The 55,620-nt window shown below is 32.4% G+C and overlaps 1 long non-coding RNA gene across 1 annotated transcript; it reads right to left on the bottom strand.

Annotated features, from left to right (window-relative positions):
• Positions 1 to 51,657: 51,657 nt before the first annotated feature.
• Positions 51,658 to 53,048, bottom strand: LOC134236423 (uncharacterized). The gene is made up of 3 exons (XR_009985610.1): positions 52,985 to 53,048; positions 52,537 to 52,639; positions 51,658 to 51,810 (listed from the first exon to the last, which is right to left on the bottom strand). It is a non-coding gene; the product is annotated as an uncharacterized LOC134236423 (long non-coding RNA).
• Between the last annotated feature and the right edge of the window lie 2,572 nt (positions 53,049 to 55,620).

Below are 55,620 nucleotides of genomic sequence, written 5' to 3'. Positions count from 1 at the left end.
TTATTTGTACGCATACATCTTGGCCTACCGAAAATCTTCCTCAAGGAACTCTCATAAAAAAAAACTTAATAATATTTAATTTTGACCCCATAAAAATCATACAATTCTATAAAAAAAAAAAAGTGGGGGTTGATTTTTATTCACAAAATGGTTTCAATTTTGATAAACTCATTGCTTGACCATGATTATTTCATTAATTTATTATCAATTAATTAATTACTTCAATTATTATTTATTCTGTACTTTCACCGCTTAAATATTTCTTTTAATTTATGAAATACTGAGGAATAAAACATTCTTTTCTCTTTCTTGGAAAAAATTTTTATTAACAAAAAAAAAAAGAAACGGGATCCCGGGGTTTTTTTCCCTATAGTAAAGATAAAACGCAAGGTTTTCCGAATATGCACGATAAACGCAAAACACGATACACGATAGAACCTGATAAACGATCTACACGAAAAACGAAAAACACGATAAACGCAAAACACGATAAAAAACGGAAACCCTATAAAAAACACATACATAGGATACTTTGATACACGCACGATATGATAGGATACACGACATACATGGATACACGCACGATAGGACACGATAGATTTGTAAAGAAAACATGGGGTACTGTATATATATATATATATATATATATATATATATATATATATATATATATATATATATATATATATATAAAAAGACGCTAGAGGAAATGCGAGCATTAATTCTTACATCAATTTCTGTACAACATGTGCGGTTTTAGCCAGTGTACAAACTAAAACATCTTTTAAAACTATCATAATAGTATGCTATGTCGTTTATTAGTGCTAATATTTTTCTTATATCCCATTTCTTAAAAAATAATTTCAATCGTCGGACGGGAAATAAAACCGGGTTTTTTGGACGCGGTATTTTTTTAAATAAAAAGGGAAAAAAACACTCACATTAACAAAAACAGTTAGAAAAAAATTTTTATGATGTCAATATTTTAATAATCTACTTTCAATTATTTTTTGAAAAAAATTTAAACATATTAGAGTTTTCTAAACCGTGTGTATACTATGCAGAACAGGTAATTGTTTTCAAAACATGCAAACTCGGATTATCAGGAAGACAAGGTAGTACCCGTCAATCAAATCAGTTGCTATTGTTTTTTTTTTGATTGACAGGCGGTAAATTATTGATCTTGAAATCAGGCAGATTTTGGGGGCATTAACATAAAATTGGGGGTTTAACCACCAATACGCAGTCGATATTACTGTTTTTATGGGTGAAAAATTATTATTATAGTGATTTGTCATCACAAATTATAAATGTCGAGTTCACACATATTTGATTTGGTGAAAAAAGTAAAGGAACGAGATTCAAAATTTAAATGAAAAAAAAAAAAAACTAGGAGACTTATTGTTCACAGAACAATAAGGGTTTTTCCACCTTCTCTAATTTAGTTTTTTTATATCTAACCCCTTTAAAATACAAAAAAAAAACAAAAATGGCTTAAAAGATAAAAAGATGGGGAAAAAAAATAAAATTTTTAAAATTTGAAATGACCTTGACCTTTACCTTGCATAAATTTTCAAGGTCAAATGTAAGAGTCACATTGCATTCCCCATGCCTCTACATTTTAGTTCTGAAGTTATTAGGTTTAATAGTAAGTACAAAGAAGTTAAAGGGCAATAACTCATAAAAAGGGTCATTAGATCCTTTTGCACTTATACAATGAAGTTATGCCTAAAGACCCTCAAGATATTAGTGAAGGTTTTTGTTAAGATCTACAGTTTCAGAGGGTAGCGATAACAAGGTTTTTCGCACAAGGGGCAATAACTTTTAAAAGGGTTAATGTTGGGGACAAGAATGAAATCTTTGAAACAGTATTAAGAGTACATATTAATGATGTATACACATTAAATATATGTTGAAAGGCAAGAGAGATATAAAAAGAGCTTAATTTCTCATTTTTGTAATGACCTTACCTTTACCTTTCCATAAATTTCAAGACCAAAGGTAAATAAATCTTATGCTGTTGGTCCCATGTCTCTACAACTTCTCGTTTTTAAAATTTTTAATTATTTTTAAAATTAAAAAACTTCCAGGGGCAATAACTCATTGAAGGGGTTGACGAATACTTTTGCAATGAATCAATGAAGTGTCTACTAAATTAGTCAAAGACATTAGTGAAGGTTTCATTTCTCTACGGTTTACAGTTTCGGAGGAGAGCGATAACAAGCTTTTTTGCGAAAGGGGAGTAACTCCGAAAGGGGTCATAGTTCATATACGCAGGGTGAACTGCGAAAATCTTTTACAAAGTGCATTCTTATGAAATAAAAATCTTTTCGATAAATCTTGAAACGCAAAATCACACGGCAAAAATAATAAAAAATAAGGAAAAGAAGAAACAGAAGGAAAATCAAAGGTTTTTCCACGGAAAGGTGGAAAGACCTAAAAAAAAAAAAAAAAAAAAGGGCGAATCATACCCTTCGTATAGATGGCAGTCACCATAACCATTGGGCTAATTCTATTATATAAATATATATTTGCACAAAGTTTTTTTTGGACTTGTAAAAGTATTTCTTTTGTTGAACGTCTCCTAAGTCTTGAAAATTGTTTTATTAATCAAACTATAAACATTTTTATTTATGGATCATTTTAAAAGGTTTATCACATTAATATTTCTAAACCGTTATTTGGCTTTTAAATTGTAATGAATTCGCTCTATTATTTGAAGATTAATACGTGTAAGCATTAAATCAAGATTGAAATTAAATTAATTATAGATAAAACACAAAAAAAATCTATCATCGGGAAAGACAGATGAATTTTATTTAAATAAAAAATATCCTACGGATATTAAGGGTTTTTGTGCTAAATTTGGTAGTAAATCCTCATTTACGAGTTACCTGGTTATTGTTTACAAAAACTTTTTTTCGAATATCATTTTCAGTTAAAATTTTTTTTGTATCATAATGGGTATCAAAATAATTGTCATTTTACAATGAATCATAATTTTTAATTTGTTAAATGCTTGCATTAAATTTAAATTTTGTCAAAAGAATTGATCATCAAAATCTGTTAGTGCGTTTGTATGTATTAAGTTTCCTGTAAGTTCCCGGGGACGGTAACACCTAATTAAGGTCTATTGTTTAACCAGTCGGTACTGTACACTGTTAATCTTACCCCTTTCCCAAATGTGTATAAATCTTGTCGGATGTCATGTTTAATCTGATCGGCTGTTCCTCTGAAAATCGATTTTGAAATAATAATATTGAAGCCGACTAGATTTTGACAGATACTCACAGCTGCATTATAAAAAAAAAGTAACGAATTAATTCAAATTATTCATGATGTATAAGTCAAACTTTGAAAACGAAATATTTTTAGTCAAACTTTGAAAACTTAACATTTTTTTACCATTAGCCCCCCCCCCCCAAAAAAAAAAATTTTTTTTAATTATGAGAACATGACTTTATATTCTTAATTTTGTAGCAGATTATGTTGTTTTTAACACATGAAATAAAAATACCATCTCTTTTTTTTAAAGTAATATAATTATATTTGGTGTTTAAAATAAAAATAATTTTAAGAACAGATTGATTTTGGTAGTGAGAAATTAAATATTTACAGGGGTTGGGCCCAGGTGTTATGTGTTATAATATAATTATTTATTTTTTAAAACAAAAATCTTTTACACAAATAATAAAAACAACGTATGTAATAATTATTTATTTAAGAAAAAATCATACCGGTAATAAGATAAAATTTCTTTTTAAGATACTTTAAATGATTTAAATAAAATATAAAAACCGGGAGCAACCCCTGTAAGCTAACTTTATTCTCAGTGCCCGAGATTTTGCGTGTTGACAGAAATGTAATTTAAAAATTACAAAAAATTGCGTAAATAACATTGAAATAACTTTAAAAGTTAGAACAAAGATTCGATATAAAATGCGTAAAACGTAAAAGTTTAATGAGGTTTGACCATTAAATACCATTAAGCTCGGGTTAAAGGTGGCTTAATTGTATTAATGAAGTTTGGACACAAGCACCTGTAAATTGGGGTAAAGGTGGTAAATGGGGGGTTAATGGAGTTAACTTCTTTAAGCACCATTAAGTACCATTAAGCCACCATTAAGTAATTGCTTATAGGTTCTTTTGTCTTGTGTATAGTTAGAATATACCATTTTAAAATTTGTTGAAAATATTGCAAAAATATTCAAAACCGTTAGAAATATTGCAATATATCAAAATAAAAATTCGGACCTAAAGTTCACCCAAGCATCTTTTGTTACTCCTCACTAAGATATTGACATAGTGAAGGAAAAAATTCAAGAGTACTATGCAACTTTATATTCAAGAAGTGGTGTGAATCAGAGTATCTTTAAAAAATTAAAAAAAAAAAACAATTGCAAAATTATTTCGTTAAAAAAAATTCTGATTGCACTCATAAGTACTCTGAAGATGACTAAAAATCTTGAGTTTCTGATTGACAATATCTATGTGGTTTTGGAGACCAGGTATTCCAACAATCTATTGGAATTCCCATGGTACAAATTGCACTCCGTTTTAGCAAAATCTTATACGTGAAAAAAAAGAAACACTTGCTGTGGCCTTCAATTAAATTTTAATATATCAGAGTATTGTCAATTAATAATGGTAACTTCCATTCCTACGTCGATACGATATATCCTGGTAGTTGAGATAAAAGATAACACAGAGTCCGACACTTTTGTTTTATACTTGGATACACTAATGGTAATCTAACAGCGAAGCTATATGATAAACGTTATGACTTTAACTTCCTATCCCAAATTTCCCACTTTTGCAGCAATATACCTTCATCACCTGCATACGGAGAAAATCCAGTTGATTCGATACGCAATAAATCCTCTACGTATGAACAATATCTAAAACGAGGTAAATTATTGACAAGCAAGTTGACGAAAAAAATATAGATTCTTTAAAATTCATCATTTTAATTCATTGTCGATACAATGACTTTGTCAGCAAATACAATTTTTCATTCAGTCAATTGCCGACTGTTTTTTTTTCTCCCCAATTGTTAGTCCATTATTTATGCACTGAATTGACGACGGATTTTTTCCGTTATTTCCTGATCATGACAAGGAGTGCACGGCGGGTGTGCCGGTCAGCAGGGGAGCCAACCCTCCATGGCACCTATCCCATTTCTGAGTTTCGGAGGTCTGTGTTTGCTCTGCTCTTATTTTGTATTGTTTTATGGAGTTTGAGTTGAATAAAGTTCGTTATCTCCATACCCCCCTTTTTCTTAGGTCATGTCTAATCACATGGATCAAAATGTCAATGTAGGGCAGGCTCTTGCCTCTAAATGCTGTTTTCTGGGGAAACTAGGACTCCACTTACGATGCAAATAGAGTCTATTGCTTTTTTTAATAGGACCGTTTTAAAATACATCATACACAAAAAAAAACAAATCCAATCAACAGGGGGAAGACAAAAAGGTATAGTAAAAAAGGGAGAAAGTAAAAAAAAAACAGAGCACTAAATTCAAGTGGAAGAAAAAATTAAACAGCTACATATAGGAATACAAAAAATGGTTATAACGAAGTCACAGGGACCTATGAAATTTTTCGCTATATCCGTAATTCGTTATAACCGTATAAGAATTTCATTAAATTTATATAGCTTGGGATCCAAGATGATTTCGCTATATCCGTAAATTCGCAATATCCGTGTTCGTAATAAAGGGGTTTTGTGTAGCTGAAATTTATTTTCCCCTGTTTTGCTGTCTAAAATAAAATAAACATGATGCTTTTTCATACAATAATTGCCTGAATGTTTAGTAGAAGTGTGTTTATTTTTTGACGCTTAAAGTTTTTTTTTTTTAAAATTTCAGTAATGTTAAATTATAGCGCCATCTTTTATGTAAGGGATAAATAACGAGAAGGGTTAAATTTAGAAAAAAATTCCCCTCCGAGGGCCGAAGGCCCGAGGAGGGGAATGTTTTAAACTATTAAAATATGAGTTATTTATTTATTAAAAAAATTCCCTCTATTGAACCCCAAAAAAACAGTGGCCCATTCATATATCTAACTGTGCCATAACAATGGAATCCTTTTCCATATATCCAACTGGTTGTAATACAAAAGGCTAACCAACACCCCTCTGCGAGCTTGGGAAAGAAGTGCTACTTCATATCAAACCATTGTGGTGGCAGAGGATAGTTTAATAAAGTCCCGGTAAAAAATAAAAAAAATAGTGAAACCTGAGGTTTAAATGTATTATAGGTAATTTTAGTGCTAGAATATTTTATGGGTCTTTTGGAGTAAATTGGGTGGCCTTGTTTATTTTATTGAAATATGACACTTTAGTGTCACTACTACTGTATATGGGATATGGACTAGAAATACGAAACTAAGCTCAAAACTCGCTCTACCTGTTTTTCACCAAAAAAGCGGGGGGGGTTACAGGATGAATTGTAGCTTGAAAACGAGGTGGTTGAGCCCTTTCTCTTGCTGTTCATTGGTATGTACAAATGTTCTTCTACATTTTGTGTGGTAGCTTAGGTCATGAGACGGGCCTGGAAGCAGATGCGGCTGCGGCGAAATAGTGAAAATAGGCTTGATTCACATGAAATTTTAAAATTTGTCCCTGCGCCATCTTTAGGGCTCATTGTGTAAGTTGTACATATTTTATTCCTGAAAGCTTAAATTTTCCCAAAGGGACTACATATACTATTTTTACATGTAGAGGGAATTTAATTTTTTCAATGCACATTTTAAAAGCAGCTCAATATTAAAAAAATAGTAACGTTTTGATTGCAAAGAAAACTTTTTCCCTCCACCTTCAAGAATGCATCAATTTTTAGAAAGGAATTTTAGTCTGATTTTTATACAAAAGGGTTTATTTATGTATGTCAATTTAAAAACATACTTTGTTTCTGTTATTTAAAATCTGTACATTTGGGGTATATTCACTAAAAAGGGGGGTTTTTTCCAGCATACATTTTTAAAGACTTTGAACCATCAGCATAATAAATCATATAAATTTAGGCATTTTTTGCCAGAGAAAAAATTTTTGTTTGAATTTGATACTTTGGGTATTGTCGCATAATTAAAATCATGTCTTGCTTTAATTAATTAAATCTAATTAAAATTCAAGTGCAAAAAATGTGCGATATCACTGAAATTGAAAAAATTTGCCATTTTTTCAGCCTAATTTACTAAATAAATTATTTTGAAAATAAAAATCATAATACCTAAATGTCACTAAACCTAACCATATATAGACAAAAAAACTATTTTTGCTTTTTTTTCCCCAAAATTTTAAACCCAAATTTCTGTTATTGATAATTTCATGAAATATGCCCCCCCCCTTTCAATTTTTAAATTTATCTATATTTGAATGTGACAAATCTAAATTTTTCAATGGTTTGCAAAAAATCTATTTTTCTTTGAATAATAACAAAACAAAGAGTTTATATTGCATATTTAATGAAAAAATATCAATAAAATGTGTATTTTCATGTAATTATTGAATTCTGCTAGGCCCATATAATCTGCCCACAATTGCCAAAGGGTACAGAATAATCACTTTTAGTTTTCAGAAGAATGAAATGTATGTATTTGATTACTCATAACTATTAAAAGTGAATTAGAACTTAGAAAGAATTCAGCTAGGACAAACAGATTTTTACAGTGCATTTTCATTACAGTGAAGAAATGGCTGCAGGGGTAGGGTGTTGAACTCCATTTTTTGGGCACTTTTTCTTTAGCATGTGATGCAAGAGAGTTTTTTGCATATCATGATAAATATCTTGAAAGTTGAAAAGGGGGTTTTTAAATTTCAAAGAAGTTATAGTTATATAAAACCAAGTGAAAAAAGGGATAAAAATTTTTATAGAACATGAAAAAAAGGGGAGTATGTGATACATGTGAGACATTTTACCAAGATGTGCTCTTTATATTTGACTTTTTACATATAAATGTATTTGAAATAGATTAAAATTACCATTTAACACTTTTTTGATGGTATATTGATCATTTAGAGTTGTAAGAATTGCATTTGTTTCATGTGTAAGAAACAAAGGGGGTTTAAAGGGGGTTACCGAGAACTGGTGAGGTCTCTTTTTTGGCCATAACTTTTTTTTTTTTTCAATGAATCAAGACATATTTGGTATATTTTTACTCAGAATTGTATGTTCTTTTTGAATTGAGCAAGGTTTATTACTTGCAAGACAAACTTTGAAAGTTAAAGGTGGCAGAGGATAGTTTCGAGTAAAGTACCGGTCAAAAAATAAAAAAAGTGAAACCTGAGGTTTGAATCATATTATAGGAATTTTAGTGCTAGAATATTTTATGGGTGCATTTGGAGTGAATTGGTGGCCTTGTTTATTTTTTGAAATAACACTTTAGTGTCACTACTACTGTATATGGGATATGGACTAAAAATCAAACTGTAAAACCGCTCTTTATTTCACCAGAAAAGCGGGGTGGGTTCAGGATAAATTTTGAGTTTGAAAACGAGGTGGTTGAGCCCATATCTCTTGCTGTTCATTGGTATGTACAAATGTTCTTCTACACTTTGTGTGGTAGCTTAGGTCATGAGCAGGGGCCCGGAAGCAGATGCGGCTGCGGCGAAATAGTGAAAATAGGCTTGATTCACAAAAATTTTGAGATTGTCCCTGCGCCATCTTTAGGGCTCATTGTGTAAGTTGTACAATTTTATTCCTGAAACTTCAAATTTCTCAAGGGACTACATCATACTATTATTACATGTAGAGGGAATTTAAATTTTTTCAATGCACTTTTTTAAAAGCAGCTCAATATTAATAAACCGTCAGTCCAACGTTTTGATTGCAAAAAAAAACTATCCTCTGCCACCTGTGTTCTACGAATCGGTCATGGATTCTGATGAAGAAATTTTTCTTACACAAATAAATTTAAAGAAGTCCAAATTGGGGGAAAGATACCGATAGTGTGTTAAATGATATTTTAGACTTACAGGAGGAAAAGGAAAGTCAGAATTTTGATTTTAAGCTAGACAAATACAGTGATATTTCGGATGATGATTTGGTTCGTATCTGACAAGATTCTTATGGAGCCCAAAGGGGGAATATTAAAACGGAGGGAAAAAACTTTTCCAGAACCTTTTCTTTTTTTGAAGTGAGGTTGCTCGTCAAGATTTGCTAAAAAGACTATGTCTAAATCCAATGGGCAGTCAATTTATTTAATTCGTGGTTGAGAAATGACAAGAGAAATATGGGAAAGGGAGGCCTTTGAAAATTAGGGGAAATTTTGCTGACCATGAACCCTGAAACGCTTATTTACTTTTTGGGGGGCATTCATAACTGAAGTACCCAAAAAAAGGGGGAAAATCCCTGGTAACACCTTGTATAAAATTATAATAGCTATTCCATATCTACGAAAATTAAAGGTATTTTACTCTGATGGACGATATTGAATTTGAAGGAATGAGAAAAATGTTAGACAAAAAAATAAGGTTTAGCCTGTCTGGAGTGGAATAGAAAACAATCTGAGGTTATATCCGTTGCAAATAAAATCATGTGGGAAAAGTGTATTCTTGGAACAGAACACCTGAAAAAATGAAGACACTTTACTCTTTTTGCTTGGACTGAACTTTGCTTTGGTGGAGGTGCAGAACTTACAATCTCCGAATGGGGGAAAATTTCCCCCCTAAAAAAAGGAAAAGAGAAAATTTACGGGGTTCAAAAAATTTCCGAGGATATTTCGAAATGTAATTCCGATGGAATAAACCATAGGAAACTGAGAAGAAAGCAGACAAAAGCCTATGAAAAGTTCGGGCCAGACAGATGGTTGTTTCTATATACAAGAAATACATTTCTTTAAGGTATTTTTTTCTTTCTTTTATCACATTTTCTTATTGTATACATGTATACATATTGGAAAAATATGTTATTAAGGTTATTTTTTTTACAGGCCAAAAACTGGAAAAGTCAACGCTTTGTATTTACGCGCAAGGGCCAAGCCGTCAAACGATGAGTGGTATTGTGATGCAGGGGAATAACACCTTGTCAAAGGTAGTGAAAAATCTGTGTAAAAACTGGTTTAGATGGGACTTCACAAACCATTCACTAAGAGCAACAGCTGCAACGAGGATGTATTCAGCAAACTTCCTGAGCAACTCATTTGTAAAAACCGGCCATCGTTCCGAGCCGTTGGGGGAAAGCCACAAATTGCTCAACAGCAGGAAGCTAGTGATGTTGTTCAACTTTTCAAAAAGGAAGTGTGAAAAATTCCTCAAAGCGATGTGTGTGATTCTAATAAAAAAATTAAGAAAAGGGGAAAATTTCGTGGAAATTCCCTTTTTAGTTTGATGGATATTTATAGTGTGTATTTGGGTTTCATTATTTGATTTACAAAAAATGGATTTGTCACTATTATTATTTTGTGCTGTAGAAATACAATTTTCAACTCAACCTTCTCTTTTTATTATTGTTTAAAATTTAAATTGTTTTCTGTACTGTGGGATATTTAAATATTCAAATATCCAACCGTTAAGCAGTTGGATATTTGAAATATCCAACGATTGCAAGTTGGACTAAAAAATATCCCACTGGTGGTGGTTAAATCAATAAAATATACCCAATCTAATAACAATGGGTGACGTCTTAAGTTTTTTAATCGCAATTCGATAGTTAAAACTGAACACGACAATACATCAATACTAGGATATATACCCGTCGCATTCGTTACACCTGACTTCTTTACTGTTACGGGTATCGCCGTGGAATGGCGACGCGTGTTTGTGCGGTTATTTTGCATTACCTTTGTTTATATATTTAATGCAGTTACGTTTATCTGTGTTGTTTGTATAGCACCGACTTACACAACTATAATTGTTAATCTATTTAATTGGTATCTTTTTTTCCTGTATTAGATTAAGAATTACGTTATAATACTCGCTACCAGTTTGTTTTATACGTTGTTAAAGGGTCACTGATTACACTGAATAGTGACTAAGTCCTATTTATAGGGGTCCGAAGTAGTTAGACTCGGGGAAAAGAAGTGGCGGACAGATTCCTTATACGAATGTGTTCAGCTTTAAAAATTAATCCAATACTGAGGCAACATCATGTTCCAATACAAAGCAAAGTAAACTGTCCCACAATTTATATTTGCAGTAAAAAAGGGGCAAAACGTGTGGGTATTCTCATTAACGAATTCAAGTTGTTTTCATATTCCCCTTTTTTAAAGTAATTCGTTTCATAAATAAATGTGCATTTGTTACTATACCGAATCTTTGTCCTCCCAAGTTGTACTCACCCCCCATCGTTTATCTGCAAGAAGAATGTGTACATAAACAATTAAGAAAAAAAATCAATATAACATTTAATAGTCTGTTTAATGATTCTAAAATAATATTATGCTGTTCACCTTAACACATAAAATAACTTTAAAGGGGGCCGGAATACCTGTACTTATTAGTACACTGAAGATCTGATGTTTCTCCCCCTGTTTTCATTCGATTTGTTTGTTTGTTTAAAATATGTTTATTACACAGTTATTTGTCAAAAAAATATAACAGTTTGAGATTTGTAATTACAGTTTTTAAGTATGAAAAGGAAACAGTCTTCAAAAAAAAGTCAATATTTTGCTCAGCTATGATGCCTTACCTTTACCCAAAGAAAAAAGATCATGATATTTAAAAGAGAAAAGATCATGATATTTATATGATTCCTCATTATCATTTGATGCACCAGAAAAACACTTGAAATGTTAATTGTTTTAGTCAAAAATCCGAAAAAACCTTTAAAATTTTAGCGAAAAGTTATTTTTAAAGAAGAAAGTTGGTAATAAATAAGTCTTTCGGTAAATAAGAATTCAAATTAGAATCGATGTTTTGGGGTTAAACTGTTACGAAATATAATAATCTAAATAATTATCTCGAAAGAATAAGCAATTCAGAATGGCATATCTGTCATGGCTTTATTTTTTTTAAATGGTTATGACATAAAAAAACAAGGGTTAAAACAATGGACAATATCAAGTATTATTGCAATGTAATGAGTAAGCCCGATCCTAACGGGTTTTGGCCCTACGGTTTCAAACGAGTCATTGGTGCTGACAACCCTGGAGGGTAAAAAAGTTGAGTGATGGCTTGTTGCAAAATTCTGTAGTGCGTCGGCGTGGATTGCAGCATGGAAGGGTCTCTAAAGCCATGACGAAGGACGATGTTGCACTGGAATCAGAGATGAAAACAGAGAAACCAGAAGAAAACTAATAAAACTTGAATGCAAAATATTTATGCCCAGCATACCTATAAAAAAAAAACATAGAATTCCGTGCACGTAACTGAATAGAGTGATGTATATATGTAAGCAGTTTTTAGAGATGATTGGTATATGTAAGCAGGTTTAATGGATGATCGGTGAAATAGAAAACAAATGTGTGAATAAGATAAAGAATATTTCTCTAGATAAAATGATGGGGGTGGGTGTGTGATCAAAGTCGGTGAAACGGAAACGAATTTATGATTTTGGAAATTTGTTTGAAGACAAGGAGTTTGCGTTTAATATTCTTCTTCGATCAATTTACCGCACATGGCGGTAAATGCAATTGTCTCGAAAGAATAAGCAATTCAGAATGGCAGTATCTGTGTTGGCTTTATTTTGTTAAGATAGGTTATTACATAATAAAACAATGGTATCAAACAATGCACAATATAAAGTTTATTGCAAGTGTCAGTGATAAGCGCCGATCCTCATTCTGGCATTTGGCGCCTACGGTTTGCAGAAACGGAGCCATATGGTGCTGACAACCCTGGAAGGAAAACAGAAGTTGCCAGGATGGCAAAATTCTGCCAAGGGATTGCTTCCAATTTTGAGACACAACCATCTGAAAAAAAAAAGGGGGGGAAATTTTGGCACAAAAACATCATGTATTATGCAACCAATGATTCTCAAAGCAATTAAAAACAATATGCAGGGAACAACAATAGAAATGTGGTAAAGCAATACAACACAACATATCAAAGCATCATCAAGCATAACTGGGGGAGGATAAGGATGCAATGCAACTCAGTGCAATTGTTACTACTTATATATATATGGGATGGTGAGAGGGGTTCTTTTACAAACCATGTATAGATACTGTATTTTATGGGAGGTGGGGAAAACTTTTTGATTGGAAGTCAGAAACTTAGACGATGCCGTTTGAATTGTAGTTATAATAATAGAATTTCAAAGATCTGATAAATGAACACAATCGAGGAATAATTTGGCTAACTATCCTAATATCTCGGTGACTAATGAGGGCCCTATTTAACTTTTGCACAACAAAGCAACCAATGGAATTATTAATTCTTTTTTCTAGATTTCTCTGCAGCTTCGCTCGGAATCATGTAACGCCAGTATTTGCGAAGAAGTATATTTGCCCAAAAAAGGAGAGGTTTGGATTTTTATGAAGGGGGGTTAATAATGATTTCATGGCTATTTGAAATTTTTTTAAGGGACTGAATGCCAATATGTTGCCACAACAGTGAACTATTAAATTGAAGAATGATTTCATTGTGTCGATTTAACAAACTAGCAATGTGTTGATCAAGTTGCTTCCTTTTTATCCCCCAATTAAAACCCAAGTTATATCTATTTTTAAAGTAGTCCAGAGAAATTTTTTTCCCAATTGTTGAACGTGTCATAATTTCAGCTCGTCTGATGATGGAAGACCCAAAAACCCCATACCTTGCAGCAAGTTCCTGCAAATTAGATTACAGTTAGCAAGACTGAGTATCTAAAAGATACAGTATAAGGGTGAAGATAAGACTTAAAAGCGCTGGATTTTTTTACCCATGGTTTTAATTTCTTCTCTGGAGTACCTTGCATATACACTGAAGTTGCGGCCCCTATGCGAAATGAATGGGATTTTAATTTTGATATATCAAGCTTGAGGAATGATAAGTTTCTTTAGATTTGATTGAATTTATAGTAGGTCAAGGGTGAGCAATCCAGTGGCACAGAAACTGTGATGTTTGAGTTTGTGATGGTCTATGGGTGATACTCTACTATGTTTTGGAATAGGGCCTGGGTTTGCTTTGTGCTGTAAATGTGCATTGTTGTCCCCTTGCCATGCTGATCTGTTTTCCCTAATGTGACCTGAGTGGATGATTGAGATATTGATACGTTTTCTATTGATAATGGAGAACTGCTGGCGTTTGCCCTAGTGGTAGTTATTTTACTGACCAAAGTAAAGCATAGAATGCAAGCACATATGCCGAGGAGAACAGTATTTTTTTATAATAATTGTAGCACTGACATGTTGCAGCACTCTATCTTGACTAATAGGGGGTATGTTATGGGCTTCTTGAATCTGTTTTAGTTGTTTAAAGCCATTTAGCATTTTCTTGACTATAAAAAATTGGGATGGATCTGGAAATTACCAATTTTAGTTGAAGCTGAAGCCAGCTAGGTAGGTTTTGGTGTAGAATATGTTGTCCCCTTTGAGGATAGGTAAGCAATATAGTTAATTAATTGGTCTATGGGAATTAACTTCCGTTAAATTAATTTTTTTAAATTGTGCAAATGAGTCAAGACCTTTCTGGTATATTTCTTGAGTGTTATGAGAGGGATACTGAGAGTAGCTGTTCTATTTCCTGCTCAAATGGTTAAATTCCAGAGGAACTTGGCAGGTATAGTAGTTTGCGTGGGAGGCCAGCTTCGTGAACTCTTGCCACTGAAAACGAGATATGGCATCAGCAATAGAAAAGAATGACCTGGTACATGTTTGAGGCAGACTTTGATATTGTATTTTAATATTTTATAAAAAAGAGGCCCGGGGGATGGACATAACTCTTGGGGACTTTGATGTTTTTTTGGGTTTCTTATCTGACAACAGCCATGTTATCGATATGCAAGACTATTTTTTTTTTTCCTTGTAGTTTGTGGTCCCATATGTACATTTGTATATTGCAAAGGATGAAATAACTCCAATAGTTAGATCTCTACAATCGTGATGTGACCATTCTGAGGGCCATTTTAGTTAGGGCAATTTGTGAACAAAAATTTACCCCACACCCAAGTGAACCAGAGCTATCGGAGGATATGTGAATAGTGTCCTATCTGACCAGTGAATGTCTGGGAAACAGTTGTGCCGTTAAAGTCATTTGGAACTCGAGCCATATATCTACATCTTCGCGTAGTGCCTTTGAAATAGTGATATAATGGTGTTGTTTGTATCCCTGTGATAGGCTGTCATAAAATCGCCTACAAAAGGCTCTACCTGCAGGTATTGCCTTGGAAATTAATTCCAAAGATCCAACTAATGATTGCTTTTAGGAGAACGTTGCGCCGCAGGAACATTTTGTTGTTGGGCTTTAAGGGCGTCAATTTATCTTTCAGGACAAATATAGTTTGGGTGATGGTATTAATCCCTTACCTAGAAATGTTAAACATGTTGTAGGACCTTCATTTTTTTTCCTCTGACAGATGAACGCCGAGTGTTTCACAGTTATGTCAAATGTTTGCATGAGGTTTTTGCCCGGGGGTTTGCAGGGCCTGCAAAAAAGGGAAAACATCAAGGAAGTACTAACGTGTCAATATTGGCTCGATCTTGAACAATCCAATGGAGGGCTTTTGCAAATTTTTCAAATGTGGCACATGCTTGGCAAACCAATGGGAGACACTTATCAAAATAATAATTGAAAATAAGAAAACCAAGCAAGGAAAAAACTTCGTGGCAAATAGGAAGGACTAATGCGTAGAAATGTCTTTTTCTTGGAGCTGCTGAGGATTTGTTTGCGCAGATTTCATGTTTTTTAGATTTTTGGAATTCCCTTATACCCGAATAACAAATTTGAAACCATATTGAAAACCATTGATTAATTCATGAGCAATATGTTGCAAGGGGAAGTCTTTTAGCATTGATTTTAGGATGTTAACGTTGATGGGGTTGGGCCAACTCCCAGAGGCCTTGGGTTGTTTGGGGGAGCCCTCTACTCTGAAACGCTTGGGGGGTCCGGGGTTGTTCGGCTTGGGATGGGGGGAAAGTTTTTTTGCAAAAGCCTGACCCAGGGCATTTTTTTAGTGAGTGATATGGAGCATTTAAGCGTGTTGATAAGTGCAGTATGGTCTTCCACATGGGCCCTTGTAATTGAAGTCAAAGCTTTTTTGGGTATTAAGATGTATAATTTGGGGGTTTGCTGTGAAAGGTGCTGTGGCTATGTGACACCTACAAAAGCCATAATTTACATCCCCCCCCCCCCCCCCCAGTTAGGAGTATGGTTCCTGGAGCGCTTTAGTTAAACTGTATGTCATAATTGAGCCAGTTTAAGTTTGATGATCGCTTTGCAGCAGTGCGTATGATGTTAATGTATTTAAGGATTGTGTTCAGGGAACTTGGTCAAGTAAATGCTGCTGAAAATGAGGAACGCATTTGTCCATGTTTCGACTGAAGTAATTTTGATTTCCTTATGCCCGCCTTTAACACTAATTCGCCAGGACAAATGCGAGCTGTTGCTGGGGCTCGTCATTGGATTAAGGGGGAAATAATTTGTGCAAGTGAATGAATGCATTATCATATATATTTTGTCTCAGGTTATCTGGGACATGCACAATGCGTCTGAAACGCTACATAATGAATTTGGAGTTGTTGCACTTGAATTAGATAAGTATTAGTGCTGCATGATATACCTGCCTAGAGCACTGTTGGCGATGCCTCAAACTCTGAGGGGTCAGGGTTGCCTATCACTGATGAAGCCGTAGGCTGGTTTGATAAGGCTGGAGGCATGGCGGCGGGAGTGACCTGGTTCGGTGATTCATTGTGCTTGAAGCAGGGGTGACTTTGGGTTTGGTTGAGTACGGTGCTTGTAGTCCTGGATGCTTTGGCCTATTTGGCAGCAGCTTGAGTTGGCCGGACCTGGCATATGGAGATTTTGTGGTCGTTTTCACACGGAGCATGTTTCTATAAAAAAAACAACTGTGTAACTGTGTTTAACATATATATAATTATTTTTTTTTTAAATTTTTTTATATATTTATAATTTTAACTATTAATTTTTTTTTAGGAAGCTAATTTAAAAATTAATATCGTTTACTAATTATGAATGAATAAATTATATGTAAACAGAGTTTAAGCCCTTATTTTTTTTTAACGTTTGAAAAGCCCCCATTAACGGATGGTGATGTTAATATTGATCCGGCAAAATCTGCTGCATCTGAAGTGCTGGGGCCCAATCCCCTTCCAATGCTTCACTAGGTGTTTAATACAGTCCTAAGACCGGTGGAAAAAACCGTACAGTCAAGTAATCCACGTTATTGGGTTGAAACTTGTAGCTAATTTTTCTTTCGATGTTGTCTGATCAAAATCGGTGAAGCGGAAAGGATTTTGGGGCAAGCGCATTTATACTTGGGTTATGTTGGAAATTTGGTTGAGGACGAGGAGTTATGCCTTAGACTATTCTTCTTCGATAACTGGCATTTACCGCACATGATTACCTACATGATTTTTCGATACGCATGGTCTGTAAAGATGGCCAGGGATGCGGAGGGGGAGATTTTCCAACAGCTATAAAAAGGGTAAACGGAAATGGAATAACCTACATAGTACTTTTTTGGGTTCATAATTTGAATTATTGAATGGAAAGCAAGATGTTATGATCGAACAATTTCCCTTTTTAAACTGATTATTATTAATACCGTACCGTAACTTTGTCACCGTATTGCATGTCTCGGAGAAAAACACCCTACAGGTTTTTCTTACATAGTTTTATTTTTTAAAATTAAATTTTCACTTGACTCCTGATTTTAAAAGTGTTACAATCTTGTCACAATTTTTTAAAAAAAAAAAAATGTAATTTAATTCCATGATACTTCATTTGCAGGTCGGTTTATTTTCTTAATTATGGTGGAATAAATTGTACGCGCGCGTTACTTAAAAGGCATGTTGTAAAAAAATTAATTAAATTAAAATTATCGTTTGTAATTGTTGAATGCCCCCTTTTTTAAATTATAGTAGAAAGAATGACTTTTCTTAGCATTTATTAATTATCTGACAGATTAATTCATGGCATATTCAATCCCGATCATAAAAGATCTTAAAAATCAAAAAGATCTTAAAAAAAGAACGCTTAGATTACTTCTATGTCGTGTTACATTGTGGCAAATGGGGAGCACTACTGAATTAAAAATCCCCTTATATTAAAAAAATCTCCTTTTGTCCCCCTGTCAGTCATTGACATTTTGCTCTCCCTGATTTTCTCCATGACCCCCTGTGGTCCCTGCTCTCCCTGTCCAGTCCATGTCGTCCCCTAGCTGTCGTTGTCCCTTCCCATCCTGTCACCCCCTGTCGTCCCAAGACATTCTCTGATCTCCCTGTAAAGTCCCTGTCGCCCCCTGTGTTTCCCTGCCTTTATTCACTTGCCTCTGTCGTTCACTGGTTAGGAAAAGGAGTTCAATATACCTGGTATATATTTTTTTTTTTTGCATTAAAGAGTGAAAAAAAAAATAAAATTCTTCAGTTTTTTTAAATGAAGACTCAATAATAATTAACACATTTTTAAATTTCCAAAAAATCCCCTGTAATTTAGTTTCTATTATTAAAATCACAGGATGAAAAAACCATTCAGTCGACTGAATGGTGGCTTAAAAGATAATGGTCACTGAAAGGTCACTGAAAAGACCCTTTCCCGTGACCTTTCCTGATATTCAGTTACCATTAGTCGACTGAATGGGACATACATTTCAGTGACCTTTCCATGATCATTAAGTTGAATCTTTTTATTGAATAATCGGCTTATTTTTTTACTTAAAAATTTTATTTCACTTTTTCCTGGTATAAAAATTAAATGTATCTAATTCCGAATAAAAAATAATAGGAAAAAAAATTAATACAAGAAAAACAAAAGGTCCAGGGGGACAGCGCTACCTAGCATTTAAACCCTTTAATTTAAGCTTTTAAACCCCCCCCAGGCGTTCATCATTTTAACAAACTAGAATCTACACTACCTAGGATAATTCCATATAAATATCACTAATCATAGTTTTGAAGTGCTTCAAAAGAAGATTTTAAAAGGTTTCACGATATATCCCTATGAAAAATTGGGTGGGCCATTTTCCCCCAGCCTTCCCCGGGGGTCATGATTTGAACAAACTTGAATCTACACCACCTGAGGATGATTCCAAATAAATTTCATCTTTCCTGGCCCAGTGGTTCTGGAGAAGAAGATTTTTAAAGATATTTTCCTATATATTCCTATGTAAAATTTGGGGTGGCAATTTTGGCCCCATCCTAGCTATACCCCGGGGGTCATATTTGAACAAACTTGAATCTGCACTACCTGAGGATGATTCCACATGAGTATCATCTTTCCTGGCCCAGTGGTTCTGGAGAATAAGATTTTTAAAGATTTTTCCTATATATTCCTATGTAAAATTTGGGCCTTTGGCCCCCCCCTACCCCCGGGGGTAATTTTTTAAAACAAACTAGAATCTACACTCCTGAGGATATTAAATGAGTTTCATCTTTCCTGGCCCATGGTTCTGGAACAAAATTTTTAAAGATTTTTCCTATATATTTTCCCTATTTTAAAACTTGGGTGGGCCATTTTGGCCCCACCCTACCCCCGGGGGTTATGATTTGAAGAAACTTGAATCTACACACCTAGGATGATACCAAAAAGTTTCACCTTTCCGGGCCCAGTGGTTCTTGAGAAGATTTTTGAAAAATGCCATTAATTTTTCTCTAATTAAAAATTTCCCCCCTTTGGGATTTCCCTTCCCCAGGATCTTTGTGCCAAGTTTTTAAAAATTGGCCCTGTGGTTCTTGAGAAAAGATGAAAATGGAAAATTTACGACAATGACGACGACAAACGACAACGACAACGACTACGACTACGACTACGACAGACAACAAAATTTTGATCAAAAAGCTCACTTGAGCCTTCGGTAGGTGAGCTAAAAATTGCCCCCTGCCCAGCATCGAACCCTGGTCTCCTGCAAGGTGTCCATGACCTTATCAATTACGCTACGACTTCTTGTTAAGTAATGGGGATTTAAAATCAATTAATTCATAGAAATCGATTGAACAATCAGTTCACCTGTTGTATCAAGGAGCTGCGATTTTATATATCTTGTATATCTTTTGTATATTCTATGTTAGTTGCGCGGATTTTGGGGACAGACTAATTAATTAAAATCTCCTATCGGGATGATGACAATTATCAGAGAGGACCGTTCCTGTGAAAATTTAAGATCGTTGTCAATTTTTATCTAGAAACTTAGTAGAATGATTTTATTAAAGCAATATCATTTAGAAAGCTAAAATCTCCTAAATATTTTTTTTTCTACAAGAGGCATGTATTTACGATTTATTTATTCTTGTAATTAAAAAGAATTTAAAATAATGGCTTTCAAAAAAAAAACCGATTTTTACAATGACATAATTAAAAACGAAATTGATCAGTAATACTTAGATCTTCCAGAAATGGTTTAAATAATATAAATTCTGTCTCATCAATCAAAACTATATATTTCCATAAAAAATACACGTATAAGCACTATTAGAATTTTGAAAACGGTTATCGGATCATCATTTTTTATCACTTGAAGAATTTTTGTTTTTAAAAATTTAAATAGAAAATTAAAAATCATTTTAAAAAGTCTCACATATTTTATAAAATTATAATAAATACTTAGACATATTTTAAATACCTGTATTTGATCACGATAAGTAAAAAAAAAAAAACAAATTAAAATTGAATAATAAATCTTTATTCAAAATATTGCTTCCTTGTTAAGGAAAAATATCTGATTATAAAATAATACGCTAGTGAAAAAATTGCTAAATTAGACTTAAATATCACGAAAGACGACAGAAAATCACTGAAAGTCGACGAAATGGTCACTGAAAGACGATAGAAAAATCACTGAAAATTGATGGAAAGGTCACTGAAAGACGACGGGAAGGTCACTGAAAGTTGATGGAAAAGGTACTAAAAATTATGGAAAAGCCACTGAAAGTTGACGGAAATGTGTCCGCTGAATGGTGACTGAAAGGTATCTGAAATGTGACTGAAAGGTCACTGAAATGTAGTGCCATTCAGTGGCTGAATGGCCACTTAAGAATTACTGAAAGCCGCCTTTCATTTTAACAAAAGGGCTTGTTTCTTCCTGTATATCTAATTGATTTTTTTTTAGTTTGGTAGCATTTCGTGGGGAGGGGGGGGGAAAAAAGAATTCATTATTCTAAAAAAAATAAATTACCAATTTATTGCATCTTGTCATGCTAGACGGCATATACATGTACTTTATGAACCTTTTAATAATTTCAAAATTTTTGTGTTTTTTAAATCTACTTTGAAACATTTTTGAGCATAATAAATGTCTTTGTAAAAAAAATAATTTAAAGTTGGGGAAACATTATCAAATCTAGGCATCAAACTTCTTTTCTAATGAATTACATATTAAAAATTGATTGAGAAGAATGATATATTAATGCATTAATAAAATTAATATGTAAGTAATAAATAAAAGTATTAAATAACTATAAATCTATTTTATTCATTTATTTTCTTATGTAAATAAATCTACAAATATACTGAAATAAGAATGAATGTATAAATAGATAAATAAATCAATACATGATAAAAATTATATTAATTTATCTATTTATTTGTAAAAAAAAACCAAATTTTATCAAACATTTATATGTATATCCCAAAAAATTGATTTATTGTTTTTTTTATTAATAATTTTTGTATATCCTAAAATTTAAAGAAAATAACTTTAAAGCATATTAAAACGACTTCATGTGCATGATGGATATCACAATAATTGTCTCATTATGCACAATATTAATCTCTAATAGATTTTTATTACTTTGTTTTGATTAAAAAAATCGGTTTTCAAAAATCTAACACGGTTCTGAAAGAACATCAAAGCCATTGATGTTTACCAGTAATTAACTCGAGATACACAGTCTTGACACCTATTGTCTTTTTCACTGATTGCTAGACTTTGTTTATGTTGTGGCAGAGCACCGTTTGCAGCTGTTTAAAATAACATTTTCTCTTTGTATGAGAACTGAATTTTTCAATCCAAACAAAATAGAAGTATCAAAGAAGCTATTGGGGGGGAAAAGATTGTGCATAATGGGGTTATTTTGTACAAACAAATTAAATAATCAACTACCCGAAAAGGGGATTTGCTTGGCTTATTCTTGTAAACCAATTAACGATAAAAATAAATGTGTCAAGTATTTTTGAAGCATATCAAAATTAAACTACTTTTAATTATTTAACTTCCATGATGGAATAAAATTGTTTATTGTAAATTTTTATGCAACCTTAATGTAAAATGAGCATTGGATATTTTTGAAAAATTGTAAACCTATAGTTTTATATGGATGTGAAGTGTTGGGGTTTAATCAGTCACCATTCATTAAAATTTTTCATTTAAAATTTGGTAAGCATTTTTGCATGTAAAATCCGCAACCCCCAATTTTATGGTTTATGTTGAATTAAGTAGATACGCTATTTAAATTATTATAAAGGTTGAAATGATAATTTTTTTTCTTTTTTTACAAAGGGATAAATTATCATCAATTTTGTTTTAACGAACTACTATAATCCATGATGTCCTTTGTCAAATCTATATTGAATGAATGTGGACTTTCTTATATTTGGCATCTTGTCAACCTTTAAATGTATCATGGCTGAAGAAAAAAGGGTTTAAAACTCTATATGATCAGTTTCAACAGAATGGGTATAGTGGATTGTTAAGAATATATAAAACTTTGTTTAGAAAAGTATTTACTAGTATCCTTGCCTTTTAAGTACTGGAAAAAACTTTGTAGGTTTAAAATTTGTAAAAATGAATTACTAATTGAAGTTGGAATATGGCATTATGTACCAAGAGAAAACCGAATTTATAAATTATGTATCAAAAATGAAATCGGTATGGATTTCACTACTTTTTTAATTGTAATGATTCACTTATCTTGAATTCAAGGTTATCATTATTATCAAAATATTACTATTCACATCCAAATGTGTATAAGTTTCATAACTTTTGAATACAAAAAATCAGCTAAATTGAAAAAAAAACTATGAAAATTTATAAAAATTACTTTTGGAGGTTGGCCCCCTGGTTTGCTCATTGTAAGTTTTGTTACTTTGTATTTTTTTTCCTTTTCACGCATGCAATATATTTAATTATACTTGTTATCTTTCTCAACACTGTACTTGTGTCAGTTTATGAGAATAAATTCATTGTCATTGTCAATAGCTTCTTTGATACTTTTATTTTGTTTTGATTGAAAAAAAAACGGTTTAACAAAAACAGCTGCAAACAGTATACGGTCACTCTGTCACAACATAAACTAGGGCAAATTGTAAGGGGACCGTTACAGATGTTCCAAAAACGCCCCCCAAACTTTTGGGCCTTATTCCCTGTAAGTTTCATTAAATAAGACGAACTCTATGCCTTTTAGACTATAACAATGTTTTCCCACAATCATATTAAGTATATTCAAATTTATGCATTCACGATGCACATTTGAATGCATGTGCGTAATACCATATAATCTTGTATACACTATTTAACATACTAGAAATTACAGCATTTAATCCAAAAGTATTTAAAAAATACGTTTAATCTAGTGTATTTGAATTTTTTATTTCACGTGCACGCACGTGCATGCATGTTAATGATGACCATACCTTTTTAAGTCCCTTATGCATCTTTGTTCTAAAATTTATCCTCTTTGGTTGATAACAAAGGAACTTATGGCAATTTAAAGTTTAACCAACCAGATTGCAGCGCATAGGTATGTGCGTGATTTCATGAAAATTATTATATATCAAATTATAATATATTCTTATGCATGACTATGTTTTAAATATCCAAGCATTTTGTTAAAAAAAAAAGAGACATTGAGATTTTTGTTTTAACCAATCAGAGTGAAGCACATGTGCATGCACTGCATCATGTCATGATGTCCATACTTCTTTGTAGGAGTCAATAATGTCTATTAATGCTCTGAATCCGATCCTGTTTGGTTGGAAACCAAGGAAGTTAAAGTCTTTTAAATTTTTAGCCAATGAGATTGCAGCGTACGTGCACGCGATGTTTTTTGAAAAATGTTATATATTGTACTGTATATATGTATGATGACAGTTTAAAATTTAAACATTTCGGCAAAAAAAAAAAAACAAAAAAGATTTTGAGTTTTTGTTTCAGCCAATCAAAGCGCAGCGCACGTGCATGCGCGTAAGTTCGTCAATTTGATTACTGGTAAACATCAGTGTCTCGGATGTTCTTTCGGAACCGTGTCAGGGTTTTGAAAACCGTTTTTTTAAAAATTAAATCAAAATATAAAAAATTAATTACGGATTAAAATTTTTTCATAATGAGACGATTATTTTGATATCCATCATGGACTTAGAATAAAAAGAAAGTCGTTTTAATATGCAAATAAAATACCTTGAAATATTTCCGAGTAAAAAAAACCCTGTATAAATAAAATAAAACTATTCAATAAAATTTTTGGGGGATATAAATGAGTGATTTTGGTTTTTTTTTAATTAAAAAACAAATAAATGAATAGAGTTATATAATCTTTATAAATTATGTACAATGTACTTATCTTATTATTCATTTATTCTTAATCCAGTCTATTTGTCGATTTATTTACATAAGAAAATAAATAATGAAATAGATTCATAGTTTATTTTTTTTAATTACTTCTACCTTTATTTTATTATTGCATTTATATATCATTCTTTTCAATTATTTTTTATTCATTTAAGTCATTAGAAAAAAATCCCCATGCATAGTTTTATAATGAATTTCTGTGCTATTTTTTCGAACACCGATATACTCGCCCAAAGTCGGTCTGCCTATAAATCGGTTTCATTTTTTGACGTTATTTTGGGGGGATTTGCTATTGACCCGCTTATAAGCAATTTTTTGCTTAAATTAGGACAATTTCAAGTAAATCCATTGATGTTTTCATCCGGTTTTTTAATTTATATTTTTGAAATGACACTATATTCAATCATAAATTATTAAACATAAAGGCAATGTCACTTTAAATAAAAAAAAATAAAATATGTATATACTTGTACTTCGTAATCATATTTATAGAGAATAAAACATACCCTTTTATATCAAAACGTATAGCCCAGACACCAAAATAGCCAGAGGGCCGAAGGCCCCAGGGCTGATATTGGTCAGGGCTGATAAGGATTTTGGAAAAGGGTATGTATTAATAGTTTATTAATATTAGAATAAAATACAGCATGCATTAAGTTGAGAAGAAAATAAGTAAATAATAATGCAAGGACTTCTTACGTACATGTACATGGTGTATTGTCTCATACAATTTGGGTTTGTTTCTACTTCTATTTCAATGCACTCCATCCGTAATTTGATAATAATCTATTACATGTATTTGTAAATTAAGATTAACCTTATTTTCAAAAAGTTAAAATTTAGAGAATATGAACCCACCAAATATTGTGTATGATCACAAGTACTGTTTTGTGGTTTGATTTACTAAGGGTGTGATATTGACGTCACAATTACCGTATCAGCCCTGCAGGGCTAATATGGATTTGCAGGGCTGATATAGGTTATCAGCCCCGCAAATCCATATCAGCCCTGCAGGGCTGATACGGCTATTGTGACGTCAGCCATATCGCATATGCAAAAAACCTGTATTTATTACTAAGTGTGTAATAAAATCTAAGAATGCATAATTTATCTTATATATCCGGACATTTTCTTTGATAATCGTCGGAAATGCAAATAAGATACTACCTTTTAGCCTCCAAAAAAATACCAATCTCTTTATGACTCGCCTATAAGTCGGACATAGAGTTTTAGACCAATATTTAACTCCCAAAATACCGACTTATAGGCGAGTATATACGGTATGTCATTTTGTTCACCTAGAAGCAAATTTTTTATGACGTTTTCAATTTTTTTGCTCAACCTAGGAACTGAAAAGAGCCTTGGGTAATTTTATATTTATTTTTTACAAGTTTGATACGTTGTCTTTCCCTTTGGACACTACACTTACGTGATCTGCCACTTCGATCCTTGTTTTCTGCACTTCCACGTGTTTGTTGTCGCTTTAAAAACTGCATATTGTAGATATAGGCGTTTCTCTGATATATCCTTTAACTTTACATAAGCTTTAGAAAACGATAGGTTAATTTATTTTTCGGATGCACACGGTGTGGAAACGCACTTTGAAATAAATTCACACTTTGAAAATTGTTTTCAAAGTGCGTTAAAATTGGGACAAAATCAACGCACTTTGAAATAAAATTTAAAATGCATTAAATTTTGGACACACTCGATGCACTTTGAAAAAAAAATTCAAAGTGCGTTAAGAGTGTGCATATTTACAATTGGACATATAACGCACTTTGAAAAAAAAAATGTATAAAACAACAAACTCTATACTGAGGTTATAGTTATTTAGAGAATCAACTTTTATTAACTATATTTTTCGAAAAAAACATTTTAATTTACATGTTTTCATTTAACCTCATTGGGAACAAGGAGAAGGCGAGTAGAAGGTCTTCAGCCCAGCTCTTTTTTTATATATATATATACATTGTACCTTGTCCTCGGTAGCAAATTGAAAGTGGACACCCCCTCAAAAGCAGCTCCGATTTTCAATGTATATATATATTTGCAAAACATTTGAGTTCCAAAGACCCCCCTCTCCCAGTACCGATGCTTATCCTACACCCAAATACATGGGAAATAAACATGTTCGGTACGTAAGTCTCTGTCTAAACTTTAGCTTTTCTGGTTTATTAAAACAAAGGAAGAGAAAAGTAGAACTTGGACTTGACATTTTGTAATAGCAATAAATAAGACCTGTTGAAGTCTCTTTATTGTGGTAAAGAATCTTGCAATCCGACTAAAACTGTATAAAAATTTTTGAGTATTTCAATATTTTGATTTAGGTACATCATGCATAAAGGGTTCTCCATGGACCATACATGTATAAATTTTCTAGCGTAAGAGTTTAAAGAAAATAGCGTCACAATTCCGCCACAGTCAAAATATTAGGGCCATCCTAAGATTTTCGTCGTCGATTTATAAATCAAATGAACCTCTAAATTATGTAACTTTTTACAGTTTCTAATGCTAAACTGTTAATTTGTTCTAATTAGGGCCCGTTGTTTGATTTGCACAATCAATTTTCTTCTAGACCTTACTTATGTATGAACTGATTTAGGCGCGAGTGTGTGACCTACTAGAATTGCTCCTGTCCTTTAAAGGTATTTGGACACAAATTTAAAGTTTATATTTTCTCTATAGTATAACAACTTATATATTGTAAATAGCATTTCACACAAAAATTAATACAAAATCTTATTTCATTTAACAGTTATTGAAATTTCTAAATTTTGGAGGGTTTGACTGGCACATTTTAAATCTATTCTTACATCTTAGGAACCATGTCAACATTATTCGATGAAATCAATTATGATTATGATTATGAAATATATGGATATAACGAATAGTATTCATGTCAAAAATTCATTAAAGAATATAAAATAGGAGCAGAGCAAACAGGGATTTCCAAAATATCATAGGTGGGATCAGGTGCCATGGTGGAGTGAGTATACATTGCCCACCAGTCACACCCGCCGTGTGCTGCTCCTTGTCATGAATGTATGTAACTGAGGGTAGTCTACTTGTTTTACATGTTATGATGAAATCACACCAAAACTGTATAAAATCAGTAAAGTTTTTCAAGTATTTTGCAAAAAAATTAATTTCAATAACATTTTACCTTGGCAACACCATTTATTGAAATCAAAAACTGAAAGGAGAATCGTATATCTTAATTTAAACTACCCGTTTTTCGCGTTATATTGAAATTAGGCTAAATTGTACAAGGAGTGTGATATTGATCTTTTGGTAACCATGTGTAATGTATTTTAATTTATGTTGATGTACGACTTATCTAGTAACGGAAATTTGGATTATCTACCCTAGCAGTATACAAAAATTACCGCCATGTCTGTTTGATACACTCAGCAATCTAAGCTATATTAATACAATACCAGAATACTACATGGTGCCAAAAGGAACTTGAAATGGCAACTCTTCCGTTCGATCAGCCCAGATTCTACTGACAAGCCGGAGATCTGTACCAAGAATTTTGTCGGTTCAGGCAACACCTGGATTTCATTTCCAAAGGGCCACTATCGAAATCTGATGCCAAACATAACGCAGAATGGATCGGTATGTGGAATGGACAAGAAGGTAGGGAATTGTACAAAACTTTTTTTTTAGAAAATGACGATGAAGACTACCCAAAGAAAATTCTGAAGAAGTTAGAGAACATTGTATGCCCCAAAGAAAACAAGTGAATGGCAGGATTCACACTTCACCAACGAACACAAAAGAGGCAAAACTTTTGATAACATTGTTAATGATCTCAAAATCTTAGCTATGGACTGTAATTACGCGGATTATAATGACATTTTGAATGACTATAATTAGAGGCGTCAGGCATAAGAAAGTGCAAGGGAGATTATTAGATTAAGGTCATAATATCACATTAAGAAAGCTATAGAAATTGGACAACAGTTTGAACTGTCACAAGCACAAGTCACATTATTAAGAGGAAAGGAAGTGTTGAAAACAGACTCTCATTCACAAACAAATACAACCAAAATCAATGTTCAACAAAACTGTTAAAAATGGAAGACCAAAAACCTAAAAATCAAGTGACAACCCAAATTGTTCAGGTTGCTGTTTGGGACACGAACAGGGAAAGTGTCCAGCACTAAGAACCTTTTGTAGTTATTGTAAACAGTGAAACCACTGAAAGAAAGTGTGTCGGAGGCGGCTGAAACTGATCAAAGTCAGCACGGCACAGCGAGATACAATCAGAGGAAGAGGAACTACTTACCATTAGTTTGTTAACGTCCGTCAAGTCCGGTCGAAATGACAATTGGGACGTTCGTCTTGGTATCAATGGTAAGCAGGTTCGCTGTAGGATGGACACAGGAGCACGGACTAACATACTTACATCGGCTAAAATTTGAAACTTTGCAGGATGCACACTGTGAGCTCCATCAAATCTCTTAAGTCATTCAGCAGCCATAAGATCAAACCAATAAGGTCAGTAACTCATCCAGTTGTTTACCATGTTCGTAAAACTATCAATCACTTTGAAGTGGTCCAGTTAGATAAAGAGAATATCATTAGTGGTGATACTGCAGGTACTCTTGGAATGGTATACGAGGCCGAACCTGATTCACAGATTCCGATATCAGCTGTGACTGAAAATACAGAAAGTACACGTGAACTACCCAGAGACAGTCCAGAACTCGTAGAAACTACAGGAATACTACCCGGTGAATACCATTCAGTATAGATGAATCCGTACTAGCAGTCATTAATTCCGTAAGGAAACTATCAGAAGCATTTATGCTAAGGGTAGTTGACAAGCTGAGAGGGATGGAAGCTAATGGATACTTCACAAAAGCAGACAAGCCAACAGAGTGGGTCAGCTCAATGGTAGACAGTGTAAAGGGAGAAAAAATACGCATTTGCATAGATTCAAGGGATTCAAATCACGCCATAAATCGGGAGCACCACCATTTGAAAACTATTGACGATGTCATATCAGCTATACCGAGAGCCAAGATATTCTCGGTTTTGGACGCCAAATCTGGATTTGTACAGATTCAGCTTGATGAAAAGTCATCGCACCTGACAACATTTAAACACACAATCGGAAGATAACATTGGCTCCGACAACCCTTCAGCATAAAATCAGCACCAGGAATCTAACAGAAGATCATGGACAACATGATATCCGGAATCAAAGGTGAGTCTGAAATCATAGGTGACATCCTCATTCCAGGTGAAACACACGAGGACCACGACTTCAGACTTAGAAAAGATATGGAACGGACAACAGACTTCAATCTGAAACTGAAATTGAAATATGCAAAACTTGTTAGTCTAGTGTGCCATACAAGGGCCATATAGTGTCGGACCAGGACTAAACCAGATCCGGATAAAATCAAGGCTATACTTACATGTAACATGCCAGCTACACGTGACAAGGCGGGTGTTAGCAGGTTCCTTGGACTTATACAGTTCTTGTCAAAATTCAGTCCAAACTTGTTTGAAGAATCCATCTCAAGTCTGATGTGGAATTCCAATGGAACCATAAACAGAGATTTAAAGACGTGTGTACCATGTCACCAGTGTTAGTTCTATTTGAAGTGAATAAACCGGTGAGATCGAGTATGATTCAATTAAAAACGGACTGGAACAGTCTTGATACAGGAAGGCTGTGCAGTAGCTTCTGGTTTAATGGAAACAGAGAAACAGTACGCACACATTTAGAAGGAAATGCAGGCTATAGTGTGCAGTTGTCAGAAAGGAACTATGATGTACATTTCAGACACTCTATGGAGGGCTTATAATTACCTAGACGTAAGCCGTGAAGAGGAGAAAGAGATAGCAGACATAATCTGTATGTTATCCATAACACCTGAGAAATACTCCGAAATCCAGAGATCAACAAAAAGTGAACTCGAAACTCTCATGAGCACCATTCAAACAGGATGGCCAGACACAAGAATGATTCTCCTTTGAAGTTTGACAGTACTTTGACTCAAGGGATCAGCTATCAGTTCTTGGCAGTATTATGTACAAGGGAGGTCGAATAGTCATCCCAACCAGCTTGCGGAAAGAGATGCTTAACCTTATACAAGTCTCACCTTTGGATAGTCAAGTCAAAGAGTCGTGCCAATGAAGTCATGCATTGGTCAGCCTTGAATGCTGACATAGAACAGGCCTAAAAAGTAACTGTCCTTCTTGTGTAGAGTATAAAAAAAAGCAAAATAGAGAACCTCTAATGCCAACACCAACTCCAGATCTACCATACACTCTTGTTTGATTTCAGAGGCAAGAAATACCTGATCGTGGTGGACTACTACTCAAAATACATTGACGCCGTAGAACTCAGATCAGAGACAACTACAGCCATATAGAAGCCATGAAAACAGTTTTTGCATGCCATGGACTTCAACGGAAATTCATGTTTGACAATGAACGTCAATTTAGCTAACTTTACTTCAACACCTCCTGCACTGAACGTGAGATTGAATATGAAAGAAGCGGCCCTCATTTCCAAAGCTCGATCGGCGAAGCTGAGAAAACAGTACAAATTCTTAAGAGCCTATGGACAAAATGTGACGACAAGCAACTTGCTCTGCTAGATTAAAGAACAACTCCCCTAGAAAACATTAATCTATCACCAGCTCAACTGTTGATGGGACGCAGACCTAAGAACACACTTCCAGCATCACAGGATCTACTGAAGAAAAGTACTGCAACACCTTAATGCCCGGAAAGCCAAGCAGAAATTTTACTATGACAGGAGAAGAAATGTGAAGGAGTTATCACCCCCTTTAACAATGAAACAATAGTCAGAATTGAAACACCTGGTTCAAAGTCCTTATCTCCTGGAATTGTCGTCGAGAAAACAGACAAACCAAAATCTTATCTAGTAAAAAGCAATTAAAGGGAGATGCTGTAGAAATCGTGTTCACCTCCCAAATCAAGCTACACATACCATGCATGTTTCATTTCTTTATTTAATTTATGGTGTGTTCAAACAAACTAAATAAATTCGTGGATATTTGATAGCTATAGGGCAGTACACGTATCATTTAAATTTTTAATCAAATATAAGTGCCACAAGTATCAAAAATGCATAATTTGGAATGTCTGAATGATGACATAAAAGGACATGCAACATGCTGATATCATGGACCTTGATCATGTCATGTGATAATGCCGATTTTCGATCAAAATATATATGTGAAGTGCATAAGAAGAAATCATTAATTAAAATAAAAGCAATTAAAATACAGTAATTAATGTTTTCAAAACTTTTTTTATTAAAGCCCTTTTCTAAAAAAATACAGTTTATTAGTTACATATATTGTAGGCACCATTATTCATATCCGGAGACTCAAAACGTTTTGGATCCATATCTTATGCATGCCCATTTTTGGAATTAAAGTAGATTATGCAAGCAACTTTTTATTGAATCATAAATTAAAGAATTCCTGATGAGAAATAAAAAAAAATGTTTAAACCTAATAAAAAACACAAATTAACACCACCAGGACGAACCGGTTGAGCAGGCCAATCCATTGAAAGACAGCTGTCCCAGTGAGCCTACCACAGAAAATACTGCTCTATTCAAGTAAGCGGGTAAACCCCCCAATGACAAAAATGCACTGCAAACCAGATCGGGACGAATCGTTAAACGACTTGAGAAACTTGACTTGTGAAGTGATTGTAAATAATTCTGTAAGTGACTTTTGATGTAATTTGCATCTAGTCAGCAGTTTGCATTGTGCTAAGGGGGATAATAATCCCCGTGCAGCTACCCGAACATAAGTTCTGCTATATTAGTAATTGTTTTTATTTGTTTTGTTTATTTTAAGTGTTCAAAACAAAATCAAAATTTTTGCTATGTACAATTAAAAGATTTAAACACATTTCTATGACCGGTACCTGTATATTAAATAAAACAAAAAAACTGTCTTTAATTGTAGGAGGGGAATGTAATGAACATGTTCTTTAATCTTAATACGACTTATCTATCAACGGAAATTGGGATTATCTGCCCCCCCCTGTATACACAATTTACTACCATGTCTGCATGCTATTGACCAGAATAAATTATGTTTAATACACTCAACAGTGTCTGTTAATACTATACCAGAATACTACACCACAGCAAAACATTCCTGGAAACCGATATATAGCGAGAATTATGTATCATAAAGTAGTCTACTGTGTATCACATTGTATTGAAACTAAACAAAAATTGTTGGAGGGGTAGCATTTAAAAAAAAAATGATTACGACGAAGAGACAGCTAGAAGGATGAAAGGAAACGTTACGACGAGTAGAGCTAAAGTGTTTCCTTTTTCTTGGAATGATTAGTGCACTTTTAATTGTTTTTGACTATGGTTCATGAAAAATTAAAAAGTGTTAATGGACGAACATTTAAAAAAAAGAGATAAATGGGGGGGAAAAATACGCATTTCCTTCATGAACACTTACTCGATTCTTTTCCTAAAATAAGCAATCTATATGAATACCCTTTAATCATAAAAATGACTTGTTAGCATTTAAATCATGGATATGGAGATTACGAACAGTATTCAATTTAAAACATATCACTATTTTGTATTTTGACTGACAAACTATATATTCCTTATTTTTCGCGAGTACTTTTTATCGCGAACTGGCTCTTTAACGTCAAATCGTGAGAATTATAATTTGCGCATTAACGGTTGATAATTTATAATTTACATAGATTTCAGCACCATAAAAATAAATGCGAGTAATATTTTGAAAATCACGCGGAAATTAATTCCTCGAGTATAATTAGGAATCTACAGTAGGCTATATAAATTTTATTCCCATCTTTTCATTTGTTATTTGACGACATAGTTTTCCGGCTACCTGATTTATAAATAAGGCCACGGCTGGTCTTTTCAGGTGGGGAATGTGAATTACTTCTTTAAGGCACTTATCCCTATCAGGGACGCCAGAGGTATATCATTTTATTCCTTAATCACAGATAATCATTGATTGTAGCTTTTCTGATATCGATCATTTATGTTATTTTTATCTGATTCATCTTCAGGTAATTAACATAAAGTTTTATCTGTTATTTAGTTCTCTTAGTTGAAAATTCCTGTTTCAGAATTTTGACAATTTTTAAAACCAATGATAATTAAAGATAAAACAGGTTTAAAAGTAATTTGTGTAAGTTTTTAAAGGAATCTGAACTTATATTACAAATAAAATTGATAAATATTATAAGAATGAATCATTTTTATGTTTTAAATTTCGTATTATGTGAAAAAATCTGGATATGAATATCTAATTTCTTTGATGGTGAAAATTATGATTTATTGAATTATTTTCCCGAGAAACCGTATGCTTCTGTGGGTATGACGATACGTTTCATTTGACCGAAATAATATCTACAAATTATTTTATTTTAATCAAAAAATGACATCTATAGACTCCTTTTAAGAATATCCGATCCTAAGCCAGGAAGGGTAACTCTTTAATTTATAATTTAATTCAAAAGTCTTAAATTAAAGCTTGAAATTAAAATTTTTTTCATCAAAAATTTTTCATTTTATGCCTAAACTTATGATTCAATGTTCTTTAAAGTTTAACAAACGGTATTTAAAAGTTGAAATTTGTACCTATAGAAGAAAGAAAAAATTACATTTTTTAAAAAAAAAAAATCAAAGTTCTTTTAATTTAGTCTAGTTACCAATGTTTATAAGCAAGTTTTAAATTAGAAGTGATGTAAGGTGTTTTCCTTGAAAGGAAACACTTCATACACTATGCATTATGAAACGATGGAAGTAAGTACATGTAGGAGAAATGAAAATACCGAATTAGTATAAAAATCATGCAATTTTTTTTAAAACCTTTTTTTACTCCTTAAATGTATTTCTTGATCAATTATCATATAGAAAAAATTCACTATGTAGTTCTAATCGCATTTCCTGAAAAAAAAAATTGGTTGAGATTTACTTATTTTCCTTATAAAATATGAATAACTTTAAAGACGAAGTTTAAAGAAACACCGTGGGTAAATAAATTTTACTTTGGAATTTAGAAAAAATCTTTGTGACTTTTTAATTACTCTGCGTGATTTTTAGAACCTGAGGATCGGATAACCTTAATTTTAATTAGCCAAAGGTAGTTTATTTGTTACATTTTTTTTTTTTGACATTAAATAAGAACCAATACCGATTATATATGAGAATTTTCGATTAATGATAAATATCGCAATGCAATCATAATAATGTATAAAAAATACTGTAGTTTCTTTTATATTGCTATTTCTCTCATTTTTTTTTTTTGATATTCATGGCTTTCTATTAAGAATTAAACAAGGAAATAATAATCTTATAATTTCTAATTACCTTGGAAGTTTTCCTCCTCTGTTGGCAAAAATTGATTCCTTCATCTACAAAACAATCATTTTCTTGTTTATTTTTTTTCGTATGAGGATGTTATGTATATGTCGTTTACAATTTCTCTTATCAAATAAATACATTATCTATTACCATGCAGTTTATAACTGTATTACGCTTCAAGCTTTGATATAAACTTAAAATTTTAGATAAGAACAGACGTACATAAAAAATCCTTCCTATTTTTTAATCTTTGCCTTGTTTTGAGCACCATCCTAACTTTTATTAGAACAAAAATAAGAAATAGCGTAACAGCCACAGCCCCAAGACTTCCAAAGATTGCCCATTTATGTATGGAGCTATTTTCTGGGTTTGCTGTTGTTTGAAAATTCGTTGCTGAAGTGTTATGAATTCCTAAATCTGTAGGAATTCCAGGCGGAAATGTCTCTGTTGTGTTTTAGTAGTACATGTATAGTCCAAGTGCTATTTCGGTAGCTGTTGTTTGAAAATTTGTTGCTGATGTGTTATGAATTCCTAAATCTGTAGTAATTCCGGGAGAAATATCTCTGTTGTGTTTTCAGTAGACATTGTCCAAGTGCTATTTGTGAAAGAAGATTTATGTTTACAATTATATTTAACACAAACTACATTTTCCCAACTTGATAAATATAAAAATCACTTACGTATTTGCACATGATGGATCAGCTAGATAGCAATGGAACTGCTTGTTAATCCCATGACAGGCAGGGTCTGATTAAAATATATAAGAAAGATAAACATAACCCGATTTTAAAATAATGTGTCAACGAGTGTAAGGTGTCAATTGAAAGAAAATGATGAAAGATATTTTTCTTACATTTGTATATATCCATACTATTGAAATCAATATCTGGGCATCCAGTAAGAAAACCAGAACAGTTACTTGTAAAAAGTTTACCCTCTGCGGTTTCCAAACATTTGCCTAAATAGATAAAATAAAATTTAAATAAAAGATTCTTAAGTTTGTGGTAAAGATCTGACATGATTACAGGCATTATGATTCATATTATTAACATTGTAAATTTGCTCGGCGAATATTGTAACAATTTTCAAAAAAATTTCCCCGGTTCCCCTTTTTTTTTGCATTTGATTAGTTCCATTAATTTGGTTGATAAAAGGAATAGTTTCCCCATCTTCATATTCCTTCCGTTAGCATAACACAATTTTTCAAGACTACACACCTCTTTCTATTAATACCATGACTCCATTGTGACAGAGTTCTACCAGTTTGGTCTTTTCTCTGTTAGGGAGACATATATACTGATTATTTCCATATTTGTCACGACCACAGCCAAGTCTTGAAGAAGCTCTCACGGTATCAGCCAGATTACGGGGACGGAGTCGACAGTACTCTCCATAGCTATGATATAATTAGATACATGAAAAAAAAAAACATACCCATCAAGTGCGAATTTAAGTACTACAGAAAAAAATCATAATACACAGGAATTGCTGTTTTTTTTTTAGGTCAATGGGTGATTTAAACAGCAGGAGCACAATACTCAATGAGCCTGGACAGCGAGCCTTCGAAGGTGGCTAAATCATCTTATTTGCATTAAAAACAGCAATAACTGTATTATTTATATGATAAAATCTGTTTTTGATTTAAATAATAGATAAGTCTTATTAATTACAAATTTAAACAAGAATACATTGTAACAGGAAATAATGGATCAGGAATAATTCAATATATTGACCTGCAATAATTTCTTTTATTATACTTTCATGTTAAATACTAAAATCTGAGTGGCTAAGACGCAGTTAACAATCCGTTCCCTTACCCTCAGCCATAGCAACACACGTGACAACGGGCAACACAACGGTTATGCCACATGCGTGGGAAATTTTGCGCGTACGGTTCACCGTAGAATTCTAAAAGCGTCAGTTGCGCGTTTGAAAGAAACCCGAATAAATCTAAAGTCAATAAAAGCTTGCGTCCGATGTAGCTTATTAAAACAACAAACGACAGACGAAACATGCTTGCAAGTGCAGAAATAATAAATTTAGATGATAAAGGACTTTTGAGTATTAAACAAACAATAAAAAGGTCAGTAAATCTTTTTGAAGTGGGGAAGTTTCAAAGCTTGCTAAACATGAACGTAAAGACGATAGACGATTTTTTTTCTGAATCCTAAATCAACAAGACATTCAGTATAATAAAATAAATGGTGTTTGTTTTGGAGGGTAACAGTTGAAATTGACCCCCCTCGGAAAACCATTGTCAACCTCCGCTGACGCGTCGGTTGACAATGGTTTCCCTTGGGGTGTCAATTTAATTTTCCCTCCAAAACGGCCCTTTATATAATATACTCCCTGCAATAATCCCTGATATTGATATAGAAGTTCACTTGAAGGTCAATTGTGGTAGTATTTTTTTAAACAATTCCAATCTGATATATAGAAATTATTCAATCATATGATAATATACCTTATTTAGTTAAGTAGGTATAAAGTATAAAGTTATAATCGTTCATATTTTTTCTACTTTATAAAAGCATAAGAAAAAAATTGCCCCAATTAGTAGCACGGTGAAAAAGATAAGACTCCCACCTGATCGTAAAGCGTCTGAGATCAGATCAGATCATGCAACCAGTGGGCAACGTTATTTCATCACTGTTGTTTATTGTATATACTTTTTTAAAAAGTTTTCCTGTGAATCAATTAGTTTTTTTTTAGATTTTTTTCAAAATCAGATAAAAAATAAAAATGCCTAATTTCCCACATTGTATAATTTTACCTTTTTTTCCCCTTTCATAGCATAAAGAATCGCATTTCAAAAAGAATGAAGTACAATGAAGCACAATTAATTGGATTTAATAAATTCAAGTTAAATCAATTTGTGAAAGCTAAATAGGGTTCATGAAATTTTCACGGGTTTATGGGGTTTCCCCCACCCTTAGTTCATAGCGGGTAATAGAATGTGATCATATATGACGTAGGACTCGTAAATAGGCATACGCCATTTTTGATAAATTACTACGATGTCAGCACTAGGGTATACTTTTTGCATTCGATAAGCATTTTATTTATACACACTTTCTTGTCAAGAGTATCAGCCTGGAATGACGACTCGTATTCGTGTAAATTGAATTACATTTGCTCACATATTATTAGATTTACGTGTATGTGGGATTGTTTGTATATATTTTTTTTTGTAACTTACGCTCCAGCTTCAGAAAACGTATTGAAGTTAGTTTTGTCGCTACGGAGTACAGTATGTCTTATGTCCGTTTACACCGGTGACGACAGCTGATTACACTGAACAAACACAAATTCAGACCCTTTATATAAAGATCTATAATATTATGAGAGTTCGATCGAAAATGGCGGACACTTTCTTTTCTAGAATCGTATACAGTTTTAAGTATAAAGGCCATTTATAAAAGTTTTCTCCGACTAATGTTTAATTAAATCTTTAAAGAAAGTTAATGCTATATTGAATGATTTTCACTTTACCTTGATTAGGATCTATATGTGATAATTAAATATCAAACATTTAAAATAAAAATCATTTTCATTGTTATCATTTACTTTTTATGGACAATTAACAATTTAAATAAAATTCTTTAGATTTTGAAATTTTCAAATTTGACATTTTAACAACACTTTCAAAACATAAAGGACGTTAGAGGACTATATCTTTTTTATACTGAAAGGAAAAAGAAATTCAGGGTTACATAATATGCAAAAAAAAAATTTAGGGTACCAAAAATTTCAAAATTAATAAGATGAGAATCTTGTTCATTATGAACTAAAAACAGTGTTCAGAATTACTCAACAGTGAACTGTGTGACTCACCTTGGAAAAGTGCTTAAAAGGAAAAACATGTGCAACTTGATTTACAAGTTTTCAACCATCGTTTTGTACCATGTGATGCACTTGACGTATACAAATTGATTTTCAGTAGCATTTCTTGCAATCTTGTAATAGTTGACGAAAGTTCCATGGGGTCTGGCTTTTAGATTGCCAAAGTAAGGACAAAGGCAACAGCAGCTTGCTTTGCAGTCGCTTGTAAATTTCCCCCATAAAACGTCTTAAACGTCTTCAGAGAGCGCTTTGAATGATTTTCGATCAACCGTGACGATGACGTTAAGGCGTAACAGAGCCTCGTCAAGATCGGGTTATTCGTCATGCCACCTGTTTAATCGCCACTGCACTACATCAAAACTTTTATAAAAAGAGTATACATGTATTATCATAATCATTACATTCACCATAAAACTGAAAAAGAAATGGTCGGGCAATTTGGATCTTTAAGCTGTCAACTTTAGGTTGGGGTTTCATCTCACTGGCACATGCGCCCGTCGTTTGCTTATTTTTTTGGCTTCTTTACCTCCGGTCCATTGTAGCCTGGGTTTATCAAAACTTTCACAAGATGAAATACACCTTTAAGCTTGGCTTAATGGTTGCTTATAGGTCCATAATGATGGTTTAATGGTTGTCTTTAAGTCACCATTAAGTCACTATTAAGCGCCTTTAAGTAACATTTACACCACCATTAAGTTACCATTAAGCCATCTAAAAATCCTTAATGGGTGATTAAATGTAGCTTAATGGTAGCTTTATGGTGGCTTAATGGTGGCTTACAGGTCCTTAATGGTAACTTATAGACCACCATTAAGTCACCATTAAGCCGCCATTAAGCTAGTTACAGGTGCTTAATGTCCAAACTCCATTAAGCTACCATTAAGCTACCATTAAGCCACCACTAAGCCACCATTACGCAGTCGATATTACTGTTGTACGGGTGAAAAAATATTATTGTAGTGATTTGTCATCACAAATCATAAATGTTGAGTTCACACTTATCTTGACTTGGTGAAAAGAAGTAAAAGAACGAAATTCAAAATTAGAAAAAAAAAACACCACACACGGGGCGCGAACTCATGACCCTTCGAGTAGATGGCAGACACCTTAACCAATGGGCTAATTCCACTCTATGAAGAAAAATATAAAACATTTTTTTTTGCACAAAGTTTGTTTTGGACTTGTAAAAGTATTTATTTTGCTGAACGTCTCCAAAGTCTTGAATTGATTTATTAATCAAGCTATAAACTTTTTTTATATATGGATCTTTTTGAAAAGCTTATATCACATTAATATTTCTAAACCGTTGAGTTCGGCTTTTAAATTGTAATGAATTCGCTCTGTTATTTAGAGATTAATACGTGTAAGCATGAAATCAGGATTGAAATTAAATTAATTATAGATAAAACACAAAAAAATCTATCATCGGGAAAGACAGATGAATTTTTTTTAAATAATAAAATATTCTGCGGATATTAACGGATTTTGTGTCTAAGATTTAGGCCTAGTGACAATCATCGTTTACGAGTTACCCGGTTATTGTTTACAAAAACTTTTTTTCGAATATCATATTCAGTTAAAATTCTTTTTGTATCATAATGGGTATCAAAATAATTGTCATTTTACAATGAATCATAATTTTTAATTTGTTATATGCTTGCATTAAATTTGAAGTTTGTCAAAATAATTGATCATCAAAATCTGTTAGTGTACGTTGTGTATGTATAGTTTCCTGTTAGTTGACCGGGGACGGTGGACACCTAATTAAGGTCTATTGTTTAACCAGTCGGTACTGTACACTGTTAATCTTACCCCGTTTCCCAATGTGTATAAATCCGGTCGGATGTCATGTTTAATCTGATCGGCTGTTCTTCTGAAAATCGATTTTGAAATAACAATGATTGAAGACCGACTAATTTTGACAGATACTTACCGCCGCATTATAAAAAACAATAACGAATTAATTCAAATCATTCATGATGTAAAAGTCAAATTTTGAAAACTAAATATTTTTTAGTTAAACTTTGAAAACTAAACATTCTTTTATACCTGTGGACCCAGCCCCCCCCCCCTCCCCCTCCTCCCAAAAAAAGAGATTTTTTTTCTAATGAGAACTTGACTTTTTATTCCTGGGAATTATGAAGCAGAACTTATTGTTTTTAACACATGAAATAAAAATACCATCTCTTTAAAAAAAAAAAGGGTTATAATTATATTTGGTGTTTATATTAAATAAAGATAATTTTAAGAACAGATTGTTTCGGTAGTGAGAAATTAAGATATTTCACAGGGGGTTGGCCCCGGTGTGTAAACCTATAATTATTTATTTTTTAAAACAAAAATATATACACAAATAATAAAAACAACGTATGTAATAATTATTTTTTTAAGAAAAAATCAGATGCGGTAATAAGATAAAATTTCTTTTTTATTGATACTGTAAATGATTAAAATAAAATATTAGAAACCGGGAGCAAGCCCCTGTTAGCTAACTTTATTCTCAGTGCCCGAGATTTTGCATGATGACAGAAATGTTATTACAAAATTACAATCGAGACAAAATTGTAAATCCCCAAAAAACAGATTTTTCGTAAATGCGTGACATTGAAATAACTTAGATCAAAGATTCGATATAAAATGCGTAGAACGTAAAAGTTTAATGAGGTTTGACCATTAAGTCACCATTAAGCTTGGCTTAAAGGGGGCTTAATGGTAGCTTAATGAAGTTTGGACATTAAGCACCTGTAAGTTGCAGCTTAATGGTGGCTTAATGGTGGCTTAATGGAGTTAACTTCTTTAAGCACCATTAAGCCACCATTGAGCAATTGCTTAAAGGTGGTCTTTCGTCTTGTGTTTCTAGCATAACATTACATTTATTCACTGGACTACTCCTCGTAAAGTCCATCTTGTTCTCTTGGATTATTTGTAGGCTGAGTGAAAATAGGTTCGAAATATAAAAATGGCCCCTTTCAACTAAGGGTTATTTGTTGAAAAGGTTAAAAATAATCCTATTTGGGATAAACACACTGATGAACTCCATCAAAGGAGAAACAAGGTTGCGACAGGATGCCAAAAAAGACATTGAGAATTTTCAATTTTCACTTTTTGGGGGTTTTGTCATATCAGTTTCAATAACTCACGAATTATGAGTCAAAGCTAGATGAAATTTTGGTTACATTTTTGTTAAAGTTGATTTTAAATGTAAGATAGAATTACTAGATAATAGATACAGAAAAATAAAATTATTGCACCTTAAAGATAATCCTGCTTTTCTTTTTCCTTTCAGTAAATTATTAAGAACTGAATTTGAAAAACTACCAAATAAATTTTATACTATAAAACTGGGGGGGGGTGTAGAAAATGAAGCGAGAGACAAGAAATGAGAAACAACAGAATGCCGGAAGCATTATTGGATGACTTGATTCATATAAGCAATAACTTATTAAATATTTCTTCACTCTGAAAGTATTTATATTGCTTGCTGTATTAATTACTATATCAAGCTTTTACGTTAGTTGTACAGGTCCACATAATATGTCCTCAGTTATCATTTCGCTATACATCTGTTATCTACCAACATAATACCAAGTGCAAGCTGCACTACTATGGTTAAAGGTAATTGGCTATTTAATACTAATCAAAAGTTATTGGTTCTGTAGGATTGTACGTTCATTGTATCTTCATTAACAAAATAAATGCTTAGAATTTTATTAATACATTAACCGTATCTGTTGCATTTTCTTCAAATACATTTTTCTTTTATTTTGAAATGAAGTAAAATTCTTTTTCCATATGCCTTGCTCTATATTTCTAAGTATGGAGGTTACTTGGTTACGGTTCATTTTCCTAGATTTTACATATTGTGTCCGTCTTGAGCATTTTCTTTGATTATTAAGCTTATACACGTAGCTGTACATTTATAATAACATTAAAAATTTGAGTCTTGTGAATTTTTTCGTTCAAGTGTGCACCATATACAGAAAAACAGGTATTTAAATAAATTGCCGAGGCTTTATATACCATAATGTGAAAACTTCTCAAATCAAATCCTGATATCTTGCATTGTTTTTAAATTATATTCATTATATAACCATTTTCTATCATTCAGTGTAGATATTAAGGTCAATTTCCTCTGAAAAATGCACATGGGTGAAACCAATTTTATGTTAAAGAATTATTGTATTAAAACGAAAGTAGATTTTTGATCAAGTTATAAAAGCTATATTTTCAGAAAAATGAAATATAATTGAAAAAAAAATGTTTTCATCTATTTTACCTTATGTATATCATTCTATCCATCTACATCTCCACAGGGGTGTTTTTTTTAGTTATCCCCCTTTTTTTTTCAATCAGTAAATGTTTTGATATATACCTGTAATGGCGTCCGTTGTCGACCTTCGGCAATTTATTTAAATACCTATTTTTCTGTATATGGTGAACACTTCCTTAAAAAATTCACAAGACTCAAATTTTTAATGTTATTATAAATGTACAGCTACGTGTATAAGCTTAATAATCAAACAAAATGCTAAGACGGACACAATATGTAAAATCTAGGAAAATGAACCGTACCAAGTAACCTCCATACTTAGAAATACAGAGGAAAGCATATGGAAAAAGAATTTTACTTCATTTTAAAATAATAGAAAAATATATTTGAAAATGCAAAAGAAACGGTTAATGTATTTATAAGATTCTACGCATTAATTTTGTTGATTAAGTTATTATGAACGTACAATCCTAACATTTACAAAGATAAATTCATTTTTTTTTTTTTCAAAAATCAAAAAGTTTATATCTGAGTTAAAATAAAAAGCCAAATCCTTTTATTTAATATTTTATTTAAACAAAGGATGATGTGACATAAGTGCTATTTGGGGCCCCTTTTTCCACGACGATTTATATTTAATCTACAACGATGTTGTTAGTTTTCAAACATGAGTGAATAAATACGAAGCCTCTTGAATAGTTTTAATAGTTAGACACATTTAAATTATAAGGAATACTGCACTATCTTTGTTTTTATAGACCCTATCAGAGCTTAATTCGGCCAGGTTTGTGAGAATATTTTTTTTATGGCAAGAAAATGGGCGGGTCTTAGTACAATAGAGGGATATGCTTCCGAGAAGACCTTATATGGCTATTGTTATTATTTCGCACTTAGTCATTGTCCAATCCGATGACAGAACAACAAAACATGCTGGTTTACTACGTGTACATTTTACCGCAGACACGTGGTTTAAGTAAATTTACCTGTTGTCCTTTTCTACATTTCAAACTTTTATAATGGTCAGCGAGTGCTGTTTATACTTAATAATACGCATAGTTTTTTCAGCATTTACGGATTTAGGACAAGAAAATGCATTTGAAACTTGTATTCACTGATACTCGGGAATACGTGTAGACCTAGCGAATCGCTCACCAAACACGCTACAAAACTTAAGGGGGATGTAAGGCCACCTTTAGTGAAGTGAGAACAAATGTAAACATTTCTTCAAATGGCTAAAATACATTATATTTTGATCAAATTTGAAGTTTTTATGATAAAGATACAATAAATATGCATAACTGAATGCATGTTGTGTATATATAATCCATACTTTTGCAGAAATATGCTTTTGATATGCTTCTTAGAACTGCGCAACTAAAGAATTCAGCAGAGCCTTGAAAAATCCAAAAAAATATGCAAACTGTGCAGTAATATTCTCTCTACAACCATTTGTTGAGAAAATATCTAAATTTTGCACTTTTAAATGATTATTTCAAGTTCAAAACAAGGTACCGTTGTCTTCAAAAAGAGTGTAAAGAACCATGAAAGTAGTTCATGGATAGCAGCACGTGGTCTATTTTTAGCACAGAATTTTTTTCCAGACCTCTTGTTAATATGGAGGGACATAACAATCTTTAAATGTAGAAAAAGAAATTACAGTTAAAATATTTCAAATAATATGAACACTTTTAAAAGATGAAAGGTGTTTTAGTGTTGCTTGAAGTAATTTATTTAGTATTATTATCGAACAGTTGTTAAATAGTGTACGTATTGATATATAAAAAAAATCTTCAAGTCTTTGATTCCAGGTAAGAAAAATGAGCACCATCAAAGTTAAAAATTAAGAGTTTCTAAGTTTGCCATAGATAACTTATATTATCTATCAAAATTTTAATCATCACCTATGAAACACAAAGAAATAAGACACATATAATCGATATGAATGACCTTGTTTTAATACCTACTAGTACGAGGGGTGATAAAAAGTTCAAACTTTCTCTATATCTACAAAACCACAATTCAGATTAAGAAACAAAGCCAAACACAAGTTCTATAAATAGCATATGCTGAAGTTTTGCTCCTTGTTTGTGATATCACAATCTGAAAATGACGTCATGCAGGTACTTGTGTCGAAAATTCTATTTGCCGATAATGTCAAAATTAAAATTTTACAAAGTAAAAAGAAAAAAATCAACATAATTAAATATTTTATACAAGCTTTAAAATGACGTTTTGGTGGTCCTCCCAACTCAGGGAAGAATTACTGGGTCCGTATTTATAGGTTTGAAAGAAATTCCTTAAATTTAAAAATAATTGTTAAAGGAAAAAAAAGAAAAAAAATGTCGTGTAATTGGATGTAAAAAAAAAAATGAGTCGGGCTATTTCCAGGCAGTAGATCTGGAGAGAGGGTAACCAAATATTTTTATAACAAGTGGTCTTATTAGGCTAGTATATATTCCATTAAGTACTTAGTAATGCAAAATTTTTTAATCTTTTACACTATTTTGACAAACATAGGATTTTCGAAATTGGGGGGGGGGGGGGGGGGGCTTTTACTTCTTTTTTTGCGATGATAAACATAGCATATGCAATGGACCTTTCTTTGCAAAAATTGTACTCGCTTCTAAATTTCGAAGAAACAATTCAATATATTTTATCAAGCTTCGTATGTTCAATGAGCGAGAGCTTACAACGTTGTCAACATGATGAAACATGATGCGTTTTTATGTCCAAACATTACTCCATACAATGTGTTGGTCATTGCAAACAATCCAGCTATTTATGTGAGGTTCTTGAAGGAAATCCTATAACTGCCTATTTTTTCTATCTAACTTCTAAACAAAATATACATAGGTACCAATTTTGAATGTAGGACATGCAATTACAATTTGTTTTTCATGCACCGCATATTGTATAACATTTTCAAATTAAATGCTAAGCATCCTCCTTGCAGTGCCCCATTTGAAAATAACTTCTTTCGCCACAGAAAAAAGACCCGCCGTAAACACATATGTTTAGGACATTTATATCTTTTTTTCTCGAGTTTTAAAGAAACCAACAAATTATCAAGACTTGTTCCATGAAAAATTAAATATAATCATGGTAATAAAAGGATTATCCACAGCAGATATATGCACATGCCAACCACGTGCTCAGTGGAATAATTTAATCGAGGAAACTCGAACTGAAAACGAAACAGTTTTTCCCGATTTGCTGGAGTGGGGTTAAAATCGCGTTTTTTTATTAATCAGATGACGCGATGCAACAAATAAAAGTAGGAAGTAATATAACCTAGTGATTATTACTCAGTAATTTCTTGTCTTGATGTTATTATGGTCGCATTTATTAAAAATTAAAGCCGCTTGGTCCGATTCTAATCGCTAAAAATATATATTCCTTTTTCTTCTTGAGAAATAATTGTCCATAAATTGTTTCAACTTTTGTCAAATTATATCCCCAAAGCCTTTTTCTTTTTAAGATATCAAAATTCAAAAGTTAAAAAAATAATTTTTGTTAGGTCACACAAAAAATAATCCTATGTTGATCATTGTTGATATTGTGTGAAATCACCTTCCAAAAATTAAATTTATCGCTTACATGTTTATCTCATGAAGAACAAACCCGAGCATTTTTTCACAACAAAGTACATTTATTACCTGGACACGGACAGTATTTAAGCTTCTTTAAAAAAAATCATTTAAAAAATCTGATTTTCTTTTATTCTTTAAATATGCATATTAATATAAAAATTACTATGGATAATATTCAATTATTTTCTTAATTTTGAAAAAATGTATTATGACTAAAGCTTCTACTAATAGAGAAAAAAAAATACTCCGGTTTGAAATAAGTTCATTATTAGATAAATCGGATCCGATAAAAATAGGATCTCCCATGATCTGTAGTTGGATATGATTTTTATCCAACGAGTTGTGTGATTTTTATCCCCGAGCCTTGGCGAGGGGATAAAAGCACACAACGAGTTGGATAAAAATCATATTCAACTACAAAACATGGGAGATTCTTTTTATCCCATGTTTAATACTTCACAACCGATGTTTAACACTGTTTTATATAGGACTCTGCTATATTTTACTTCCTCACGCTAACGCAAAAACCATTGTGACGTCATAACTGTGGGATATGAAAACGATATCCCATGAGCTATATCCACGGGATAAAGGTATAAACATGGGATAAACTTATTTTTTTCAAAATTGACTTCACAACAGATCTTAACTTCCGTCAGGAACTACTGTTTGTCAATAAGGTTTTTGATCTGCGTTTTCCATGTAAGGATTGTTGTATTTAACAATTAAATCAATCTTATAATGAATTTTTATATATTATCTATGTAATGACGTACTTTTATTGTGTAAGATAATATGTGCCTGTTTCGTGTTAAGCGGCTTTAAGTATCAAACACATGCAGAAATATATTCTGTCTTTTTCAGATTGTTAAAAGAAATTCATTCGTAGCATCTAAAGGAGAGGCTGAAGAAATTTGTTTTTCTGCATTTTCCAGATCTTCATTGTATCAAACATGTCAAAATAAAGTAGCAGAATTCACAAATTCATCGCTTTCAAATTGTGTGATGGATGTAATGGTAATGTAAAATTGTGGTCTTGGTATTTTGATGAGTATTGAACATTTTAACAATAAAGCAAAATATGAAATTTTCGAAATTTTTACTATTACTTACTTGTTCTATATCCCTTCACGTATCATTTAAAAAATACCTTGAAAAAGGAGTCACATACGAGGGTTGTCCAAAAAGTTCGTGGACAGCGTGGTATTTGTTAAAATAAATGGTTCTATATAAATCTATTAAACTATATCAAAATAATTCTTACGAAAAAACAAGTCAGAATGATTTAATTTTTATTAAACGAATAATTTTCTGATATCGTAAGTATGGCTTACTATAGAGACAGTGAAAATACTAAACAAAAACCCTAACAGGTATGTGTCAAACCTCGACAGAAAAAGCGACGTCGGCCATCCGAACGACAGCGTCCAATTAAAAAAAATATGTTTTAGTACGGTTGAAACGACGTAAGAGACAAAACATTTTAAAACAACTCAGAAAAATATTTAGTTTATTGACTTGAGATTGGTATATACAATTTTTCAACGATGTGAACTAGTTCGAAAACACCACAAGAATTTAAAAACACGTGTCATTTGCTGAAAACGGAGATTTCTATTCATGACGTTGTTATAAATCTAGCGCAGCGTCGGGCTGGGCTGTGCAGTTTGTGTATACAAACTGTTTATAATGATGACGCTTGTAAATTTTTGTGCGTTATTTTGAATTTGTAAAAATAAGTAATCTACACCTAAAGATTATGCTAGACTTGGAAGTGTGGCGCCATAAAAAAGAAAATGTAGTGTTTGTTCATGAAAATGTGTTAAAATTCAAAATCCAAATGTTTGACGTTATAGTGAAATTAGATTAACGTCAGACTGGTCCGTGCAAATTATCTGCGACCTTTAAAGACCCCGATTTTTTACAAAAATATTAAGTTGCATCAATAAAATTTAAATCATTCTGCCTTGGTTTTTCATAAGAAATATTTCGATAAATAGCAGATATTTTGAGTATATAGAACCTCTTATTATAACTAAAAAGTTATTGTCTAGGAACTTTTTTCAACCCTCGTTCATATGTATATCAATTTTTATTAGTCCCCTACCGGTGAAAATGTCTGTCTGTCCATCCGTTTGTCTGTCTGTCCCCGTCTGTCTGCCAGTCTGTCCCACTTGGTTTTCCGCACTTTTTTTCTAAACGCTAGCAGATATTAAGCTGAATTTTGGTATGTGAGTGTATCTAAATGAGTTACAGATCAAGTTTGAATTTCGCATCGCTCCATTGATTTTTGACAGAATTTTTTCATATTGGTTTCATTAAGATCGGGTTCGTGCTGCGCTAACTTCCGATGGTTGACATATATAAATACGAAGCGAGAAAAAGACGTTTAAAAAATGAGTTGAATTGTTGTCTTAACGGGGATTATTTTATTAAGTTTAAGAAATTCACAACCTAAAAATCATGCAGTTTTACCTTGGACATAAATTTTGCATTTTGTAAAATGACATCCTGAAGAAAAAGGGGAACCCGGTAGGGGACATGTATTGCATATGCAATACTCTCAGAATGCTTGTTATTTAAAACTTCAACAAAATCTTGGGGAAAAAAGAAAGACCAAAGACGTAGTTATAATTAGCTTTGAGTTTAATTTTAGTTGACTGGAGATGAAAACATAACGCGACTTCATTTGGATGCAGCCAATCAGGAATGTGCCATCGTTGCCTCCCAGAATGTGACTTTTCAATCTAAGGAGCCGGATGTGGTAACTGAGATCGAAATGGTTTGTCTAAATAACTGTAGTGAGAAAGGAACTTGCAATGAAGGTAGAATGCTATTTTGATTTGATAATCATTTTTAATGAATGAATAATTGTTCATATTATGTAATTATTTAATTTTGATGAGATCTTATATTATTACGGACCCGGTCAGGTATTGGATGACAAAGGCCGAATTCAAAAGAAAATAACCTTTTTATCAAACAGTGGGGAATTTTTGTTTTCAAAGATACATGCTTTAAAACGCACAAATTGATAGGTTGATAAAAATTAATGTAAATGGTCATAAATGATTTGTCGAAAGGAAACCCCGAAAAGCGCATGCATGAACTTTATTTCGAAACGAACGCATTCTGATGTACAACTCTCGTACTGTCTGGATCAATCAGAAAGCTATATAGAATTTTCGTTATTTAAAGAAAATGTGATATTATACAAAAATTTGAAAGCAATAGTGAAGAATTCTCAAAAAAGCTTTATTGTTATTCATGAATTCATTCATTTTAAATATTACTGAATTTTTTTTAAAAATCAGTTAATAACACTGGAGTTCATTTTTTATATTTATATGTCATCATCATTAACTTTATTTCGCTGAATTAATTTGCTTAAAGGTAACTGCACATGCCTTGAGGGATTTGCTGGAACTGATTGTTCTTTTGACAAATACGCTCCTCCAGAGTTATTTTCAAGCATTGATGAGAAGATATGTGACCTTTCCAAAGAAGATTGCTTTTACGGAAGTGTTTATGGACAATATTTCTTTGAAAATTCTAGGACGCTTTGTTATATTAACAGAACAACGGTAAGCAATCGTTTGTGATGTGGAATGCTGGTTGGTCATTAAAATTATCCTTTTAAATCCCCTTGTGGCCAGGTGTCATGGAGGAGTGAACATCCCCTGCCCATCGGTCACAACCACCGTGTGCTCCTTGTCATGGTTGGGAAATAATGGAAATATATCCGTCGACAATTCAGTGTATTAATAATGGCCTAACAATTAGTATAAAAAAAGTCAGTCAGCAATTGACTCAATGATAAATTGTATTTGCTGAAAAGGTTATTGTATCGACCATACCTAGTACTTACGAAATGATGACTTTAAACGAGACTTCTGATATTCTTGTTTCATAAAACGTACTTACCTTTTCGAAAAAAAAATACACACAAAGTAATTTGAAAGAGTAAAATGACATCAAAATGATGTTAGTTAAAAACCAACTTTAGCCAAAATTTTGGAGCGGGTATTTGTAATTAAAAAAGACATTGTCATGGCAAGTTTAAAAGGTGATAAAATAAGTGTCTCAAAGGAAAAATGTTACCCATGCTATTAGAATAAAAAAGCCAATAATTGAGATGTATTTAAATAATAATGCATTATAAACAACCTGGTAAGGTTTTTTTTTAATGGGCCAAAAAGTTAATTCCAAGTTTAAAAAGATGTAGATAACGATACAAAAGAAGATATACTTAGGAATCTTTTACGAATGTTTTTAAATGCCTTATTAACTCAGGAATAGATTACCATTAAACTAGAGAAAATACTTTTCTAATGATTAAATGTGAAAAATAAATGAAAACAGAACTCCACCATATAATTTCCTTTTTTTAATACAGATGAAAACTAAATAATCCACTGTCTTTTCAGAAAGGTTTACAGAAAATTAATCTTCATTAACGAAGATAACCCTGTTAATTTTACATAAACCAATAAAAGCCTGTATGAAAATGACACAAAGATCTTTTTTTTTATTTATTCGTAGAAAGGTTACATAATTAATGAATTAAAGGAGTCTCAAATGTGCATAGTTCCTCTACAATAAAGAGTTTTGGCACAATCATTTACATGTATGTCATTTCAAAGTTATCAGAACGAATTAAATAAAGGGATATATTTAAACATTTTCAGTGTGCAGTTTATATAATTTTGTTAACGGCATTAATATGGTATTGACTGTAACGTTTTCCTTAGTTCAACAGGTATACATGCCGACAAAATAAGAGGAATACTAGTGTACTTTATCATCTCATCCTACGGTAAGATAAAATATAAATATAAAGTGCAGATATAAATATACAATTAAATATAACAGGTACATGTTACCATTAAGGATAGGTGGTAAGATTTTATGTATGAAAATATAAAAACGAATTTATATGTATATCTATGACACACAAAGGTCACTTTTTATTGGCTCAGGGGAGTCAAAGCCTAGTTCTCGTCACACTACACGGTTCTTTTCGTTTTAAAATAATCCTGAAGTAAAGAATTTTGACCAGTCAATGAAAGGGAAGAAAAATTTCTTCCACTCTGAGAGATCCATAAAGGGTAATGAAGAACACTTTACACGGGGATTTCTGTAAAAAAAAAAGGGTAACATTTAACATTTTTTGACAAAAATGCACAAGAGACTTTAATAAAATATATTTAGAACCTTTATACATTAAATTGACTTTTGTAGCATAGAGGAATTAAGGAATGCTGTGTATAAAGAAAAGGTGAGAAAAATTATACACGGCTGACCAAAAAAAATTTGAAATCAATATAAATTGTGAACAAGGCATTATTCAAAGACCATTGGAATTCCCAGGGAGCCCTGGAGAGTAAGATCCGCTTTCGAACTGTCTCAACCAGTGGTTTTTTTTTTTAAATATTTAAACAAACATTTAACAATTGGTGTGAAATATATTTGTAAAGATGTTCCGGTGATGAAGTTCCTTGCTACAAGATTATCAAAATGATCGTAAAGAAATAATGATTCACAACTAGGATGTACAATTTACTATAAAGGCATAATTAACTGTCAGTATAGCTCAAGAAATATCAAATTTGAATAAGTTTTTATAAAGCTTCTGAGATATACACCATGTAACTATTTCTATTTTGTAACCTTTAGCTACTCTTTCCAAATTTTGACATATATGTATATGTATAATCTTGGAGAATTAATTGAAATAAGGAAATTATTAATCTTATACTTAAATATTTGTTTCTTATCAAAACACTCTGTTCTGGAAATGAGCGACAATAATTGAGATTGAAAAGATCAAAGTACATTAATTGCACATTAAACTTATACTTACTTTGATCCTACAAGGTTGAAAACATCTTTTTGAACTTCATCCAGATTCAACGCCTCACAGAGTATCTTAGAAAACGTCATCTTTCTTATTTCTCTTAGCTGACCTGTCAAAAATCATTATTCTATTATATTTACAACTTGTTCAAGACATGTCCACTATTTATTTAAAGATAAATTAGCAAAACGCAAAAAATATTATAGACCATAATTTATTCAAAATTTTAGATTTAATTAATGAAAATGGATAGAGGTGACATTAGGCATTTTAGATGTTATTACACATTTTTCTATTCTATTGTACACGTGAGTAAAAATAACCTTTGAGAATCCAATTAAAAAATGCATTCAGGATATATTCTAAAAGAGAAAATGTTATGTTATCCGTTTACGAAGATTAAGCCAAATACGGTCTTATCTATACCTATCCCAAAATAAAGACCTGAAGATACCTCTAGTGAATCCCTCTATCCCCTTCGTTTCGTACCAATATCTGTCCCCAAACCTTAGTTCCTTGAACTGCCATCCTAATAAACATTCAAAAGCGGACCTACTACTGCGTCTGCTCGAGTTGTTTCTGAAATCCCTCCAACAAAGACATCAATGTCGTCAACGTGGCTGTAAAATGAACCGCCATTTATCTAAACTTTATGAACAACATCTTATAAGGTCTTTAGGTTAATCAGATATAACCCTATGGCTTATTTTTTTTTTTGAAATCGAGATTTCATGTGAGACACGCTTACTCATAAACATCTTGCAAATCTCGCAATTGTGTCGGAGTTATGATCTTGTAATTCAAAAAGTTGTTGCTACCGAAAGTTTACACAACTTCCTCCACTCGTTGTAGGCGGGCAAACCGTGGTCCCGTCATCTTTGAATGTTGAATGACATTAGGTCAAAGGTTACTCCATTAACATCAGGGAATAATTCATTTCTAGCAGCATTTTCAATTTGTCTGAAACAGTTAAGAAAAATAGTTTACACTAGATGTCATGTTTTTGAGTTTTCCTTGCTTTTTTTTTTTATTTTTGCAGAATTTTGAATTCAAATACGATTTAGATAAAGACTCTGTTGATTCAAATATTACTTCAAGATTGTCCATCTATGTAATCTATTCATTATTTTTAACAAAAGGTTAATATCTCAATAACTTTTCTACATTTGGTTGTATATAATTTTATTATTTAATTTGATTAACCTTATCGTCTAAAGTAACGTGATGGTGAAGTAGAGTAATGTACCTATCAACTTTTCTTGCAGGGGTGCCCAATAAAAACCGCGCTAAATCTGGAATGTTTTGTCCTTGTTGTGTGACAACAATATTGGGGTCCATGAAGACATCTTCCGATTTAAATACTTTAGATGTAGCAAACATACGCGTCATATAGCCTAGCTCTGGTGGAATCTGGATAGATGAAAATTTGTATGAATCAATGTTTATTTTTCTTCCTCAACTACAAGAAATTAATTTTCTTTAATTTTAATAACATTGGGGAAATTTAATGAAAAATAGACGTGACTTTTAAAGAAATTCAAATGTATAGAAACCCCCAAATGTTATAGTGAAAAATGCACAATCTTTTTTAATATAATTATTAATGAAAATATATTTTTTACTAGGAAGAAGGCTAAAATAGGCTTTTCTTGCATCCCAATCCCATTCACTTATGTGTATAAAATTTTGTATTGATTAAAAAAAAAAATAAAGTATAAGTTGCAACTATGTAACCTGTGAGTGTCCATATCAAAGCGCTGCAGTTGCAATGACGTTCTTAACAGTGGGGTTCACTTTTGGATCATATCTGTTCCAATATCCATTTCTTCGAAGTTTCAACAAAATTTCTTACGAGTGTCTTTCCCTAAAATGGCGGGAAGGTATTCCCCATACGTCACTTGTTGCATAATGGCGCCCATAATCTTTTTGGTTTCCAAAAAACATTTGACTAGATAGTCCAGTAAAATTGTGAAATTAATAGAATTGTTTCAATTATAACACAATGTGGGATTTTATCTCAGTGATACATTTTAGATTGAGTATATGCTTCGCAGAATAATCTGGGTTGCACATACTATTTTTTTTTTTTTGTGTGTTAGAAATGCCACAGTGACTAATTATACATGGTACGTGACGTAATTTCCCTCCTTTCTAAGATAGCAGACGAGCACATGGGTAGATTGGTTCAGGCAATACAATAATATCAATTTTGGATCGATATTTAAAAAAAAACGTGTTAGCCTGACAGTGTCTTCTCAAATAGAGCACGTTTGACCATTTTTTCTGAAAGGTTAAATCCGATTGCGCATACCTTCATTGGATTGAAGGTTAAATAAGCCTAGTTGTCTAATTTTCAAATGAATATTGGTATGAATTAAAAGCGGCTTTTACAAATGTATTGTCATAAAAAATGTAACCTTTATTCCGGTGCCCAGAATAACAAATTTAACTTAATAGAATGTTATGAAGCTAGGGAGCTAGGAAAAACCGACCTACAATGTATAATGCCGGTGATGGGGAATAACTCTTGCTCAAATCACTTCGATGAAAAACCATACACTTACATTATTTATCCAATCACTACCTTGTGTTGGGGTGGTCACGAATAAGTGGCCTTCTAAAGGTGAAATAATTAACGTTTTATGCTAACTACATTATACAAGCCGCTCCTTAAAAACATATAAATTTACATTGATTCATTAACTTTAAACAAATTGCTATAAATAGATACAAGTTTTTGTAACATAGTTTCAATCAAAATGTTGGACAGGTACAAGCAATGGCAAGGGACATACATGTAATTCAAAAGGCAAACTTTAGGTAAAGGGGGGGTCACGAATAAATGCCGTGCTAGGGTGAAATAATTAACATTTTATGCTAATTATAAAGGCCAATAATGTTACAGGAAAAATTATCCGTATGTTCGCAGGTGCATGAAATATAGCATGTGTAGTCTAACACTTGCATGGGTCAACACGAGTGCAAAGGAATGCACAATCATTTAAATCTCAACTCAACACCTTTATTGTCTTTATAAAAACAACCCAAATTATAATTCAGGTAACCTCAAAATTCTTCTGGACAAAAACA

The sequence above is a fragment of the Saccostrea cucullata genome, unplaced genomic scaffold (assembly GCF_032062105.1).
Source record: "Saccostrea cucullata isolate Sc308-1 unplaced genomic scaffold, CSIRO_AGI_Scuc_v1 ctg2812, whole genome shotgun sequence".
Taxonomy (NCBI): domain Eukaryota; kingdom Metazoa; phylum Mollusca; class Bivalvia; order Ostreida; family Ostreidae; genus Saccostrea; species Saccostrea cuccullata.
Note: the sequence above shows the minus strand (reverse complement) of the source record. Positions and strands in the feature narration are given on the sequence as shown.